The following is a 72,089-nucleotide window of genomic DNA, read 5'->3' on the forward strand; positions in this document are numbered from 1 at the left end:
GTATGGTGAGGGTGCTTCACATGAGGTATAGAAGGCCTCCCTCTTGCCTTACCTGGCGTTTCCCTGATGCATTTGTGTGGGCAGGGAGAAGACTCTCTCTCTCTTCCCAAGACCACCAATGCCATCAGATTAGAAACCCCCTCATGACCTTTTTTAACCTTAATGACCTCCTATAAGTCCTATCCCCGATTATAGTTGCACTGGGGGTGAAAGCTTCAACATATAAATTTTAGAAGGACACAATTTAGCCCATCACCTCCCTGCTCAGGATTCTGAAACTTTGGGTATGGAAGAAAGATAATGCAGGTGTTATTATGAAGGGAATTCCCTTCTTGTAATGACACTAATCCTTGAGTTCAGGGCCCTACCCTTATGACCTTTTTTAACCTTAACTTCTTCCTTTTAATTGTAGCTACGAATTAGGACACACGGGGGGGTAGGGCTTCAACCCATGCATTTTGGAAAACATAAGCATTCAGTCCTGTGTCATTCCCCCCACCTTGATTCTTCTCCTCCACAGACCTCCATATCTTAGTCAGTGAAGGCATCAGCGTTACTCCAGTTGACCAGTAACACTCTGGGCTCCATCCTCAACATCCACGCTGGGTTTGGTCATGTTCGTCCTTCTGCCCAAGGCCTCCTGCAATAGACTCCTTTCAGATTTCCCTGCTTCCACTTATGCTTGTTTCCCACAAACATAAATCAGATCCTTTCACTCTTCACTCTCCTGCCCAAAGCCTCACATGCCTCTCATGTCTCTTACTTTCTATTCCTCTCTGCCTTTCATGAAAACTTTCTGATGTGTCACTCATGAACCTTGCTTTCTCCCAGGGAGAAAGTAGTGAATAAACAATTGAACATAGAGCACGAGGTCACCTCTGAAGGAGAGGCTTTTTCTGACTACCCTGGCGAAACCCTAGTCCTTCTTTTGCTTTTCACTCTGTGGCTCTTTACTTATCACCACCTTATATGCTGTTACGCACGAGAATGTACACTCTCTGAGGGCAGGAGGTCAAGAACCTTTTGTTACTCCTTACTGTGATTCTGGTTTTCAAAACACCACTTACTATGTGGTCATGGTAGGCTCAATAAACTTTTTCTGAGTTACTGAATGAGTCACCACACTATTAAGCCAAAAAGAATATTATTTGATGCCTTACATCTTGGTGTAATTTCAAGTAATTGTGTGTTTTTTTCTTCTTATTTTTGATGTGGACAATGCAAGTACTCACAAGTTTTTAGAAAGTGTGTACAGCGTCCACATAGTCCTGAGGGAAGTTGGGTGCAGTTTACAGCATTACAATAAAATTGGAAAGAGAAGAGAGAAGTATGAGCTCACTCCACTACCTGTCTCCAGGGAGAGGTTACGGTGCAAAAGGTAGAGATGAAAATTATAAACTGTTTTTTCCTGATTGAATGAAAGTTTCAGTGTGCCTGAAAAACTGTTGCATGCGTCTGTGATTCTATGAGGAAGAAGTCACTGTGAGTTCACATTCAGTCAATAACCTCTTTTAAAATTTCTAGAAATAACTGCAATATCCAGGGTTGTGCTATCATTTTTGCTGTTCCCCATGTTTTGATCAGTTGCAGGGAACAAAATTAATTCCTCAAGCTTCAAGATTAACTGGCAAACTCTCAACAAAGCTGACCAGATTATCAAGTGCTAGAAACCACCATGGTATCTTCCGAATGTGATAGAAATTCCAAGGGAGAAAATGAATGCGTTTTTCTGTTGTTTTATTGTCAGAAACATATCACATTTAATTAATGTAATGTGTAAATATTCCCCTTTGAGTCCATAATGAAATCCCGATTTCAGAATATGAGGGATCCACAGTTAGCCATATGAAGATGACGAAGACACACCCATACACGTGCAGAAATGCAGTAGCTCGAGGATCAGTCCTTGGAAAGCATTGTTCATAGTGGGATATTTGTCAATTGCAATAGGAACAGCTACATGATGGCACAATCTCCCATTCTGTCTTCTTATTTGGAAATTCGAAATAAAGCTAATTTTCTTTGAATTAACAGAATCAATAAGTTCATTAATTACAGTCACATTGAGTCTTCTGCAGGGTGATGAGAATGGGTGGTAATCCACCCAGCCCATGTCTCACATCTGGCATTAAATATGCCCCACTGAGGAGCCATCTCTCCACAGTAGGTTTGAGAAGGGCTCTACCCATACTCTAACACCACAGCCAACCAAAGAGCACTCCTAGGTGTGCGGCCCTTCAGCTGCAAGAATTTAACAATTTAAATTTCGCTTCCTTGTTTCTATCACCCCGTTCATGGGGAGGTGGTTGGCCATGGTTAGGAGAGGGGCAGTCCCTGACTGGACAAGATATGATGGGCAGTATTTGGGGATGACTTCCAAGATTGTTACTTCTCTGGTGTACACAAACTTGTATGTAATTCCTTCCCCTTGAGGTTGGGAGGAACCTGGTTCTAACCAGTAGAATATTGCAAAGGTGAAGAGGATGTTTTTAGATGTGACTAAGGTCCTTAAACATTTGATTTTGAATTAGTCTAAGGGTGATTTTTCTGGGTGGGCCTGACCTAATCTGTCAAGTCCTTCCCTGAACTCAGACACTCTCTTTATTTCTGACTTTCAAGAAACAGCTCTGAAAGCCGCAGTGAAATGAATTCTGCCAACAGATTGAGAGAGCTTGCAAGCTGATCTCTTCCTAATCAAGTCTCCAGATGACAACAAGCTCAGCCAACATCTTGATTTCAATGTGCGAGACCCTGAGTAGAAAACCCAAGTCAGGTATGCCCAGACTCCTGACCTACAGAACCTGCGGGATAATAAATACATGCTGTTTTAAACTCATAAGTTTGTAGTAATTTATTACACAGCATAGAAAACTGATACACAAGGGCTAGGGAAGGTAAAAATGATTGCTGAGCAAAGACAAGGATTTAAGGCATGAGACATGTTCTTTGCTATCAGGGCAAATGAGAACTCGATGAATACTAATAAAATTCTGAATTTACTGTTTCTGATAATCTGATGATCCAAATGGTGTTTTATATGTGTCTCCTTATTTGACTCATAGTATCTTTTATGTAAATTTTATATTATGATTCTCATCCTCTAAATCTATTTTATCATTTTTCTCTTGTATACTCACTAAGCTGTTTAATTCATTTGTTTCTTGAGTATAAAATGTATCACCATCTGGATAAAAACAGGAAAGAAAATCAATGACTTGGAGAGCTTCAAATATACAGATGTTTAGTGTTGGATAAACTAACATTCTGGATGGCTGACTGATTTGAATTTGCTTTTATTTGTATGTTTTGGAACTATGCAGATATACCACCTGAATCTGTAGTTAATGATAAGAACCCAGATTTGTTTGTCAGTGATGACAATATGTAATATGATAACATGAATTGCAAACTTTTTAAGCCTGTACATATATGTGTTTAATAAAATGTCTTCTATTTATTCCTCTATACCACAGTTTAATATATACTTGGAGTGAATTATAACAAAACCTACAGACTTTCAGATACTTAAAATTACATTTCTATTTTGCTTTCCGTAAATAGAGTTGCTTCTTTCTTTCTCTCTTTTCCACTGGACTTCAGTTTCATTCATTCTTAAATGCCTAGTCTTGTCGGCAGTGCTATATTATAATAGAATAAAAAATAAAGAGCTAGGGGTTCAATTTGGTGGAATAAAGAAATTCTCACTGTGTTCTTGAGAGGAAATAAGCTCAGGATCTTTCTCCACCATTTCCTTGAACCCCAAGAAAATCTTGTTGGCTTTAGTTTGGAAAATTCTGATCTGGCAGGATAGATAACAGTCTTTCATATTCCGAAATACAACTAGGTGTTTACATGTGTATTGATTTATGGAGGAGGTAACTCTAAGGAGTTTTTGGTAATACAACATTACTGGTCACTGAGAAAAACTGTCAGATAGTAAGGCAAAGTCTGTGCCTTCACATTTTTTTCAATAAAGTGAGTTAGACAATACTATCTCATAAGTAATTAAACTTTAAGTGAATGTTTGATAAAATCTACCTTGTAGAGGTACAGAGACTATGGTAATTCAGAAAAAAAGAAAGATGGGCAAGAGGGTTTTTATTTGGGGGGAATAGTTCTCGACCAATTTTGAAATGTAACTTATGAATATTTGATATCTGAATCTTTCTCACATACAGGAAACTTTTTTTTTAATATTTTGTCAAGCACTGGAGATTTTATATATATATAATATATATATATAATATATAATATATATAAAATCTCCAGTGCTTGACAAAATATATATATATAATATATTACATAATTTATATATATTATATAATATATATTATTATAATATAATATATAATATATTTTTTAACACTGAAAATTCATTTTTTTTCTTTTTTTTTTAGGATTTTATTTATTTATTTGACAGAGAGAGTTCACAGTAGACAGATAGGCAGGCAGAGAGAGAGAGAGGGAAGCAGGCTCCCTGCTGAGCAGAGATCCCGATGCGGGACTCGATCCCAGGATCCTGAGATCATGACCTGAGCCGAAGGCAGCAGCTTAACCCACTGAGCCACCCAGGCGCCCAACACTGAAAATTCTTAACCACTTAGATGAATTTTTAGGTTGTGTGTTTATACTTTTATCTGATGAATGGAGTAAGTGATCAGTCACATTACTAGAAAATTGCACTTTGGAAGGACTGTCTTCTAGACAACCAACGTAGGCATGTCCTAGGATTACAGGGCAATTGCTTGAAAGAACCTGATGGTGGCAAGGGGCATGGGTGACATTTCCTGGATTTGGTATTTTTAAATTAATCTCTAAATGTATTGCTCTTTCAGGCACTTCGCGTTCCTAATAAATACTACTGTCTCACACTCATGAAAAATACTTCTTAATATAATAAATACTCTAGTTTCCAAGTGCTTCCATATATGTTATTTCAAGAAGACGTGATCTCCTAAAGGAGACATTTTTGTTTCTGTTTCTGCTGCAGGTCACCTTGGGCAGTTGAAAAGAAAAGCATTCCTATGCATCCAGATTCATTTATTTTTTGGCTTGAATTTGTAGCAGAAAAAAAGCACCAATTCCCCACTGTTTCCTGTTCATAGCAAGTCCAGCTGCCTGTAGGAAGACTGCAGAGTTATTAGAGCAGAGCCTTGTCATGTGTAGAAAGAGGTTGCCCATGGTCTTCCAACTTTGGGTTCCTCAGCTGCAATTGCTAAGATTTGGCAAAAACTCCAGGGAGCAATCCTAATTTGAAAAATTCTTCCTTTTAATTAATGACTATGTTCAATCTTAGTACAATTCTCCCTTGTATGAAACTTTGCTTGCATTTACATATTTATTTTTAGCATTAGTTTTGTTGTGACATTGTCTTACGATAACATTTCTACAAAGAAAAGGGAATTATATTTATTTTCTGCTTCAAATAAAGCACAATGGTTTCTGTTGGACTTAATGGGTAGTTTGGTATCTTGTTTATTAAACACAGAAATGAAAAAGTAGTCATTGCAACTTAAAAAAGAAACAAAAACATTCAAATCAAATTGATAACTTAGAAAACATAAAGTTGAATTTATGTCAAATTAATAATATCAAAATATAAATTTGTTATCTTTCTGTTTAGGTTACATATTTTCAATATCAACTTTGTTTCAGGAGATAAATTGATATATTCTTGTCTTTGTACTTTTTTTTTTTTTTTTTTACATGAAACTTCTACCTCAAGTACTACTTTAGTTAGCAATTTTCAAGATATTTTGTGTTCCAGAAATGGTGCTATGTCCTGGGCATTCAGAGATAAATAGCATGCACCTGGTACTCAGACCAATGGTGGAAAATAGTGCACTCTAATAGGAACTAAATGAAGGCGATAGAACGATCTGCTAAGACACACTGCTTTAATCTACTTTTTATGCTGACTTGGAAATGAGAAAGAAGGATGGCTCACTCACTGGCAGTTAATCCTGTTTAGTCAACTTGTATTGGTTTGTCGCTCTTTGGTGTTTGGCTGAGCATGCATGAGTTATTATTACTGATGAGAGAGCAGGACATTGCGAGCTCCACAGTCACATGGGCTGAGTGTGAACCCCAGCCTTGCCCTTACTTCTTAACTCTGTGACCTCCGGTGAGAACTGAGGACCCCAGTGCCGCACGACTGCATTGCAGCACAGGATAATAATCATACCTCCCTGCTGGAGTGTGAGGAGTAATGAACAGTAAGTATAAATCACTAAGGTCACTGCCTGAACTATTATTACTAAACATGCACAGTGGGTTTAGAATGGCAGATTCCATGTAATGTTACAAGTAGAAAAATGTTTTTAAAAGTTCCTGGGTCAAAGGCAAGGAGAGTATTTTGATAAAGACATGACACCCATTTGAAATACCAAATTAGATGTAAGTATCCTGCATCTGGTGACATGGCACTAAGCCAAAGGAAAACTACCAGGATATCAGCGACAAGAAAAATGAATAGATTGTGGCAAAGTCTTAATTACAAACTTTAAGCTGACAGGAGTATTTCTTCTACATTTGAAATCATAGGTTCTTTAAGTAATGTTGCTCAATAGGCACAGAAGTCTTGTAAAATTTAAGTGACCTCCCCATTTTGGGGGTAGGTATACTAATGGCCATATAGTTTAAGTGAATTGCTCATAGTCCTACAGCAAGGAGTTTATGGATTTGAATCCAGGACTTTTGACTCTGGAGCCTTGAAATTAACCACTTATCTCCTGTGGGGAAGATGAGTGACTAAGTCAAAAAAAGGGGGGGGCAGCATCTTATCACTAGAGCAAAGGCACATGGATGAGCAAGTTGTGGTTGGGGGCAGTGAGGGGTCACCCTGACTGACATGGTTGGATTGGACATGGGGCTTGTACAGTTATGGATGAGATCAAAAGCAAGTAGAAAGAATCTCAAAGTGACTCAAACAAGTAAGTTTCTTGTTCACATATCAAGAAACTTAGGGGTAAGCCATTACTAGGGTACAAGATACAGTTTTTTGAATTAATTTATTTATTTTACAGACAGAGGTCACAAGTAGACAGAGAAGTAGGCAGAGAGGAGGAAGCAGGCTCACTGCTGAGCATAGCCCGATGCTGGGCTTGATCCCAGGACCCTGGGATCATGACCTGAGCCGAAGGCAGAGGCTTTAACCCACTGAGCCACAAGTGCCCCCAAGATACAGTTTAATGATGCTATCAGGGCTCCTGTATTTTTTCTTTGTTTCTCTTCTTCGTTTATAATGGGATACATTTTGTCCTTATGCTTATCATTTTATGGTCATGTTTTAGTTCCAAGTAGGAAAGTGGAAGAAACTTATGGAAGAAGCCTTAAAAATCTATGTCAGCCATATATGTCCTTGCTTTAAGGAAGACATAGATTTCCCAGAATACCTACTACCTTACCCCAAGTCCAGTAAGCTCTTGCCTAGGTTCTGTCTGGCCTGAAGGAGCTCACATAGTCAGCCTAAACTGTAAGGGGAGTGGTCAACATCCAGTAGAATAGTTAGCTTTGGGGATGCCTATGTCCCAGTAACAGATAACTCCTTTACAATCTTGATAGCTTTCAGGACAAAAGAAAAGAGAACACTGTTCCCTAGAGCAATGTACTATTACAAAATGGCAGGGGGACAATGAGTGCTTTTCTTTCATCAGTTTCTAGAGTTTGAAATGTCTTATAAATCTTTATGTGAATCTGCAAAGGAAAAAAAAATGTTTCCTGCATGGATCTCAAATAGAAGAGCAATATTAAAATTTCTTATGTGATAATTTCTGCTACTGCTAACTTGCTACTTTCAGTACTAAAGACCACTGCCTCCTGTCTATTTTCTGTGTGGACTGTGCAGACTCTCCTTGGCCTGTACTATATGGGTAGAAAGTTTGTTTCCCCCTAAACTCGCAGGTTGAAACCTAATCCAAATGCCATGGTATTTAGAGGTGGGGCCTTTGGAAGGTGCCTTGATCACCACGCAGGTGGAACTCTCACTAATGGCTTAATGCCTTATAAGAAAGGACTAGAAAGGATTCCTTCTCTTTCTATCCCCCTGCTATGGGAGGATACAGCAAGAAAGAATCCATCCACAAGCCTGGAGGCAGTGTCTTACCAGACACAAAGCTGCCCAAGGTCCTTCTCTTGGACTTCTCAGCCTCCAGAACTGTGTAGAGAGAAACAACCTCTTTCTTTTTCATTTGAGGAGATATCTTGTACCAAATGCTATTCCTTCATCATTCCTCATATGGTAGCAATACCAGCAGTAGTCCCAGTAGTAGTAAACGGGAAAGGAGTTGGAAATATAAACAGGTGGCCTTAGACCCAGAAAAAAGAAGGCCCATTGCAGGGTCCTGCACTTTAGACATCCTTAACTTAGTCCCATAGAACAAAAAGTGTATGGTAACAAGGGGTCTCTTTGAGGTCATATTAGATTACTTGAGGCCTTGGAATTCTCTGACCAGATTCCACTGAACCTGCCTTTAGTCCTGTGGTTTTCTTCCTTTGTTGGCCTCCTGAAGGCCCTGAGGAAAGGTCGTTGTCAGAGTCTGGAAGGAGCAGGTGCATGAGCTCAGACTGAGTTTAGGCTTGAGCAGAAGAGTGTTCACCACATTTGCAGGAGGCCCTTCATGTTGAGTAACAGAACCCGGGGCAGGAAGGGAAGGTGTAAGGTCCAGGATCTCTAGTCTTCTTTTTGCCTCGGGCATAACACATTTTAAGGGGTGGGCCTTACAGGGAGGTAGAGAAAAGTGGGGCAGGTGAGAGGTAAGGAAATGCAGTAAGTGCACTTGTAATCTCAGGTCCTTGAAATTGCATTTCTGTTTCTTAAGGAAAATAGAACTGAATCCTCTGTAAAGAACTTGATAGGGTCAGTTGAGGGAGCTTTCTTTGGCTTAATTGTGTTCTGCTAGGAAGAAAGCATACATAGCATGGTGAAAGAAAAGAGAAAATGAATGTTAAGATGATTATAATTATTCCCGGGAAACCAAAGCCTCTGTTGTATCCTAAAAAACAAAACAAAACAAAACTCTCCAGTTTCCTGAGCCTGTAGATGTAGCTACTGAGGCAGCTCTCTGTTTCCATTCTCCCCAGTGTATCTTACAATTAACTCCAGTTCCCTGAGGTTCCTTTCTGTTTCTTGCACCTCCTAGAGCTGGACTAAGGGGATAATTACCCCAACACCACTGCCACTTTTCTCATACCTCCAGAGACCCACAGCTAGACATTAGGAGAGATAGATTCCTTGGTTTGGGTTTGAAGTTTGACATTAAAAGACTTAACAAACTACAAATCTACCCCCTTCCCTTCAGCTGGTAGGAGGTAAATGCTATGGAAGCCTGTGACAATGTTGCAGATGAAGAAACTGACAAGGGGGGAAATTTCATTGGTTTCAAGCAATGTGGGAGTCTCCATATAGGCCTAGACGCCCTTTTGTCCATATTTCCTCCACATCTGCAAATTCATGCTTCTTGACTGAGCATATCTAATGAACAATGAACCTGGCCTTGATTTATGTTCGAAGTTTGGTACAAAATAGTTTTTTTTTTTTTTTTTTGGTTGCTTTTTCAGTGTTGAGAGATTCAGCTCATTAACCTTGCTGCACAGACCCATCCTTCCCTCGCAGTTCTAATTTCTAACTCCTGTTGAGAGCCATTGTGGGAGGGCATTGTCTGGCTTCCGTGCCCTGCGCAATCCCCAGCTTTTCTTCTTAAACTGCCAACAGCGCCAATTAGTACCACATGTGGTGTGAGTTTGCACAGTGGCTGTTGTAGCCAAATCCCGAAAATGTGGCCAAAATGCTAATTGGCCTATAGACAAGTTCTTGGGTGTGAGTTTCGGGGGTGGGGAAAGTTTCAGTACCGCAGCATAAATAGAAACCCTTTGACTCTGTAGCTCCTGGCTTGCTTTATACTTTTAAAGTGAGGTATGAAACAAGACCTGGAGTGCTGTAGAAGAGGAAATATGAAGAAATACCAAAATGAAATAAAATTAGAAGAGCAAGTCATTGAAAACTTGGCTGAAGAGTTACAAAGAAAGAGAAGATGTATGCCTGAAATTTGAGCCTGTAACTGCCTATCATCACAATAGAAGTCCCCACAAGTCTGTCCTTCAACTGCAAAGCAAGTGTCGCTCACCCTCCCCAACTCCTTGAATCTTTTTGCCATTACAAGGCGTCTGTGTCTGGGATCTTTCTGGTGACTATCAACATCTAATTCTGATTTCCCTAAGTGCTGCTTCTCCATGGATGTGCTCTATCATCCCAAATTGTGACAAATTGCCCTGAATTTATTGCCACTTTTTCTTCTGCCGTAGTTCTATTTTTGAGCAGAGCTCGGGTCTGGGTGTGCAATCCCTGGAGAGTGAGCAAAGACTCCTAACACGTCTCCTTCTTTATTTCTGCCCTAATCCGGGAAAAATAAAATAAATTTTGGGGAAAGTAATGCCATAATATAATAGTCAGATACTATTAAATGCTAGAGATTCTCCTAGGCACTTCATTTTTTCATTGATTTAATGATCAAATGATCCCTACGATGTCATTATTGTTTCCCCCACTATAAAAGTAAGGAAAATAAAGTTCAATGAGGGAAAGACATTTGTTCTAATTCATACAGCTATGAAGAGGTAAATCTGGCATTCCAACCTGGCTCTGTCTCATTCGCCAAATGATACTGTCACATAAAACTTGAGTGATCGTAGACATTACCATTTAGAAAGCCTTACCAAATACCAGGCATAATGTTAAGTACTCTACAAACATTTTCACTAAGCCTTACCACAAAACCAATAGTATTACTTGCAAGGTAGGTAGAGGCAAGTTAAATGACTTGCCCAAGGCCACACAGCTGAAATTTGCAGGAACGAAGTCAAATACTGATCCATACAATCTCTGCCTCTTTCATCGCACTAAACCTTCTGTACCGTTAAGAGGCCCCAGTTGTCTGTGAGCCAAAATGGCCACTGGGTCTCTTCGCCTCTTAAGAGGAACACCCTTGAATGTGGTTTTCCCTGGCGTCTGGGGAGTCGCAGCTTAAGTCCTCTTCTCAAGAGGCTAACTGCCAGTCAGCAGTTCTGTGTGCCCCCTCATAAACTGAGCTCTCATTTCTTCCTTGTGGGAGGTCAGCTAATGCACTCTTCAGAAACCCTGGTATGTGTCTTAAAATAAGTGGAGTGCGCTCATCCCCTGACCAGAATGCTTTCTGCATTCTGTGATGAGGTCCTGTTTCCCTGGGTTTCTCATTTGTATGCAACTGCTGGGCTAAAGGGTGCCTTAAGAGGGTACTATCTCCGTATCTTCTTTCTACTTAGTGATAGGTGATGCCCATTAACTAACCATACATGGGTTCACCTTGTCACATCACCAGTATCACTCAGTGAGACATATCTGTACTTGTGTTGGCCAGTTAGTATTTTGGCCAAGTCGGATTTGAGTTATTTCTCTGTATTTCTTCTACTCACTATGCCAAGTGGTTGTCCAGATCATAACTTGGGCTTGAGCAAAAAAAAAAAAAAATCTTGCTGACCAGATCAACTAATTTCCCTAATGTAGCAGACTTTCATCTCAAGATTAAAACTGATCGTTCCTGATTCAGCTGATTTAGTCAGTGACCTCAGCTCTGCGTATATCTTATTACCAATGCCAAGCGGCACAAACCACAGCCTGTCTGAGTATTTCCATAAAAAACAACCCCAACCAAAGATTACGCAGTTTGGGTTGGGAAAAGCAATCTATCCCATTTATGAACATCTGTTGAAAAGGTCAGACACAGGCTGGCCAGTCCTTGGACTGATTCTGGAGACTACTTTGGTTGCAAGTACTGCATCCAAGGGAAACTAAAATTCAAAGAGATCCCAACTTCAAGCAGAAATCTCTGACAGTTAACACAAATTCAGTCCAAGCTAAGTTTTCATGGTCTCTTTCCAGAGGTGTTGGGCCGGAGAGACAAGTGAGAGAATTTATTACTTTTATTCAAGTACATAGATGAACAGTAGATTGTGTGTGTGTGTGTGTGTGTGTGTGTGTGTGTGTGTGTGTTTCAGAGAGAAAGAGAGAATCATTATGGCTAGTTCATTTTAAATCCAGGATTTTGTTTCCTTTTCTAGAAGTCCATAAAGAAATTATTTTCAGGTAACCAGTATGCTACTAGCAAAATATAGATCATTTGATTTAATTTTTTTTCATGGAAAGCTATGCTACCACTCAAAATAATAAAGCCCCTCATAATAATGTGCAGTTTAAGCAATAAAAACAACAGAGACTATCAGTTTCCATTTCAGAGTATTGGAATGAAACATTCTTTCAACTTGGGGTCAGTGAACACATACTGCTATAATTCCTACAAGCCTGTGCCCCAAAGAGCTCATTTCCCTGATCTGATCTGACCAGGGATGTACCTGTCAGGGAAATTCATTACCAGTCTCCCAGCAATGCCAAATGAAGTGAACCTCTCAGCAGGGCACATTGCACACGCACAAGCATCAAAACCTAATACTATTTATTGGCTACTAAGAGAAATTTCCTTTTAGGGTCCACAAATATGGCTTTAATTTAGTGGGGTTTGAGATGGTGGGGAGGGATGGGGGATAAAGGAGGTGGGGCCTTTTCAGAATATTCTTTCTCATGTAACTGGAACAATATGTTTCCACCCATGTTCCACCAAGAGGAGAAAAACACCAATGTAGGAATCTTTCTTACATGTATCAAATTCTCCAGTTTCTGTATTTGGGCTTGAGTGTGGTGAGAGCTGAATCCAGAGGGTGCCTTATCTTCAGGTTGGCAGGTAACAGCCATCTATCATCTACCTCTTTATTTTTACGATCATCTTTGTTATGGTAATTACAATCTATAGCAGTTGACAGATCAGTGGAAGTGAAGAGATAGGATCTGTTTAACTTCTGTTCCAGGCTGTGCCTCGCAATGCATGGGGGTTTGTAGGGATGGTACTAAGTCTTCAGCCTTAATCAGAATTTTAGTGCAGGGAGCATCCATTGGGTTTTATCCATGCTGTGATTTGAAGTTCAAGGTGCTGCAAGAGTGTGGTAGGTTAAAGATGCAAACTCTTTGATGGATGACGTCTAATTCTACTCCCCTTGGATTGGACCACATGACTTATTCCACTGATAGGATGTGAAGGGAGTCGCATTTGGATATTCTAAGTTTAGATTGTAAGAAGTCCGGCCATTTTGTCTCTTGAAATGATCCCAGGTCTCTTGAAATGCTTACTTTGTTAATCCTGAGCTGCCATAGAAGAAGTTCGACAAACTGCCCCTGCCCCAAACCAAGAGAACATCAATGTGTGGGTTTATAGATCAACAGTCTCAACTGAGTCTAGCATCTGGGTCCTCCAGAGATGGGTCTCTCAAGACGGGGTTCTGAAGATGCCAGAGATAGTTTGTATCTTCGGAACCAGCCTATCTCCCTGCTGAATGTCACCCAGTTGACACCTGGAACAAGAAAAGTTTTCCAACTACCTGTCAACTGGACAATTACAAGAGTTAGTAACAAATTATTGTTTTAAGGTATTAATTTGTGGGAATGTCTCTTAAGCAGAAGAAAATAACTGAACAAAGCTTGATTCAAAAATAGAAGCATACTACTTTATATGCTAGAATGGTCATCTAGTTTTTCTCATTTTTTGTGCATGTTTTTATCCTTTGAATCTCAAATCAATTATCATTTCCTCTTAAAGCCTCTGCCTCTAGCCTTGCTCAAGGTGGATTAGATCCTTATTCTCCTTTCTAACTCTTCCTTCCACAAATTCAGTTCCCTGAGGAGATGTAATTTTTAAACTGATTGATCATTTATTCAAGGAGGAAACACCTAGCAAGAGCATGTCATTATGTTCATGGCTGGAGAAACTGGGGAGCCTTGCATTTTCTTTGTTACAATCCTCAAAGCTAGCATGCATGTCCTTGGAGCTTGACACACATCAGTTTTTACTGAATTCAAACTTTGGACATCCTCTCTTTTCCTGCATCTGGCTGGTTGATCTAAACTGCCCCATTCAGTGTGGTATGATAGAGATCATGAAGATGGATAGTAAATAAAACCAAGTCCAAAGACTGAAGTGATCATTGTGTGCACTTCTTTCGTGATAGAAGTTAGAGGAGCATCTGAGTGGCTCAGTGGGTTTAGCATCTGACTTCAGCTCAGGTTATGATCTCCTGGTCCTGGGATTGGGCTCTGCTTCGAGCTCTGTGCTCAGCGGGAAATCTGCTTGTCCCTCTGTCCCTTCCCTCACTCGTGTGCGCACTCTCTCTCCATACATACATACATACATAAAATCTTAAAAAAAAAAAAAAACGTTCCTTGATGAAGCCTGAAGGCCTAAATTACAGTCCCATCACATCTCAGTATCTCTTCCTTTCCCAAGTAGTAAAGAGGAACTGTATTATCCTACTCCTCTTTTGTAATGAGTATTAAATACATTACTATGTTTAAGGTGGCTTAAAACAGTGCACTATACATAGTAAGTGCTAGAGAAATATTTGTTAAACGAAATTATTTACTAATGTATCACTTAGAATAGTATCTAGTATAGAACAGCCATTACAAAACCCAATTTTCTCACGCTATGCTCTTTTTACTTTTTTTTTTTTGTTCTTTTCAGCCCATTGACACCTAAAAAGAAGTAGCAAATTTATCTATTGTTTATCTTTCTAACTTAAGTAATGTGTGAGTTTGAAAATAATTTGGTTTCATACTATAGAGGTAATGTGGGTGAAACCAGCTCTTGGTTGATCAAAGCACAGACCTGCTAATCTAGGATTGGCTCATGAAAGAAGGCTCTCAGATGGGGAGAAGCCCAATAATTTTGGTTCTCTATCTTTTTTCTTTTTTAAATCACCTAATTTATTATTGGCTTGCAAATCTAATACTACCGAATGACAATGAAGTGATACTTGGTCAAATTTTAACCAATGCATTTGTTGTGTCCTTTTTTTCCTTGAATATCAATATACTACTTTATATTTGAATCAGTGCTTAGGGGAGAGAAGTAGGAGCGTGGGAACAAACAAACCACAGAAAAGGCAGACATGTTACATGTCAATATGATTCCAAATCATGGGATCCGACTCATTTCTCTTTCATTCAAATCTTTATAATTAATGTCATAGAAGTTTAATTATATTAATCTGATAATAAATTCTTTAACTTGAATAAATATATAGGTAGGAAAGTCCAATTTTTACAATTATGTATGGGCAATATATATCCTTAGAACTTTCAATTATACTGGCAAATTAGAGTTATTGTGTACAGTCATATAAATATGGATATATACATAAATATATACAACTTTTTCTCTGTATATAATACTGGCATTGAGTGTTTTAGTTATGTCAATAATGTCCAAGTAAAATTCAGCAGTCCATAGATAGAGAAACATAAGTGTTTTCAAAAAACTATATGTATATCTAGTTTCTAGAGAGACATCAAATGCTGATTGCCCTAAAAGAGAAAAAAACAACAACAACAGAAAAGCAGATAATAAACAATTGCAAAGGCATGAAATGAAATAAAGTGACTAGTAAAATCTATGCAAAACAAATATTTAGAGGAGTAGGGGCAAATATAATGAGTAAGGAGTGAGGGGCTCCTTCTCGGCTTCTCCATAAATTCCTCCCAACCAGCTGCTTCTTTCATTTCATTTCATCTTTCACACTCTGTTTCTAAATGTTCATTATCTTGACCTATTTTCTGATCACTTGTGGTTCCTTAAGTTATGAACATCTATGTGACTATCCTTGGTCTTCACTACATCGTATTGAAATGATTTGTTTACCTAACTGCATTATCCACTTGTCTGTGATCTCCTGGAAGTTTTAAAGTGCACCTGCCCTCTACCCAGCTTATTACCTCAAGTCCAGTATGTGTCACAGAATGTCAAGTGGAACTTGTCTTCATGTCTCAATGTGTCTAAGGACCCAAAGCTGCAGATAACAGGTGACAAGAAATTCTGTGCTATAATGACAGCTGTTACACATCCTGTAAGATTTAGTAATAGAAGGTCAAACTGGTCCTCTGACCACCAACACCCTTACCCACTTCCACTATGTATACAAAAAGGCTAGACATTTTAAAGAGTGGATTTTTCTTTCTTTTTAAATGATAATACAGAGAAGGAGAAAGTGCTTCACCTTCATCTAGAGATGAGGGAAAGAACCAGATACTTCTTCCTCCACCTTCTCCTGCTCCTAACATGCAAAATAAGAGGGAAAACTAGAAAAAAACACTCATGAACACTTAAGTTTTTTTGTTTGTTTTTATTTTTTATTTTTTTTCCCCAAATGGTGAGGGACCTCTTTGTTCCTGTTTAGACTCTGGCTGAAATACAAGCTGATCTCATACTGATATAGCAGCAGACAAAGAATGGGAGTGTTCTCAGAATCTGACATTTACCTACAAAAAGACTTGCACTTGCTTTTTGTCTGGAAAAGCCAGAAGGAAGGAGGAAATCTGGTCCTGGAAAGTTGGGCAAGAGGATAGTTCTGCATTAGGTGCAACCATTATTTTTATTACTTTTAGGAGTGAGAAGACCTTGTCACTGGTGACCAAGGATACTTTGGAAATGGACTTGAACTTGTTTTTTTGTTTCTTTTCCCCAGTGGGCCAGAGGACTTTAACAGAAAGGGTGTCTGTATGCTTTGTCTGGGTCAGGATCCGAGAAAGTCCTACAACATCAACCACAGTCTATTACATTGATTCAGTCATTGGAGGGGAAGTGGCATAGGCAGTATCTGGGGAAAAGAAACAAAAAAACAAAACACACACACATACACACACACCACAGGGACTCTACGATCAATGGTTGGTATTTTTCAACTACCATAGCAGAGGATACCAATCACCTGACTTTGCACCCAGAATTTTGTTTATAATTCTATTCCAAATCTAGAAGGGCCTGAGCATTGGATGACAAAGTCCCAAGAGTGGGCCAAGAACAACGGAAAAGCACGCTCATCAGGAGAATGCTCCTTAATTCCCATCACCTATTTCACCCATCCCCCCCTACCCACTCCCCTCTGCTAACCATCCGTTTGTTTTCTATGGTTAAGAGTTTGTTTCTTGGTCTCTTTCTCTCTCTTTTTCCTTTGTTCATTTGTTTTGTTTCTTAAATTCCACATGAGAGTGAAATCATAGGGCATTTATCTTTCTTTGACTGACTTATTTTGCTTAGCATTAAACTCTCCAGCTCCATCCATTGGTAAGTTTTCACTCTTTTTTTATGGCTGGATAACATCTTATTATAAATACATACATACATACATCTTCCATATATATATCTATCTTTTTCTTCTTTATCCTTCCATCTATCAATGGACACTGGGCTGCTTCCAAAATTTGACTATTATAAATAATGCTGCCATAAACATAAGGGTGCACGCTTCCACTCAAATTAGTATCTTCATGTTTCGGGAGTAAATACCCAGTATCGCAATTACTGGATCATAGGGTAGTTCTATTTTTAAAGTTTTTTTTTTTTTAACTTTAATCAAAGATTTATTCATTCACTCATTCATTCATTCATTCATACATTCATTCTTATTTTTAACTTAAATTAGATTAGCCAACATATAGTCCATCATTTGTTTTTGATATAATGTTCAATGATTCATTAGTTGCATATACAACCCTGTGCTCATCACATCATGTGTCCTCCTTAATGCTCATCACCCAGTTACCCCCTCCTTTCACCCATCAACCTATCTGCATCCCTGCTTTTTCCCTAGCATCAAGTGTCTCTCACTTGGTTTGTCTCCCACTTTTTCTTTTGTAATCTCTAGTCTACTTTTTTTTTTTTTTTCTTGACTCATTTCACTAGCAGGACCTCTACCTCTAACTGAGTAGAAGTAGTGAGAATACTTGTTTCCCATCTACAATATTAACTTGTAATTCTTATATAGATTTCCGTTAGAGGTTGAGGAACTCTCTATTTATTCTTAATTGTTGAAAGTTATTATCGTAAATCAGTATTGAGTTTTGTCAAGTGTTTCTTTTATATACATTGATTAATTATAGTGGATTTTATTTTTTACCAGCTAATGTGTATTCAATTGATTTTTTAATATAAAATAATCCTTGTATTTCTGGGACAAATCCCATTTGTATACAGTATAATATTTTAAATAAAATTGGATTTAATTAGCTAAAATATTGCTAAGAATTTTATGAAGGATATTAATTTCTAGTTTTCCTGAAATATCTTTATGATTTGTTATCAGTGTAATACTGCCCTTATGAAATGAGTTAGGAAATGATAACTCCTTTATATCATAAAAGAGTTAGGGTAAGAATAGCAATATTTTTTTCTTCCTTAAATGTTTGAGACAATTGATAAGAGAAATTTTCCAGGATGACAGCTTATTGATATAGTTGCCAAGTTCCAGCAAGAGCTCAGGGAAGTAACCAGGTATGGTTAGTGGCTGTGGGATGGAGTGGGGAAGCATTTCTCTGACCAGGCAGAAGAGAGGGAAAATGAGTAACATCACCATACACCCTGCCCTAGGGCATTGCCTGTGAGGAACTCAGGGGTTCCTGGTGTTCACTCCCTGAATTACTCAAGCCTGCATGGAGGCTTATCTTCATCTCCCTAGGCACAGGAACCCCAGAAATCAGAGAGGAAGTACAACAAATCCTAGGGAGTTAAGAATAAGGCAGGCTTTCTATGCCCCTTGAAGAGACTGATCAGGGTATATTCATTACAGGAATGAAAGCCAAGATATTCCAATCCTGGTATGAGACACTGATATTCAGGCAGAGCCCAGTCCTGGGACATAACATTTATGATGTTGAGCAATTCACTGCTGCTATGAAAGAAACTGACAAATTCTGGGAATGTGTACAGGCTCTGCGACCTGATATACACAGGGAGCTCAGAAGCCAAAAGGGTAGCCCAGTTGGTCCCAGTGAAAGTAACCAAGAGACAAATGTGGTTTCAACTCATTGCTACTGGGACCCCACCTGAAAAGACAGACTGGCAATTTGTCACTGTTTGTCAGCCTGTGGAAAGCCTTAAAACCTCAACAGTTCAAATCTGCCCTTCCTGCCCTCATCATCCCTGATGTCCTGCCTGCTCCTGCAAAGACCTCAGGATCCAGTCCTATTCAGGATGAGTGCCCGTCATGCCCCAAGTGTAAGATGCAGGCCAAGTTCACCTTCAGGTGGGGGCTGCTTCAGGGGACTGGAGGTCCATGCTGAGCTCACTATTCATAGGTCCCCCAGAAATAAACAAAGGTGACAGCTCTGGTGGTTGCTAGAGCTGAATGTATTCTAATACATGGTAATTTTTAGAAATTTGGGGGCTTTCATCACCATTAGTAATTATGGAAGGCAAATGGTTACCAAGGAAGGTCCTTCAACATTGGAAATTGGGTGTTCTCCCCTGCCACTGAGAATACTAAGGTATCTCTCCAATACCAGAGAACATATTGGGTGCTGATTATCCTACAAGGTCAAGCCCTGCAAACTCTCAGTGAGTTCCACCTCCAGGTTAGAGTAAATAGACCAGTGCTGAAGGGAAACAACAACTGGGAACAGGTTAAGTTTCCTGCTCCTAGAAAGACTGGTGCCTGGAAGGCATAAACAAGTAGGAGACAGACACCATTTAAGAACTGCACCAAATGGCTATTGTGTTCCCCGCCCTTTCAGTAGCCTGATAGTGCCCATAAAAGTAACAACATGTCCTTTGTGTTTTAAACAATGTAACAAGGCAACTGCCAAATGAGTTGCCAAAGGCAACTCCTCCCTCTGAGTGTAGATTCTAAATATGCCTTGGTTTGGGTGGAGGATGTCTGGCCTAATTCAGGCTTTCCCCTGTCACCATGGAACCAGGAAGCCACCAATAGGAGATTGGAGAAGCAGATATCCTCATTGACTAGACAATTATTGGAGGTCATTTTTCCAAGGTAATGATGTACAAAACTAAGCAAAGTAACATGGTTTTGAACAGAGGTTCCATCACCCCTACCACCCTAAATTAAGTAGGAGATTAATTTAACAGGTAAAACTGCTTTGACCTGGTAAACTAAAGTACTATCCCAAGTTTTTACACGTGTGGATGATTAACGGTAGAGTCTGTTCCTTCATATGCAAGATTGAGGAACCCTGCCAAAACACCTAACCCCTTAAAAGCATGGAGTCACAGGAGACAGCCATTGCCCTGCCCCTCACCTTGGGTCACATGCTATGCCACTGAATAAACCAAGTCCAATCCTACCTGGGAAAGGAGTCATCTACTGGAATTTGCAAGAGGATGTTCCACCCAAATAGGTAAGTAACTCTGCACCCCTGGGTGAAGGGAAACGACTCAATCTCCGTTAGAATACTATTGTCCTGCCGTAAGCAGGACCTGTTCAGATGCATTAAATGTGCGATTGAGCATACACCATTGGAAGAGGGGAGAAGATGGGAGATATGTTTTGGCATATCCAACCCCCAACCCATCTCCACACATCTGACAGTGCTGCTTCTGTCAGCAAACATATGTGGTATGCACAACTAGAACAAATTCCTAAAGTTACAGCCACATTAACATCTAAAGATCAGACCAGAAGTGCAATTCTTATTAAAGGAGAAGAACTTACCAAAAAAGTTCCTACAAAATATCTGTCTTTTTGAAATAGAACTTCCGCTGCTCCTGTGGTGTCCAGTTATGTGATGGATTCCTAATGGAAATACCTTTCCATAGTGGGTCTACTTTTATGACTGACAAAGAAACCACTCCAGATGTTGGCAGCTGTCCCCTCTAGCTTGTCAGGATTGTCATGGTGGGAATTGCCCCACTAGGGTAAGTGTTGGAAGGCCATAAAAAAGTACATTAAGTGAGAATAAGCTAGGATTAGGACTCTCAATTCACCTGCTGTTACCAACACTGATCTAGAAACCCGCCCTGGGGCACACACTATCAGTAACACTGGGCAGGGTATTGTTCTTCTGTCAGTCAAACTATACAGGCCATTCACCATATTGCTAACGAGAAGTATCTTAAAAATACCACCATTAGAGCCATGGGTGGTTATACTTAGATTGTCATGAGTTCCTGTGGCTCACCCTGTGTTACGGACATTTGAGCACCTGGGCCCCCTTATGTTGGGAACAGAAAAATCACTCTAAACAGAATCAACCCAATTATACCAAGCATATAGGATGTGTATTGTTAGAACCATGCAATCATTCTGTCACAGCAAAGGCAAGCAGGTGGTTTGGTGGTGTCTCCCATGTGTTTATGGGGTGGCCCCCAAATGAGACCCAGTTGTTGTGTGGAATAAATCTTTGACCATGGTTTCTACTTGGGTGGTTGGGCCTTGGGTTTTCCCTGACATAGAGGAGAATTCGCCCCATAGTAACAACAGTATTTAACCTCCCTCTCCTCAATGCCAGATGGGCACGTTCCAATTCCACTATATGATCATGTGGCTGTCATTTCTGTCCCCTCTGTTGGCCTGAAGGACGTTATGGCATACAAAGAAGTCCTTCTTAAATTCACCCAATAAGCCTTAAATGATAACCAGCAAAACCTGTCTATACTGAACAATGAAATGTCTCTAAGGATAAAAGCTGTTCTCCAAAACAGAATGGCCTTGAACATGATTTAACGCCTGGTAAGGAGGCACCTGTGCCTTAATCCAGAATGTTGTATATTCATATCTGAGAAGTCTGCTAATGTATGCACTTTCTAAAGTCACATGAATCACAAGTGAGGAACCTGGGTTATCCCACCAGAGCCTAAGGGACTTTAATCAGTGGTTTGGATCATGGGGCTCTTGGTGGAAAAGCATTGTTATTTATTTTGGAAATCATTACCTTGATCTGTGTCTTTTCTTGCATGTTCTTCTGCTGCTGCTGTGGTATCGGTCCCCAGCACAACCAGAGAGCCTCCAAAAGAACCAGGGAAAACCCTCGCTGATTGCTCTGGGCACATTGCAGAAGAGAGGTCATATGCGATCCTAAGAGCCAGTTACAGAGGGGTGAAATGTAAGAGGTCATTCAGATGACCTGACCACCAACTGACATGTGAGCTAAACCCCAGGAAATCTCAAGAATCAGAAATTCGTCCCTTCATCCCCACCTCTCTGGAAGGAATGTTCTGCTCATTGTTCCCACAGTGAGAGTCTTTTTCAATGATGCAGCCTTGCAAAAGCAATGTATTGTTGAGCCATCACAAGGGTCTATGGGGGGTACTAAACCCAGGTAAGGATTTCATAGAAACTTCTAAGATGCTGGAGGGTGGATGTAGCGACTTGGTGGGCTTGCAGTTACCAAGACAAGCCTCGTAGGTAAGTTCTCTTGCTTGTGAAACCCACCAGCTAGCAATCTGGAGTGGCCTGCCTCCTTCTCTCTCTGCTTGCCCTCCCAGAATGGGGCCAATTTCAGATTTCGCCCCTGAAGCTCTAAATTTGCAAACCAGCAGAGAAAGCTTTTGATTGTGATTTTTATTTATGTGCTAGACATATAGGTAATTCTCTTTTCTGTTTCTTCTTTCACTTGTTTATGTAGTTGGGATCTTTTAAGGCATTTGTCCATGAGAACTAAAATTTTGATATTAATGTCTTACTATTTGCAATATTCCTTCTTATTTTTTCACTGTTTGACCTCTTGTAATTTTTCTCTTTCATTTTTGATAATTTTAGGTTGTGTCTCTCTTGATCCATCTAGCTGAAGTTTTCTCATTTTTAACTTTTCATTTTGGTTTTCATTACTTTTGCCTCTTTTTTCAGGTTTTGATTTCTTCGATTTATGGTCTTACCTTATCACTTTTTTTTAAAATACTTTGGATTTAATAATTTTATTTATTTATTTTTGAGGTGGAAGCTTACATCATCAGTTTTAAGCATTGCTTCTTTTCTAGTATAAATCTTTAAAGATAGTAAGTCTTCCTTTAGACATGGATTTAGTTACAGTCCATATTTTTGATATGTTGTGGTTTTCATTTTATGTGGCTTAAAATATTTTCTCATTTGGCTTGGGATTTTTTTTTTTAAACTCATGTTTATGCATTGGACATATATTGTTTGAGTTTCCAAACATTTGGGGGATTTCCAAATGCCTTTTTGTTACTGACTTCTCATTTAATTGTTTTTGCAGTTATAGAACATTCTATGTTCCCAATACTTTTCTATCTTCTTGGAAATTTCTTGTGCACCTGTAAATATGTATTGAGGGGGTGTTATGGAAATGTTGGTTGGGTAATGCTGATGGATGTCATTTCAATCTATCATACCCTTACTCCTTCTCTATCTACTAATTTTACCAGTTATTGAGAGAGGAATGCAGAAATACTCAATTTTAGATTAGTCTACTTCTTTTTACTTACTATTTTTCCTTTCTGTATTTTGAAGGTCTATTTTAAGATACACATTTATTATTGTTGTGTCTTCTTTACAAATTAACATTCTTATTATTGCAAAATGTTTATCTTTATTTTTAGTAATATGATTTCTTTTGAGCCTAAGTTTAATATTAATACAAGAACTCTAGCTCTCCTATGCTTAGAATTTGCATGCATGTATTTTATATTCTTTAATTTTAATCATTCTGTGTCTTCATTGTAAAATGAATTTCTTAGAGGCAGCAGGTTCCATTTTGACTTATTCTGACAATCTTTGTTTTTTAATTGTGTGTGTACAACAGTTGCATTTAATATAAAATTATTAAGAAGACTGAACTTTATCACTTTGCTTGTTGTTTTCCATTTTTAACACCCATTTTTTATTCCTTTTTTTTCCATTTTCCTGATTTCTTTTGCATTTGTGAAGTGCATTTCACCATTCAGTGTTATTTCCACTGTTTAATTCTTAGCTATACCTCTGTGTTTTCCCATGGTTGTCCTCAGGTTTGTAATATCACCATTAACTTTTGGCATTCTATTTTAATATTAAATTTTACCATTTCATGTAACTTAGTAGATTTTTTTAAAAGATTTTATTTATTTGACAGACAAAGATCACAAGTAGGCAGAGAGGTAGACAGAGAGAGAGGAAGCAGGCTCCCTGCCGAGCAGAGAGCCAGGACCCTGAGATCATGACCTGAGCCGAAGGCAGAGGCTTAACCCACTGAGCCACCTAGGTGCCCCATAACTTAATAGATCTTAACCAAATGTTTCCATTTCCCTTTCTCCCAAATGCATTACTATTATTTTTGTGTTAAACAGTAAGTTATCCTGGAGAAAAACTTAAAATAAGCAAAAACTTTTAAATTCAGCCACATTGCTTACCAATTTAGCATTTTTCACCCCACTGTGTAACAAATTTCCATCGCATGTTATTTTTCTTTCAGCTGAAGAATTTTTCAAACATTTTTTATATTGTCAAATTTTTGGTGATGAATTATCTTGATGTCTGTTTTTCTGAAAAATTCTTTAATTTGACCATGCTAGTAAATTATATTTTGCTTAGTAAAAAATTCTAGTTTCATGGTCTTTGTCTTTCATCAGCTGAAAGATGTCATAATATTTATTTTGGTTGGCATAGTTTCTGAAAAGAAGTTTGTGATTATCCTTACTTTTGTTTTTTTCAAGTGTTCCTTACTTTTCCTGGATGCCTTTATGATTTTTTCCTTATCATTGACTTTTAATAACTCGATTTTGATATACTTTGGAGTGTATACATCTGTATCTGAATTTATTCTGCTTTGAGTTCTTTGAGCTTCTTCGACTTATGTGTGTATATATTTTAAATCAAATTTGAAAAAAATGTTTATTATTTCTTCACATATGTCGAATATTTTGTTGCTATTTCTTGTTGCTATTATTGCAATTGCTTTTGGCATTTGAATTTTTGCTTCCTTTTTTCTTTTGGAACCCCTAAGTCACATATTTTAGGCAACTTGATATTTTTCTACTAATTTTTTTAGGTTCTGTTTATTTTCTTTCAGTTTTTGATTTTTTTTTTTTTTTTACTGTGCTCATTATTTACAGATTCTATTGCTGTTTTTAATACCAATGGAATCTACTTTTGCAGCTTTTTTTTTCCTCCCTAAATAGATTCCATGTCCAGCTTGGAGTGCAATATGAGGCTTGAACTCATGACCCAGAGATCAAAAGTAAGATGTTTAACTGACCGAGCTACCGAGGTGCTGCCTTTTGCAGAGTTTAATCTGCAGTTAATGTCATTCTGTAATGACATTTTAGATATTTTCATTTTAGATATTTTATGTTTCATACTTATAATTTCTATCTGATTTTTTTTTATAATTTCCACTTATATCTTAACTGTGTTCAAGTGCTCCTTTGGATACTTGAATGTAGTTATAATAGCTGTTTTCATGTTCTTGTTGGCTAATTCCATCATCTCTTTCATTTCTGTTACCACAGTTACCAACACTAACTCTTGTGGTATCTCGAGGTGAAATAGGCAAGTAAAGTGAATGCTTCTGCTGTGGATTTTTGAGGAGAAGAAATTTTAAAGAAAAATATAGCTAAAAGCAAACTACAATGTTGAATATGAGTATTGCCTTTATTCTACTCTTGGATTTTTAACGGAAATCAGTCAACTTTCACATTAACGAAAGCTGATCATAGTTATCCCCAAATAATATGAAACCAACTAAAAAAATAATAATTCAAACCAATTCACATTTCTTCTGCTGATGGGTAAGATTCTCCTTTTTCTTTGCATGTCTATTAATTTTTGGATATTTGTTAGACATTTTGACATTATGTTGTTGAGTATCTGGATTTTGTTTTCTTTCTTAAAGGATCACTGAGGTTTGTTTTGGCAGCCAGTCTTGTTCCTGGCAGATCAATTTAATCTCTTTAATCCTATTCTGAAACTTTGCTACGGCATGGCAAGAGTAGCCTTTTATCCAGAGATATACTGGTTTCTTAGCTCTGGCTTCTGGAAACTCAAATATTTCCCCTTCTTATGTGAATATAGAGATTGCTCAACTTATGAGTTTCTGCTCCTTCTCTGCCTGCCTTTTGAAGTTTAATTTTCACATCTGTGATCACTTCTTGATATGCCAAATATTCTATACTAAACAAGACTCCTTAGAATCCCCTCTCTACTGTATTTCCACTTAGAATGGGCAACAAGGGAGGCAGTAGCCATCTTATAACATGTGCCCATCTTCTCCCAGTTTATTAATTAGATGGTAAGCTGACTATTGCTGTAAAGAAATTTTCCAGATGGAATTAAAATCATATCAGTTAACTTTGAGTTAATCAAAAGACAGTTATCTTAGGTGGACCTGATTTAATCACATAGAAGCCTTTGAAAGTATGTGTAGGTGCCCCCTGAGGAGACGACTCCAAGTCCTCCAGGCCTCATAGTGCTTTCCCTTTCCCCTGGATCCCCTCTTCCTAACTGCCTGCTTGTGGATCCAGCCTTCAGCTCAAGCTCATAGGTTCCAGCCTGACCATGATCTTCTCTTCCTAACTGCCTACCTTGCTTCAGGTTAACTTTACCAGTCCCCTAAACTTAATAAGCCAATTCCTTGTAATAATTCTATAGAATTAATCATGCATACATATTATTTATATTAATTATATATAAGTATATGTTGCACATATATACACATATATATGCCTTGTTACAGCCTCATTTCACCAGCCCCAAAATTGCATAAACCAATTCATTATAGTGATTATATATACATATACATATATATATTTAAACACATATATGCCTATTAGGGGTCCTGAGTGACTCAGTTGGTTAAGCACCTGACTTCAGCTCAGTCATGATCTCAGGGTCCTGGGACTGAGACCTGCACTGGGGTGAAGGTGGGGGAGAATCTGTTCCGTGGGCAGTCTGCTAGTCCCTCTCCCTCGACCCCTCCCTCTATTTGTGCTCTCTCTGTCTCTTTCTCAAATAAATAATTAAAATCTTTAAAAAATATGTATTTACCTATATATTATCTATACTAAACTAAGCTAGTATAATACAATACATTACATGTCCATGTACATCTCCATCTTATTCATTCTGCTTCTGTAGTTTAACCCTTGCTGATCTATAATATTTATCAAATCCTATAAGAGGATGTCTTTGTAAATTTCTTGAGTTCATTTCCTTTGTAGCTCTCTCTTGTTATGGAATTCTGCCACACAGATTTCACCTGCTTTAGTGTCCTAAAACTCTGATCTTGCTCTCCTGAACTCAGCATGACTGTAGGTTTTTGTTTGGATTTCCACTTCCTGCTAATAATTGCTTCCAGTTGGAGCACTAGGATTGTTGTAGATTAGCCTCATTTATTCTTTTTTTGAAGTATCATGTCCTGCATGGGTTTTTATTCAATATCTGAAAACACCTTTTAAAAACATTTTTCTCAGTTTTCCAGTTGTTTACAGTTGGGAGGGAGGTTCTAAGTAGTTACCACAGTATGCCTGAAAACAGGAACATTGGTTTAGTTTTGCTTTTTTTTTTTTTTTTAAATTTTTGTTTAAGGATTTATTTTTTTAGAGCAAGTTTAGGTTTGCAGCAAAATTGAGAGAAATGTACTAAGAATTCCCATATATTTCATGACTCTATATATGTATAGTCTCCTCCATTTTAAATATCCCAGAGAGTGACATTTTTGTTACAGCTGATGAGTGTATATTAGCACACTGTAATCCCTCCTAAATTCATAGTTTACCTTAAAGTTTATCCTTGAATTTGTACGTTCTATGACTTTGGAAGGTCTAGAGTTTTAATACATGAAAGGTCACTGTCCATAGAGCTAAAATTTACGATAATCTGCCCACAGTGACACAGTGAGGAAAAAAATGTAAATATTTCAGACTACACTTGAAGGCATTGGTGAGGGGGAAAAAAACCTTTGATTGTGCCCTTCCAATTTCATCTGATTTAATTATTCAATTGTATATCTTACCTCATGCATAATATTCTCTCAAAAATTTTTTGTTGAACCAGACTGAGTTGTGCTTCCCGCACCTACCTAACACAGCACCTTTTACCTAATTAATTTAAAGCAGCAAAGTATAATGGCTAAAGACTTAACAGCTAGATAAAATAATACTTGAATTTTAGTTCCTAATTGACTAATTATGTGGCTTAAATGCAAATTTATTAATTTCTAGTAGCCTAATTTTCTTCAGCTGAAATAAATGATAATTATAATATCAACCTCATTTGGTTGGCATGAAATTGAATAAAAGAATGTTAGCAAATTTCTTAGCACTGTTATTACATAGTGAACACTCGATTTTTAAATCCTTAGTATATTTTTATTTAAAAATAATAAATATTTAAACAAAATTAATCTGTTAACAAAAACTTGCCTCCATTTACGAAGAAAAAGGGAGTCCCAGTTTGTTTGGAGCTTTGGATGTGATGTTATAAGTCATACAGATGACCCTCTCATCAGATGCTTGAAACTTGCTTCAGCAGGGAATTACCTTCCTACTGACTTATGCAGACATTTACAGATTCACATAACTGAGATGGCCAGTGGTAGGGAAGGTCTCCAGTGGTTGATGAGCTCCATTTCTCAAGAATCTTCTAGACTCCACTCTCTTCCATGTATTGGTTTCATCCTCATGCTGACTTCACTCAAGGTAACAAAATGGCTTTAATAAATCCTGGGTTTACAACTATGTGTTTCACCATCTAAAATATGAGACTCTCTTCCACATAAATATATATATCTATATAAAAAGCCCTTTCCTTTCTTTGGATAGCACCACCTGAGATCACATGCCCATCCCTTCTAATCAAAGTGATGGTTTATCCTGAGATATAATCTGGGATTAAATGGTTGAATCAATCAGTGGTACAATAGATAATATGTGGTAGTGTGAATTTATTTACTTATGTTCTTCTGACCTATCTTTGAATTGGGGCTGGAGTTAATCTTACTCAGTCAACACTGTTGTTGTTCAGTGGCAAAAATTGCAATGTCTTCCACAAAGACCATATGTAAAATCCTAAAAAAAACCTTAAAAATGAAAAAAAAATGCATTTTTGGGGTATGATCAGAGTGTGAATATTTTTGGTCATCAGAAACTTACTACAAACAATCCAAGTCACATGTTTTGGTTATTGGCAGATCTTGATCAGTATGTCTCATGTGTTTAAGAATGAGCTTGAACAAAATAGATGTCCGCTATTCTGGACTGACCAAGGCAATCTGAGAGACATTTATTTAATTATTTATTTATGTAAAAGGAAGTGTTCTAAGTGTTTTACATGTATATAATCATTAAATACTCTACTCGAGCTTATGAAGCTATATCTAGTATCATCTGCATTTTATAATTGAGGTAACTTGCACAAGGTAAGGGTCACAAAGAAATTGGCAGAGCTAGGAATTGGAATCCAGCTAGTCTGGTTCTTAAATCCATTTTTTTTTTAAGATTATATTTATTTATTTGACAGAGAGACAGAGAGAGATAACAAGTAGGCAGAGTGGCAGGCAGAAGGAGAGGAAGAGGCAGACTCCCCACTGAGCAGGAATTCTCCAGCAGGGCTCAATCCCAGGACCCAGGGATCATGACTTGAGGTGAAGGAAGCCGCTTAACTGACAGCCATCCAGATGTTCCTAAACCCATGTTCTTAACCAAATACAATAATACAGTATTTATTAGTTGAAAACCCTTAATCTAGAAAGATGAAAGACTTTAAAGCCTGTTTGATTAGCTGGGAAGACTTGCTCTAGTTCACTCACTCTATCAATCTATCTATTTGTCTATCATCTATCAATTATCTGTCTACCGATTCATCTTTCCATCTCCCAAATCTAGCTACTTTGTGAACAATAGTAGGGATATGCTGTAGGTTATATTGTAATAACTACTCCTAAGAGTGCCACTTTTTTATTTTTAATGCGATGCATATATTTATCCATTCATTCCGTTATTCATTAAAAATGTACTACCCATTCATCCAACTTGAGACACTGAACTAACTCCTTGGAATGGAGGGATTTAAGACAAGCTTCCTGCTCTTAATGATATCACAGTCTTGTCCCCTAGACCAATGTTTTTGAAATTGTAGGGTCTAAGTCATCATTTAAATAAAAAAAAAAAGAAAAATGTCAGAATTCTTTACATGCAATAGGTGTAAGTGTTACCTATTGTGTGTGTTTTATGTGTTTGTGTTGGCGACTGTTCTATGTGTACTAGTTTATGGTGTAAACTGTGTTTCTTAATGGAGTAAGTGGTCCAAAATAGTTTAGAATAACAACCTTAGAATCTAGTCAACCAAATCTTAGATTTTTCTTAAACATTTTACTTCCTATCATTATATTACAGGGACTGGAGGAAAAGGACTATATCTTGTATTCTACTTTATCCCCTGGCACACATTCTAGTAATTTGCTCCAGGTAACTGCTTAATTCAACTGGTTGTTTCCCTGATTAATGATGAAGAAATGTTTTATTTGGAATTATTGTTGCCCGTTCTTGATCAATAACTACTTTATTTGGATTTATTTTAGAAGTCATTTAAACAATAAGTTTAGCTTTGTGGTAAGAAAAACAAAGTGGTTGGTTGACCAAAATTTGGAGTTTTTCAACCAATTTATGTTCTTTTTAGTGACAGAGCCCAAACCTCGCTTATGAGCAGCTATCACAAGGCAATAACTTTTGTTCCCTAACCTTATTAAAGTAGATTTGTTTTTTTCAATGTTGAGGTAAAATGGTTTTAAATAATATTATTAAACCCTAAGCTAAGCAATAGCTTTACCATCAGACTTTATGCTTTGTGGTTGCAGCATTTTATGGATTTATTCTCCTTGCTTTCAGGGGGAAAAAAAAACCCTCTGGAAAAGGCTACATTAACTGAAGTCCACAAGATTTTGGACATAGAGACAACCCAACATTAGGGAATCTGTGATGGAAATTTCATGTGTGTGGAGCAATTTCATTAGTGTATTGTGCTTCTTACTATCGATTTCTCTTTACCTATGAAACTTGCTCATGCACATAAAGATATAAAATCGTCTTTACCATTTTCTCTGAGCTAGTGGCATCTTCTGGCATCTCAGCTCAATGGAAAATATGGGAAGAAGCAACCAAAGCAAACAATTTGTTCTCTATGGGTTTAAGAAGTGCAATAGTACAACCTTTGCTGGAGGTTCAGGACTTTTCCCCCAAAGAATGCCTGCATAGTTAATATTCACATGTTGGTTTTTAATCTAATTTCATTCTTTTCCAAACGTATTGATAGTCATCTGAAAAAGTAATTCTTTAAAGGAGTTATTCATATTACAGAACACTTTGTCACTCATTTTAACTACAGTTTAAAATGGACATTTAGGGGCACCTGCGTGGCTCAGTGGGTTAAATCCTCTCCCTTCGGCTCAGGTCATGACCTTAGGGTCCTGGGATCCAGCTCCGCATTGGGTTCTCTGCTCAGCAGGGAGCCTGCTTCCTCCTCCCTCTCTCTCTGCCTGCCTCTCTGCCTACTTGTGATCTCTGACTGTCAAATAAATAAATAAAATCTTAAAAAAATTAAAATGGACATTTAAAATCTATGTATCTTTCATCCATCTATGTCATTCATTCATTCATTCTTCATCCATGCATTCACTCACTGTTTTAAACACAGCTAAAGGAAAAAACAAACAAACAAACAAACAGAAAACAACCTCAAGGAGCTTAAAAGGTAGTAATAGCACTCCTCTATGCTTGATTAAATCTTTCACAGAGTTCTCTAAGTGGCCACTTATATGAGCATTTATTCTGGCAATATTGCATAAATATAAACTGATAGAAAGGTCATTAACATCTTCCAAAAGCAGATTATCAGAAAGTGCCTGAAAACATTAAAAGATACCACATAGTGATGAGATGTTTTATTGTTATATTTTGAAATTGCTAATTAATAAATTGAATTAAGTTAATGTAAGAAGTAAAGATAGAAATTAATTTAGTATACCTTGGGAACTGTTTCTGGGGACTTGGGAAATCAATTTTGGTCACTCTCATTTGTCTGTGAGGTATGAATACTTAAATGTAGTATCAAAAGCCATCCATAAGTATGGTTTTAAGTTAGAAGGAGTTTTCCTACTGGTTTTTATAGAATTAGTCTTTTGCAGGAGTGAGTCTCACTTACATTGACATATTACACATTGGCAGTCAAGTTAGACTTAATGGTATATAAGATAAGGGCCTTTTAGGGCCCCACCTAGACAAATAATGGACAAATAAATATGTCTTAACTTTTGAAAATCTAAAATGTCTGTAAGGTTATATCTAAATATAACCCAGACTTTGAGTCAATGGAACATACTTGTGAGTATTTCTGTCACATATGAGTCGAGGTGACATAGTGGTATCAAATTTGGGGTGATGGGCTAAATAAATGCATTTGTGTTTTAACCTTCAGTGATCCATTTCTCATTAAAATGACCCTTTAGACAATGGTCTAAACCCCATCTTGCTTAACCACAAAATCTTCAGTCTTTTGTAAGATTCCACTCCCCAAAGATTTCTGGGTGATTCTGAATAATGTTTATTTGTTTCACAAATTTTTCCTGGTTGTCACTTGTCCCAGCTCTTATATCTATAGGCTAGGATATCCCCAAAGTAACTCTAACTAACCACCTGTCTTCTTCTGTCCTGGACTTCCAGCACAGATATTGCAGGGGCCATTTTTCATCCATGGGGATGACTTTGATCTTAACTTTACTATACCAAATCTGTAGAGCAAGAGGAAGGGAAAAGAAAAAAACTGTTTAATTCTTGCTTCCAATTGTCAATCCATTTCCCAGGCCATATTATAATTATAATTTGCAGAGATAGAGTGTGACTCTTCATGAAGATATTTTACATTTTTATGTTTTTATAACTTTTTTTTCAATGTTATTTATTTAACAGAGAGAAAGAGATCACAAGTAGGCAGAGAGGCAGACAGAGGGGTTGGGGCAGGATCAGGTTCCCTGCTGAGCAGAGAGCCCGAGGTGGGGCTCTATCCCAGGACCCTGGGATCATGACCTGAGCTGAAGACAGATACTTTAACCCACTGAGACACCCAGGTGCCCTTGTAACATTTTATGTCATAAAGTTAACTCACTATAATGAGGGTTGTCAGATTTAGCAACAAAAGTGCTATATATACTTTACCCTTATATAATAATTATTTGTTCTTTGCCTAAAATTTCAATTTAACCAGGCATCCTGTATTTTCTCTGGCAATCTTAACTAACTCAGAGTCTCTCTCCTAGAACTGGTTACTTAAAATTTTTTGAATAGGCAAAAATAATCAAATTAAGAATCATTCCAGCTTAAGGAATTGAAGTCTTCCCCTAAAGACAGAATAATTTTTGAGCCTTAAAAATAGAAGTTTCCCATCATCATTTATCTACCAATCATTCAAGTATATTGGATTTAAGTTTCAGACCATCCTGCAAATGGCTATTTCCCTTCCTAAATGGTTGTTTCAGTGCTTAGTGAGAAATTTCTCCTCAAGGTAGTGCCCTGACCTTGGGGATACTTCTTTCGTTTCAAAGTTGCATGATAGGATGATTTCCTCATATTCTACTTTATAGAAGTCTGAAGGATAATCCCTTCCCCAGACTCCAGTTTTTTTCCACTCAGGTCCAATATAAGGTATACAGAAAGCATTTGGAAAATTGTCTCTAGTATCTTCAGGACTGTCCAAATGAGAGAAGAATGGGATGGGAAAAGTTGGGTTGCTCAAATATAAAAATAACTTCACCTCTAATCTAAATTAAGGGGCTTCCCCAATCCTGAAGCTCTGATCTGTTTTAGAAGTCTTTGCATTTAATGATATGGCAGAAGGGCTTTCTGAAGTTTAGCTGTAAAATGTTCTGCTAGATTGGTACTTGGTGCATTCGGTGTAATTCTACATTGATAAAACAGGCACTCTGTCCTGACATGGATCACAAAAATCTGCAAACTCAGTTTTCATAATCTATTTACTGTCAGATTTATATCAGTGTTGAAGTGCTTTAGCAATCAAATTAGTTCAAATCTGCCTTAGCATCTTTTTACCTTAAGATTAAAAATATTCACAATATTGTGTTACAGAATGTTGTTGCACATTTTCCTAGCACTCAGCTTAACTAGTTTAGACTTTGCTAATGCAACCTTTTGATCAGTTAACTACTGAAGCATTAGCTCTATTATCTGTTGCCTCAAAAATTTGTAACAGAATCTGAACCTTTGACCCCATCCTAGCGAAGTAGTAATTAATGTCAGATACATTTTGATAACACTATTAAAAATGTTTTAAATGCTTGAGCAGCTAATTAGAAAAAGTAGTTTCCTGTATTACTTTACCAAGCATCGTCCCAGGGTGAGTATTCTCTTTCTGCTGAAAGACAACAAAATACCTCACACTTCAGGAAAATAATCAAATAAAGCATATTTCTGTATAGAGTGTGTTTATCTAGGGAGCATACTTAACAAAGCAGTAATTCCGTCTTCTTTATGATTCAGAGAGTGAAATGGCACTCTGACCCAAGACATTCTTTACATGATGATGGCACTGTTTGTGTTTTGAGAAGTTATGAAACTCGGCTAAGGTCAGTGGTGGGTCCTGCAATCTTGTACAAGATTAATTTTTCCAATATATTTTGTGGGTGTAGAAAGGATCATAGGAGGCATGTAGGTCATGCTGGTGTCTGATGAAATTTTCCTTTGACACCTGCTGCCTGTCCACAGTTTTTTTTTTTTTTATGAGGAAATGTTGCTTAAGCTTGATGAGCTAGAAATATTTTGACTGTTATGCTATTTACTTATGAATAAATAAATCCTAGAAACTTCTTTATTATTTCCAGATTTGGTAAATACTAGATTAGGGCTGGAAAATTAAGACATATTTTGATTCCAAACTTTATTTTTCAACATTTTGCATTAATTAAAGCCCAAGATGCATTTGGTTAAGCTATTAAAGTAATTTTAAATCCAAGACTTAGACTGTCAACACTTGGTCAAAGTAATCTCCAGTCTTTAATAAATCTCATGATTACTTCACACAGTATTATTGGATTTCTTTTTTCTCTCTAAAGTAGATGCGGTAAGCAGGTTTTTTTTTTCCTTCTTTCTTCTAACTGCAAACAATCAATAAATGGATAAGAAAACAGGTTAACTTTCTGAAACTTCCAAACTACTATTTTGAATACTTTGAAAATACGTCATCAAAATATAAATAAGTAGACTGAATTTAAAATTTTTAATGTTGCTAAGGAAAATTTTTGTAATTTTATATTAGAAAAGGAATTGGTGATAACTGGCCTCTACTTATCCACCATATTGGTTTTTCCACATTTCCAAGGTGCATTCACTTCCATTAGCATGGATAGGTGCTGGCACACACTCTGGCCATTTCCATTTTGTCTTTGAACACGTGACTTATCTCACCTAACTGTCCCTCACATTTCTTTTTTAACTCTCCAAAATACCACTTTCCAGTAAAAGTGTTGGCCATGAGGACATTTCTAAGCATTCAAGCACACTTCAGCCTCTCATTTCTCATCATTCTTATTTTCCTTGCACTCAGCTTACCTAGTTTAGATTTTGCTAATGCAACATCTCCAGGACCTTCCAATGCATAATTAATTCAAGTTGATCACTTTTCCTGTGCCTGGAATGTATTAATTTATTTCATCCTCCGAAGTAAATAGTGCCATTTCCTCTCTCCTTCAGGAGAGGAATCTTTAAGGAGGTTGACTAATTGCCTAAGCATGCCTCTCTGCTCTACACTGAAACTAAGTTCTTTACACTCTGTCATATGGCTTCACAACAGGGATCTAGTCAATACTCCAAAGGCAACTAGGAGTGTGGCCTGAATGCACAGAGAAATGGTTTCAGAAGTCTTCAGATTTACTGAGGAAAAAATGGGCTCAGAAGATAGTGTGCCCCAGTCTTCTGAAACCCACTCACATGGGCTTGTCAAGGTAAAGACTCATGGAACACACATACCCACGCACCCACACACAAGCAGCACAGAAGCCTGTATATTGGGTGGAGCAGGCAAAGAAGTATACTTAATCAATATCTTTTCTATATTTTGGGTCTAAGTTTGGAAATGAATCAGTATATTTCTGATGCCTTCTGTTTTAGGCTGCAAGCAGATAGGCTTATCTTCTCCTGTCTCTCCTTTAGAAGGTCAGAATACCATTAACTGTTTCATTTATCCCCCATTTGCTGTTGGACTTACTTATCACTATCTTATTCATTCTGAAATATGATAAATTCTGGGATTTGTATGGGTTGCTAAAAGAGGTTTTGTTTTTTTTTTTTTCTTTTTTTATTATAAGATTGTTTCTTGGTGGGAATTGCAAGAAATGTGTTTGTGGCTTTTGCCATCTTAGTGTTTAGAATTTATAAAGAGTCATGCTTGCTCTTACCTCACACATTCTGAGAAGAGATTGCCACAGTGATGTCTTCAAAACAGTCTTATACTGAGTTATAAAAGCTAGGATTATGATGACTGCCCACTGTTAAAGGTGAGGTTGTTACATGAATCCTGGATCCTGCTCTGGGACTTCAGACAGAAGCCATGAAGAGGATGATGTCAGGAAGTCTAGGCAACTGAGGTCCCACAGAACTGTAAGGACTCCAGATCTATTTGAGAAAGAGCCCTTAGGTTTGCTAAATTCTAAGTTCTTTACTAAGACTTCAGTGGCAGCAAAAATCACTGAATACTGAATTAGCTCAGTTATCTCTCTTTGAATTCTGAAAACTGATGTGAATGGTTAGCCTTCTAGAATAGTTATGGTTTCTTTCCCACGTTGGATCAATGAAGGAATTTACAAGAGTACAATACTCTTGCCTTGTAGTGTCACGGATTCACGATTCAGCATCCTGTGGATTATATATGGTTTCTTTCTGTGGACACTGGAAACTTTCTGTTATCTGTGATGCCCATAGTCCTGAGGTAGCCTTTTAAGAAGTCTCATGATTAATATTACTGATCAGGTCAACACTCATGTGCTGTAATTGTCAGGATTCTCCAGAGAAACATAATTGATAGGATATATGTATATCAGGAGAGATCATTTAATGGAATTGGCTTACACCATGGGGGCTGGCAATCCTAAAATCTAGAGAGAAGGTTGCCAAGCTGGAAATTCATGTAAGAGTTGAAGTTGAGTCTTGAGTTTGAAATGAACAAGCTTAAAACTCTGGCAGGATTTCTACTTTGCCATCTCAAGGCCACATTGGCCATGGCTTCTCACTCAGGAAATATTTGTCTTTACTGTTATGGACTTCCGTTGATTGGACGAGGCCCCATTGTAGAAGGGAATCTTCTTTACTCAAAGTTGAATGACTTAATTAATCATCTGTGAATAACATCTTCATGACAACATTTAGACAAACATCTAAACAACTGGTGCCATAGTCTAGCCAAGCAAACTGACAGAAAATTAATCATCACAGGTGCTCCATATGCATGTTAGAATGATATGGAAAGATGGAAAGATAAACGTAAAGGAGGAGACGGTAACTCTTCTGAAACCGGGGTTTGGAATTTTTTCCCTGAATTTTTAATATTTACTTGAATCAAGAGCGTGTGAACAGTAGCTTGCTCCCCTCCTTTCTTTGCAGTAACAGATATGATGGAAATGAATAGATAAGTGACTACAGTACTGCTGCATTTGAGTCACATGAACCGGAAATAAAATATCAACTAGAAATGATGGTTCTCAGTGGTCCTTTGTCATGGAATCAGCTTAATCAAATCAACATATTTTAGTCTTGTGAGCTTATTTATTCAACAATATTTATTGAGTATCTTCTATATGCCAGGCACTGATTGAAGCTCTGGATATATGGCAAAGAGCACAACAACAACAACAACAAATCTGCTATCATGGATTTTATGTTTCAGCAGGGACTGGCTAATGATGAAGAAGTAAATGTGGCATTGATGGGAGAGGGAACAATTTTAGAGGAGCTCGCTATGTCAGGTGTCTTTAAGGAGGTCGTGTTTGAATGGAGATCTGAATGAAGAATGTGAGTTCTATGGATTTCTGTAGAAAGAAGTGACAATGTCTAGAATATTCCAGAAGCAGCTGGAGACAAGTGTGGATACAGTGAGGAGAAAGGAATGTGATAGGAGATGATGTCAGAGGGAGAGAGGGAGGAAGGACTAGGGTATGGAGGTCCTACTTGGTCAAGGATTTTGAACTTAACTGTTAGTGAGAAGATAGCCCATAGAGAATTTTGAGTGCAAGAGTGATCGGACTAAGATTTTTGAAAGGATTCTTCCATCAGCTCTGGGGAGAATAATTTCTACTTGAGGCCAGGCCGTGGTATTTGAAGTCGCTTGAACCAGGAAGGTAGCAGTGGAGAGAGTGAGAGGTGGTTGGATTCCACATATATCAAACACATCTATCCAGCTTGTATGGTATGATGCTAGGATTTATTAAGGAATCTTCCAAAGAGCAAAGGTAAACATAGAAGCTCTCATTGGCATAGTGGGTCCCCTTTGGATAAAAGTGCAAACAAAAAACCCTCACGAAACATAGCTCTAAATAGATCATGAAAAGGACACTTGTTTACAAAATGAAAACTGACACAAAAAATCAGGGCATCACCTTTTTCCACCTCATACAGGAACTCGCACTTCAGACAATGCTGACTCAATTTTTCACTGCTCTGCATCTACTCATGAATAATCATGAAAACATAGTAAATATAGATTCAGGGTTACAAATAAATTTTAGCGAGTAGACATTTACAAATATGAATTTGCAAATAATTCGGGTCACCTTTACTTCTCTGGAAAGAGACCATTGAGTCCCAATTATTAGCAACACATGCCCTACTTATTTCTTCCTTTCTGTAATTTGCATTGGAACAGAAATCCAGGGTCTATGTAATTCTACTAGAGTTATTTCACAACTTTTGTTAAAATACTAAGAAGTGAATTCAGGCAGTTTTGAGTGTGAATCTTAAGTCTGTCATTTTGTTTCTGTGTAGCTATGACCACCAATGATCGATGTCTAAAATGGGTACAATAACACATATTTTAAAAAGTTGCTATGAGGACTGATTTTGAAAAAGATACCAGTTTTGAGCACCTACTATGTTTTCATCAATGGCATTTAGTTTAACTAAGCCTATTGCACACTCAGCTTTGTTGTGGCTTCATGGTCCCTCTCGATTACTCTTTCCCTCTACTTCCAGGAAACTCCAAACAAAATAAAGTACTATTTTTCAGGAATCAGTACCATAAGATTGTGATAACATAATCTTGTTTCCATTTTGTGCATGATTATTCATCTATCAAGTTCTTTTGGGACATAGTAAAGAATAAATCATAAATTTAAAAAACAAGCAAATAAATGTACTAATAATGAATCATATTTACTTTTTCAGCTTTGGTAGAAATGGTTTCAGTCTGAGATGTTTAAAGTCTAGCATTTCTTTTCTAAATATTTATGTGTAAGAAATATTGTAAGAAATGAACTTGAGGATGAGCTCTGTGCTTAGGAAAGTATATGTTTTAGTGACTAACAATATAACAATAAAGAAATTGGAACTCTGAAACAAGGGTTTGCCTATTTTTGTGAAAGTATATGAAGAATCATTTAGAGTTTATGAAGAACAATTCTAACATGGCCAAAACCAAACTATTTTTCTATATTTCTATAGTCTCTATGATGTGAGGGGATTAGTACTGAATGACAATTTTAATACTTAATTTTAATATTTACTACTAATACTAATACTAATAATTGAGTCATTGCTTTATTTGGGGTATTCATTATTTATTAAACATCCTATGAAAGTGTGCATTATGTCACTTAGTCATCATAACAATATGCAGTGGAAGCAATTTCTATCTCTATTTTAGATAAGAAAGTAAACTTAGAGAAGGTATGGAAATAATCTAAGGTCACACAGCTGAACAATGGTGGAGTTGCAATGGGAACTCAGGTTCCAACTCTAAATTTTAATTTATCTTTTCTAAACTTTCATTTATCTTCAATGGCTGTTTGGATTAATAATGAATGCTATGAAACATTGTAATCAAATTGCTAGTTGTTGTATACAGTTAGCTAAAGAGCAGGATCCCAAACCTTCTAAAGGGGACCTTCAAAGCCTTATTTAAAAATCTTTGCTAGACAAACAAATTTACTCAAATACAGGGTGCAATGGCTAATTGCTGCTGCTAGAATAATCATCAGCTTAAAAGCTTTGCTAGGAAGAGCAACATAAACTTGAGAAGATAAAACTACATTCCGATAGGAGGGAAAGAAAATTATGAAAACCAGAAAACACATTTTATATAAATAGAGTAAAGCACTTACTTTTTTCTTCCAGATTTTCCATCCTGACCTACAAAGTATGGTTTATGTTGGAAAATATTTTTATCTTAGTTGTTTTGGGTTCAGGGATAGGTAGAGCACATTAAAACTCCTCTCTGTCCTGTATTGTCTCTTTTTCAATCAACCTCAGCTATCAGTCGGTAAAAAAAATAACAGAGTGCCTACGTGAGAACACAAAAAACAAGGAGATAAAGCTCTAAGATTTTTTTTTCCCCCTCCCTAAAGAGGCTTATACAATGATTGGAGCAGACATCAGGAAATTAGACCAAATGGTAGTGTTAAATCCATTAACCAACCTACATTCTCCAGTGAAAAATGACATAACTTTTAACAGTTTGGGTGAAAAAATTAAATATGTGGCTAGGATCTTTAATTCCTTTGTGGGTTACTCTCCCAGTAAGTATTTGCTAAAGTTTCACCATATGTACTTCCTTGGCTCGCACTTCAGATCACGTGTAAAATTTATTTAACAGGCATATTCTCAAAACCATTTAAGCCATGAGAGGTCCTTTTCCATTTCCTTAGTAAGTTTTTATTCCTTGTTATTTATTTAGGATTTAGGGGAATATGTGAATGTGTGTGTGTGTGTGTGTGTGTGTGTGTGTGTTTCTGTGTGTAAATGAGTTTTGTAGGATATTTTAAGATTAGTTAGATAATTCAGTTATCTAGCCTTTTATTCCTTGGATTGCAATGCTTTCTTAAATGTAAAAGAAACCCCATTTATCAAAGTGAAAGGAAACCACGCAGAAGATAAATATTTTTTGTTGTTAACCAAACGAAGTGAGACTTGAAAGTTTACCTCTAGTTAAGAAATGCAAATCAATATCATCTATAACAACCCATGCAAAGACAAAAATTAGATTATTATTCTTTTTCAGAAAGTAAAACACTGCAACAGGTTTTTGAACCTGATGGTTAGAACAGAGCATTTGTCTTAGATGTTAAGAAGTTGCTTATAATGAAAAGTGGGAAAACCCCATGGGTTTATGCGCATCCCGGGTCCTCCTTCTATGTAGACTCCTCTCTCTTCTAACACAGGCAGACTTCAGAGAAGACAGACTAGCAAGCTCCTTACAGGATGCAATTTAAAGGATACTCAGTGGTCTCCAACTGTCCAGATTCTTGCTTGCACAGCCTGCCATGGCACCTGACTAGCATGATGAAAAAGAGATTATTCCACAGTTAGGAAGATTTGGACTGATAGCCAGCTGAGAGCAAGTCCCTTCAAGAATATGCCTCAGAGGCTGCAGAGGGAAATCACCCAAAGGGCACCCTGAGGTAAAGATTTAAGGCTGGAAGGAAAACACAAAGAATATTTTGGACTGTTTGGTAATGTGACTCCGGGAAAGCATTGAGTCTGATGTTAGTTCTCCTGATGTCGCTTCATGATAGACTGACATCAGAGGCAACGATTGCTCTTCCGCATCCTAGGCAAAAAGCACACATTTAACTGAAGGAAAATTATGGTGGGGCCAACTCTGTGGAGCCATTCTGTTGAAAGTCTTTGTAATTTCAACACCTTTACATTACATGAAGGGGGCTAATTGGCCAGAAGACAGCCATCAGCCAAGTCCAGCCCAGAGCATACAATCACTCTGGTTTATTTGAGAGGAAAAAAATGGGACTTTTCCATGATAAAAAGTCAGTTCATACAAATTGAAACAGTAGAAGTGAATTTATTGGCTCATAAAACTGGGAAGCCCAAGGAACTGTGCCTGATTTCAGGCATGTCTCAATCTGAATGTTCAAATAAGGTCATCGGTTTTGATCTCTTGGTCTCCTTGGTTTCTTTGACCTAATTTCTTTTATGGTTGGTTACAGAAATCACCATGTGAAACTCAAGTGGGTAGCATCCCTATTATCTATGATTCTAGAGAATAAGGTTTTCTGTCTCTGGGTCCTTATCATTCTGCCCCCAAGAGGATTTACATTGACACTTCATGGTTAGCCCTAATCCAGCTTTACGCTTTTATGCCCACAGTTATCCTGCACAAATATGGCAAAATGTTTTAGTTTATTTCAATATTCAGAAAAGCATGTGTGGAGGAGACTTTGTGGAAAATTATTTTTGGCAAAAGCTCAGGTCTTTACTTCAATCACCGTGACAAAAATGGCTACATGCTGATAAGTGCTGTATTATCAGTGTTTCACCTGATTTGACAAGTTCTGACTGATAGATATGTGCTCTGGAGAATTTCATATCTGCCTACTCTGCATAAATTCCTTCTCTGTCAATCTCCATGGGTTCCTGCTGTTAAAACAATAATTTTTATTCAAAATTAAGAGGATTTTAGAGCAAAAACAATGGTGGGAAGCACAAGTATTCCTTTTTTTTTTTTTTAATTTCTTTCTTCTTGCTAGTTATGATAAGGGATCTAAACCTTCTAAATATTTGAGGAATTTTAGCAAGTTTACGGTTCTCTTTGACTTTCCAAAAATTTTAAACAAACAAGAAAGCATGACTGAGAGAAGGAAAGAGGTGGTAAAAACAGAATCCAGAAGAAAGGAAGCCTTGACCAGAGCGTGTGTTAGTACATGAGCGGTTGAGGAAAATGCGGATTAAGTGACAAAGCACGTAAATTGGTAAAATAACTATTGTGAAATATTTACTATCAGACTTTTAAAAAATATAGGTTTTGGAATGCATTTAATCATTTGATCGTGGATTAAACTTAAAAAATAAATGTGAAGGGTAGGGCAGAAATATTTAACATTTGGAATTAAGAGTTTCCTGAGAAGGGAAAAGGGGCATTAAAAATCTGAAATATATATCTACTGTGAATCAATGGAGGAAAAGAGTTGAATTCTCAATAAAATGTACAAATTACACATACACATACAACGTTTTAGGCAGAATCTTATTACATAATGGAAACATCCTGTCTGTGATGTGGCTCTCTGAAATATGAAGGTAAAACAGTAGTTTACCCAGAAATCTAATAACGTGCAGCCCTTGTGAATGGTCATATTTTACTATTTATTTTTTGGTTCCAAAGAACATCACCTAATGTGCAGAAATAATAATGCTTTAGAAAAGCTTGCATCACTAGAATTATGTTTTATTTATAATAATTGACTCTATTTGGCTTGTGTTTCAGTTTTTAAGAGACTGCAGTAGAAGGATCTTAATACATGTGATCACTCTAGTATTTAACACATCTAATTATGCTCTTTTTTGCAATGATGGCTCACCATTGGATCTGAAAATGCAAACTTTTTTGATGTATAATGATAGTGAATAGTATAGTAAAGCTTTGAAACAACTGGACACAAATGCCAGGTGACTTATTCACTGTCATACAAGGATAGAATACATAGTGATATCTTAAAATTTACTATCTCTATCTTTACAGAAATGCTAGAGGGAAATTAACTGGAAGTGTCGATCAATCCATATTTATAAAGAACTTATACTGGGCTCACAGCACTGTGATAATGACTTTTCACAAAACCAGAGAAACACAAGATATGGTATTTTCAAGTATGCAAAATTTTATCATACGGTCAGTAAATGCAATTTCTTTTCACCAAAGTCACTGTCTGTAATGGGCTGGAAGAGAGAGAATTGAAGTCGGCCCTTGAAGGATTTGTTGAATTTAGAGACACAAAACACATGGATTTCATGGAAACGAAGGTAAAATAGATGAAGTGGGAGAAGTGAGAATGCATGTTTGGGGGGAGGCACAGGTTGAGGAGAAAGAGGCAGAAAATATTTTATTTGGATGTAGCAAGCTTGCCTAGGTAAAAAGGATTAAATTAAGGAAGGTTTTCAAATTCACTCAAGGAATGTGGAATTTAGATTTGATGTAAGAGAAATAAAACATTTATCTTTCTGAGCAGGAGAATGATATTTGGACAATCATAATTGGCAGTGATATTTGTTCCACTGATGTAGCAAAGTAGAAAATATGTATTAGAAGGAAAACAGAAAGTCCAAATATAGAAAGGAGTTTAAAGACTATTGTCTGCACCATGGGGATTTAGGTCTGATGGCAGTCAAATTTAAACTGAGACTTAAATTGAACCCCTACTCTTAAGAATTTAGCTTTGTAGTACACCTACAATAAAGGTATTTTTAAGTAAGTCTGATGTGAAGAAAATTCCTATGAAAAACTCTATTTTTTATTACCTTAATGCAAATATCAGAGGTATGAGTTAAAATAAAAATCTAAAAAAAAAATCTTCCATTGAATGTGTCTAAATATGGGAGAAAAAATAGGTAAGCCTATCTTTTCAGGTTCATCAGTATGAAGATTTTTATGATTCTACTCACACCCCGAGTTTAGTCACATGATAAATCAAGCCAAGGACAGAGATTTAGATCATGTGTTTGCATTGTAGTTTATTTCCTAATTAACAAACCAGAAATGTGTTTTTAGGTGCAAAACATTAGTTTGGGGATCTGTTTTATTTTACCCTTTGGGCCATTAACTATTGCACTTTCTAGGGGCTTTCCACTGACCTCTCCAGACAAAGGCAACTTTTTTTTTTTTTAAGGTTTTATTTATTTATTTGACAGAGAGAAATCACTAGTAGATGGAGAGGCAGGTAGAGAGAGAGAGAGAGAGAGAGAGAGAGAGAAGCAGGCTCCCTGCTGAGCAGAGAGCCCGATGCGGGACTCGATCCCACGACCCTGAGATCATGACCTGAGCAGAAGGCAGCGGCTTAACCCACTGAGCCACCCAGGCGCCCCCAAAGGCAACTTTTAATGTAGCTTTTTCAACCTTGTTTATTTCCAACTAGGTTTTTGTATCCTACAGTCTTTAACATTGGAGAATACTTGATGTTTCAATACCTTGACTTTCCTGGTGGTTAAACTTAAGTGGTACCCCACCTGGGAGCAGACAAGAAGCCAGGAATTGTAAAGGACTTTAAACATGTAACACATGTGGAAATAAAGATGATAACTTAGTAGTGAATCCAAGGGCAAACTGCATTTCAATCTTTTCATTTCTCAAGTCCAAGCACGCTGATTAAAACAACAACAACAAAGCCTGAATGAAATTTGCAAGGTTTTAAGACTTTGGTAGGTTTACGCCCTTTGGCATAATGTGTGCAGATAATTTAGCACTATGTGATTGCTTATGTACAGCCAAATGGAAACACAACAACAACAACAAAAACTCTTTGGGGTTGTTTGGTGAGACATTTGTAGTGATTATCCCAACTAGTTATGGACTTGAACCTTTTTGATAGGTCGTGGGAATATCCCCAGGTAATTATGCAATAATGACTGTTTAAAAAAGAAATGGTCTCAAACACTTTATTGATCTCTAGAATAATAAAACAAATTTTTAATATTGATGTTCCCCTAGGGTATTTGAGTCCCGAATAATGCTAGGAGTCATTAAAGGTGTCCAAATTAAAATCCTAAATAGAATATTTTCATGGAGACTTCCAGTTTTAGTGATTATTGGCAAGGAGATTTATGATACTTCCATACATTACTATTACAAACAACCAACTTGGCACAACACAAGAAAACCAAAGTAAAACAAAATCCAGACAAATGTAATTTTCTCTACAACGTGGACTCAATCTTACTACTCCCCACTATTTCTATTCTATTCTATGTCTATTACTATCTCTGCACAATGATCAACCAATAAAGGAGATATGCCCAATGACCTTTGAATTGGGCCCAAGGTTTTATGCCTTGGACTTTTACTGTTAGCCTTGGTCCTACCAAGATAATTTTGTTCCCATCTAAGGCTCTCAAAATCTATCACTTTATTTTTAGTTTTCAATTAAAATATCATCCCTCCTGGGAATAGTTGTAATGCTCCCATTAGAATATGATGTTCATCTAACTTGTACTGAAATTATTTTGGTGCCTGTGTTACATTTACTAATAAATTATTAATAATGATGACAGGAAGCAGATATTGTGTTTTCTTCTTCTTTTAATCTCTTGTGTTTCTGGTACCTGAAAAAGAGGTCTTTGAAAATACAGGTATTAAATAAGTATTTGATAACCTGGAACTTTACTTTAAATCGTCAACTTTACTGTAAACTGTTGATAAAACCAAGAGCAGTTCTGAACTGTTACTTAACCCACCATTTATCTGCGTTCTCTGCATACTGCAATTATGATCGAGGAACAGAGCATCTGCCAAATATAGCATTTGTTGTTACTTTAAAAGCACAGTTCCAGAATTCTTGTGGTTTCTCAACCAGAGTGTGCTAGTAAGAGGATGGACTTGTGGGTCAAACTGACCTATAGCTGTGTGCCAGCTTCACTGGTTGCTAAATAAAATCATTTAACCACCTGAAGATAATTTGTTTTCATATGTAAGATGGCGGTTGAAAGAGTTCTTCTTTCCCAGGCTGTTCTGAAGATTGAATGCGCACATGCTGGCAAGTGGCTTTATATACTGCCCATCTCTATCAAATGTTCCACAAGAATTCAGTTGCCTATAAAGTTTATGAGGGACAGCTGAATATTTAAACTCTTCCCTGCCTTATCCATGTTTTTCAACCCTGCACATCTCTGAATTTTAGATACTTTTTGCCTTAGAACCTCAGCAGACAAAGATTTTCTTTTTTTTTTTAAAGATTTTATTTATTTATTTGACAGAGAGAGATCACAAGATCACAAGTAGGCAGAGAGGCAGGCAGAGAGAGAGAGAGGAGGAAGCAGGCTCCCTGCTGAGCAGAGAGCCCGATGCGGGACTCAATCCCAGGACCCTGAGATCATGACCTGAGCCGAAGGCAGTGGCTTAACCCACTGAGCCACCCAGGCGCCCCAAGACAAAGATTTTCAAACTCACAACTCTTCTCTGCCATGTCAGCCTAAGAAGAGGGACATCTTGCTAAATGTAATTAATTTCTTCTTTCCCTCAGTAGACTTCTCGAGCCCAGATCTGAAGACATGAGAGAGGTGAGGACTGTGTTTGAAGGAATGGCGGGTTAGGAAAACACAGTGAGGGTGGATGATACATTGGAATCTCCCACTGATTCAAGATAAGTTGACCTTAGTTTAAATCTAATATTTTTCTTCCCAAATGATTACATATTTTCCTACTTAATAATGACCAGTGCAGAAAGGCTGAGAGACCTTTGAAGTTCAATTGATAAATTATCTCCAGACCTTGTAAAACTATCATCATCCAGCTGGCTTACTGTATATTCAAATTCAATTTGGGACAATAAGAAAATTGTAGCCATGTGTCGACTTCAGGGCTGTGTGTGTGCATGTGTGTGTGTGTGCATGTGCACATGGGATGCACATGCATGTGTGATTATTGATAGCATGTATGTGTATTTGATTGGAAATATGGCCAGTTAAAAAAAAAAAAAAAGCCTAAATGATGAATGCTCAACAGGAGGTTTCTGTGATCCAGGAACCTATCTGACTTGAAGCTGTTAATTTTCTCTGGTATGTTCCAACACACTGCCAGGGACATATAGGATTTCTCCCTAGTCACTGCTATTATGCTTTGTCTTCTTCTGTTGCAAGGAGTGAAGGCAAAGACCACAGAATCTTTGAGAACAAATATTTCTAAGTCATTTCGGAAAAGAGACTGCATTTCTCTGTATACAGATGGGGTTTTCTTTCATCCCAGTGGCTTTCTGTCAAAGCTCTGAGAATTTTAGCAAGTGGTGTATCCAGTCCTCCAGCTAGAGCACACAGGCATGAGGCTGTGCATGTGTGGGTGTGTGTTTTAAAATGATCACTGATGGTCTTTCTAGTTCCCTTTCCCACTCCCTCTCTCTATAGAGACTCACACACACACACACACACACACACACACACGTATATATAATATACAATGAAATTACTGTCTACTTTTCATAATAAAACCTACAGTTTGTGTTTCACTTTTCAGTTAAAAAACATTTCTTTTTCCCCCCTTCCCAAACTCACTCTTCTGGAAATTGAAAATTTACTTCTCTGCAAAACTGCAAGGCATGCCAAACCCCAAATAGCTCAGGGATCATAATTCAGAAGCTGCTGGTTTAGTCTCTTGTATGCAAAGTCTGTAGAAGTCACTATGGGCCCTGGGATTCGTTTCTTAGGACAGCCAGGAAACCCAGCAGGAAGATACTGGAGTTGCCTGAAAGAACTTTCCAGAATTGTCAGGGTAACTGCTTCATATTTTAAACCATATGGTAATGCAGACTGTGTCTTTTTCAGGTAGGCAGAGCCTCCTTTTGCAAGAAGATAAGTGATTCCTTGGGAAATAGCACTTGTTTCCCACCTTTTCTTAGGATTTAAGAGGACTGGACTGGGATTTAAGAGATTCAAATTCTAGTCCCTGCTGAAAAGCTAACTAGCTGTGACCTTGGGAAAATGGCACACCCCTTAGCCTGTTTCCTCATCTGTAATTTGAGGGCTTTGTTAGGAATGATCTCTGTGGTCTCATTTAGCTCTAAACTTTTGTGATTCTCTATGACGCCTTTCCTGCACCCGTTTTCTCCAAACAAAAAAGGTCAGAAGGCACTTGTGTGTGTGTGTGTGTGTGTGTGTGTGTTTAACTTCGTTTGTGAGTAGACGTGTTCTACATTTTATTATTTCCCCACTTATAAAAATAAAAGGGAATTCCCCTGTGGTCTCTAAGAAGGTCTTTTGTGTTATGTATTATCGTCAGTTTTCCATTTTAATCCTCTAAAAATACTTGCTAATACAAAACAAGTGCAGACTGTTGCAATGCCTCTCCCTGCTGCACAACATTCTGAGCGGTCTGCCCTCCATCCACACGACTTTCAGTTGCTGAAAGTGTCCGAGTTTCAGTATAGCCAGACAATCAGGGTCAGAAATTATAATGGCAGTTGGTGACCTCTAAATTGTTCATCCTGTGGTGTCAGGCTTTGGAGTGAGAAGAAACTGATGAATCACTGTATCGCCATTCTGTGTGGATAACCCTTCCTTTCAATAGTCTCTCCTTGTGGAATAAAATTAGCTCATGCATTTCGAAGATATGCATGCAGACACCCATACAAGTATATCTGTAATGGGTAAAAGTTTGACTGATGAGATAGGAAACAATGCAAAAGCAAGTGTCTTGGTGGGAAACATAGAAAGGAAAGTAAAATTAAAGGAAAAAAAAATAATGATCCAGGCTAAAAGGTACGAAGAAGTGTGGGGACTTGGCAAACGATGGGACACGAGACAGGAGGGGAGTAGAAGTCACGGTTCCTTCAGGGTTTTTGAACCTGGATAGCTGGGGAAAATGGGTATCATTAGCAGAGATAAGCTATGTTGGAGGGAGTTCAAACCAGGACATGTGGAGCCGGAGAGCTCAGGAAGCTGTCTAAAGGGAAGTGCGCAGCAAACAGTGAACCTGGAGGAATTTGAGACCTCTCTCTCAGGTGATACAATTTAATCTCTGAGTGGAAAATCACTAGAAAAGGAAGTAAAAAAAAAGAAAGAAAGAAAGAAAGAAAGGTCATTGGGCATTAAGATACTGTAAATAATTTTTATCTCTAAGACATATGGGTCTTATACCGTATTTTCAGGGAAACTAGCTGACTCCATTAGAACTGAAACTGAAGTCCTTGAAACTCAAGAGGCATTTATTAGTAACTGGTCTCCTTTATTTTATGCATTATTTTAGTATTGCAATTGACTGACAGCCTAACAAGAGACTTGCCTGCTCAAGAACTAGGTTTCTATTCTATCAAATTAAATTTTGTTTCCCTATTTATTATACATATTATAAGCATACCCAACACTATGCTGAGGGAACAGTGGGGTAAGAGTGAATTATGTGATGTTGCTTTTGGTACTGAGCAAATTTAATCTGGTTGGAGAAATCATACTCGCTGTTGGCAAAAAATAGTAGCACAAAGATGCCGGTCAAGAGCCATCTCCTCAGTCAAACCTCGTCTGAATCTCTCTGGGTCTACTCTCCATCTCTCGAGCTCCAATAGATGCCAAACTTGCCCCTGAGAGGATGCTTACTGTTTGCTGAGGTAGTGGCTGGTTTTCTTGTCTGTCCCACCCCTTCAACTGGACTGTGATCTCCTGTAGGCTAGTAGCATTTTGTCTCATTATTGTGATTATTACAATGTTTATTCAAGTCCACTGTCACATCTAGTATCTATTATACTGTAGGCTTGGGACGACGGAATTGGATTGAAGAGATTAAAAACGGAGGGCTTGTTTTTCCTCATGAGCATGTTTCTCCTTGATGCCGTCTCTGCATCACTCTCTTTTACCTTGGGTGCTGTATAGGTTTTTCTCTCTGCTTTTTATCCTTTTTTTTTTGTTTTTGTTTTAAAGATTTTTATTTATTTATTTTTTCAGAGAGAGATCACAAGTAGGCAGGAGGCAAGCAGAGAGAGAGTGAGGAGGAAGCAGGCTCCCTGCTGAGTAAAGAGCCCGATCCGGGACTCGATCCCAGGACCCTGGGTCACAACCTTAGTGGAAGGCAGAGGCTTAACCCACTGAGCCACCCAGGTGCCCCATATCCTTTTTTTGTTTTTCTTTTTAGTCTATTTTTTTTTATTATTATTTTTTTATTATCCTTATCCCCTCATCTCTCATGATACAGCTTTGTTGAACCAAACTAAAATCTTTTCTTCTTTTCTGTCCTTTTCTGTCTAGATAAGTTTCTGAGCATCTACTACACACCAGTCAGAGAACTAGACATTTTCACTAATTATATTTTAAACTTCATTACAACTTTATGCAGCCCATTCTATGCTTTGTTACATTTCACAGGTAAGGAAAATGAGGCCTTGAGAAGTTATTTGTACAAGGTCACACAGCAAGTCAACGATAAAAGCCAAGGAAAAGTGGGCTCAGGACCAGTCTTAACAACTGTGCTTTGTTATATTGAAAAGAATTATGCTACTTAATTTTGTTTAAAATGATTTATTCTCTCTACCATATCATAAGGGAATAATGTTGTGGGCAGGTCCCAATAGGAAATGGAAAAATGATACAGAAAGGAAAAGTGCATGAAATTTGAGGAGATTCTGAGAAAGCCATTTGAATCTATCTTAGTTCAGATCTAGAAACCAAAGAAATCTAAGCCAAGTTCTTCTGAGTTGGTTGTGCATGGTTTCCCCACGTTAACCTGCATGCAACTATGTGCTGTGGCTTGAAATTCTGCAATGAACATTCCTCATCCCAGGGCTTCTCACACGCCTGGTGTGTATCTCTCCTGCGGTTAGGCTTACATACAAACACCGCAAGAGCAGACAGTCATAAAATACCACACACGGAAAGACCATGTGCTTGCACAAAATGTATAGCCCTCTCATCTTACCAGAGCTGGTGAAGCAACCATCTCAACGTTGCAGGGAGCTGGACTTCTCCAGCTTCTGACTAAGCTGCTTCAAAGTGTAATAATATGGCATCTTGTTCAAGACCCTATTAAACACTCCAGTACTGAATCTTTCCTGGGTCAGCCACAAGTGATTCAAATTAAATCTATTCCAAAATTTCCTATTGGATTTTTGCTGGCAAGCTGACATGCCAGATATGTGAGTGTTGCCTTAAAAATAAAATTTACGAGGCGCCTGGGTGACTCAGTGGGTTAAAGCCTCTGCCTTCTGCTCAGATCATAAACTCAGGGTCCTGGGATCGAGCCCCACATCAGGCTCTCTGCTCAGCAGGGAGCCTGTTTCCCTTCCTCTCTCTCTGCCAGCCTCTCTGCCTACTTGTGATCTCTGTCTGTCAAATAAATAAATAGAATCTTATAAAAAAAAGTAATATAAAATTTACATATTGTTGTACAAAATTTGCTGGATATACTGGTGACTAGAAGGAGCCTCATGTTGATATCACAAACCAAAGCTGAGCCTAGGTTAAGAATATATGTCCTATGAGTGAACTTCTTGGAGTTAAGAAAAAAAAAATGGAGTTACTATGGTTCTGAGTCTTCTTACACTGTGATTGATGAAGATATTAAGTATTAAGATATTCCTCTTCATATCCAAATACTTGTGTTATGTCATTGCAAATAAGGTGGAATACTTGAGAAGCTAGAGAAACATTGTTTCTTTAATGTGTTTCAAGTACCAACAAATTGTGCTCAATGTCAATGGGGACATTAAAATGTAGTTAACACTGTCCTAAAAACTTATACTCCAAATAGAAAAATGTTACTTTTGGTTCAGTCTGGCTGCAGTCTGGGAAATAGAGTGGCTTTGATGTGGTTCTATGTCTCTAATAATCTAAATGTCACAACATAGAAATTTGGGGTCTGACCTCACTTTTCAGTATTCTGGTTTCAACTAATAAATACATAATTAGGATGATCAGATTTAGAAGATGGATGAAACTTCATACATTAAAAAAGGCATAACATAGTTGGTGTTGTGGTCTTAAATATTGAACAGGGATTGCTACCATAAATTGCTATAACTATTTTAATATGATAAATTTCAAATCTACAAAAGGAGAGAAAAGGGTATAATGAATGCTAATGTTTTCACCAACACCAGCTTTAACCATTACCAAATTGGGGACATGCTCATTTACCTTCCTGAAATGTGTTTCCCAGACATCATTTCATTTCATCTGTAAATATTGCAGTATGTCTCTTTAAAACTTACAATATTATTAAATTAGAAACAATAACAGCTGTTCTATGATTTTAAACATGGAATTTTACAAATATTCCTTGTTTATCCCATAAATATTTTGTAGCTCATTTTCTCAAATCAGAAAGAATGACTCTTATATCATATGCTTTTTAAGACTTTTTAAAATGTATACATTGGTTCTCTGTGCTTTGCTGAAAAACTCAGGTCACTGGTGATGCAGAATTCCCACAGTCTGGATTTTGCTAAGAATGACTCAAACACTACTTTTGACTTCCTTTGTTTTATTGCAAAAAACACAAAAAGGTAAAGTAGCTTTTTTAGAAGATTCATCATTTTAAATAGCAAAAATAAGGAGATTATTTACATTGAATTAGGTATATGACTTATTTTTCTCCATTGAAAAACATTCTTTTCTTTTATGTTGATGTCTTAAAACACAATAACACTATGTCAAAGAAGTGACACTTTATCCATTGTTTGAAGCCCAGTGAATCTTGTTCACACTGATGGTTGCAGTTGGGAAGGAGCTTAGGGAACTGTCTGTTCAGTTGCTTTTGACTATTGTCAAAACTGAGGCTCATGGAACTCTAACAAGAATGTTAACTGTGAGACTTTGCTCTTTTGGAAGTCTAGAGGTCCTCGAGATGGCCAGGTTCCTCAGATGCTCTCCCTGGTAGGATTGGAGGTGGTGTTGTGAGTGTGGGCAGAACATAGAACACAGGCAGAATCTGATTTTTCGTTCTCAGTTGGCCAGGCTGACCTCAGTTCAGAAATATTCAGGTTCCCTGGCTGACTTCTTCAGCAGTGAAGTCCCTGTAGTAGCAGGAACACCAGGACTTGGATCCTGACTTTGAGCTGAATTCCACACTCTGTCCAGTTACAGCCTCTTCTCTCTGAACTCGTTTCTTCAACTGAGTAAACTGGGTTTGTGCAGTGGATTGTCTTATATCTCAAGTGTACTTTCTAAGGAACAATGGCGATTTCCAGTGTCACTGACGCTAGACTTGGCCTTGGGACTTTTCTTGTGCCCCTTCCTGTGGAAAGTAAAAACATCTCGCTCAGAACTCCAGAGTCTGACCAATAACATACGGGCAGAATTGAATTGTGCCATGTCTGAGATGTGGTGGTTCGCCATATCACTTCTCTTCTTGTCCCTGGAAACTGCAGTATCCCAAATCAGACCGCATAATCAGGACTGTTTCGCAAGGACATATGGTGTGAGCCAGAAATCAGTGTTGGTGTGGAAAGTCACTAGGATTTGAGGGCTGTTTGTCGCTACAGCATAACTCTCTATTTTGCTTGATAAAGATGCTCAGGCAAGCTCCATTACCCTTATAGGGCTGTAGTGACAACTACAGACATGTAATAAGAAGCCTTTTTTTTTTTTTTTAATGGGAAGCTTTTAAGTCAATGTGAAACATCTACTTTCCCTGTACTTTATTTCTTGCACATGCATTTTATATCCTCAACCACAGTATAAGAACCTCAAGGAAACTTCAAATTATACTGCATTTTGATAGGTTAGGATTTATGGTCTGAACGATATTTTGTTTGCCCAGTGTTTAAAGTTAGAATTGTGTTAAGGGTGTGACTCTGACAAGTATAAGCTCTATACAATTAGGTAAATCACTTAATTTCTCTGAGCTGCAGTAAATTTTCTGCCTCCCCTGCTTTTGGCAGAAGGACTTTTGCCATAGTTTTACATAACAATGCAAAAACATTTGCTAACTCCTTAGAACCATATCAGTGTTTGTTTTTGTTTGTTTTAAAATAGAGGTTTTATTACATATTTTAATGTCACATAGGATTGGGTTCTCCATTGCATTTTTTTCCTTTCCTTTCCTTTCCTTTTCTATTTTTTTCTTTTCTTTTCCACTCTATTCTTTTCTTTTCCTTTTTTTTTTTTTTTACATTTAAGAACTTTAATTTTATTTTTTTTTTAAGATTTTATTTATTTATTTGACAGAGAGAAATTACAAGTACACTGAGAGGCAGGCAGAGAGAGAGAGAAGGAAGCAGGCTCCCTGCTGAGCAGAGAGCCCGATGCGGGACTCGATCCCAGGACCCTGAGATCATGACCTGAGCCGAAGGCAGCGGCTTAACCCACTGAGCCACCCAGGCGCCCTTTAATTTTATTTTTAATTTCTATTTTTTTTAATGTTTCAAGTTTTTGTTTAAATTCCAGTTACTTAACATAACATATAATATTACTTTCAGGAATAGAATCTCGTGACTTTAATTTTATATCAGGGTTATTTTCTCATGTTAAAACAGTCTTAAGAGCAAGGTGGCCAGAAAGGTAAAACATTTAAAAATTGAGTGTGGAGAGCAGGTAAATTTTAAAAAGAGAAATAAAAAGAGTGCATGTCCATGCTTATAAAAAAAATACATAGAGCACTGTAAATTTGGGGTGAGACAAAAATTAAAATGAATAGAATATTAAATACTTTCATAATGCTAAAGTTATAAAATAAACAAATCATGGGGATATAGCATATAACATGATAACTATAGTCAATAATATTGTATTGGGTATTTAGCTGCTTAAACAGTACGTCTTAAAAGTTCTCATCATCCACAAAGATACTATAAATTTGTATGGTGACAGATAGCAACTAGACTTACTGCGGTGATTATTTGGCAGTTTACACAAATATTAAATGGATGTGTTGAGCCCCTGAAACTAGTATAATGTAGGGGAAGTTCAGGATTGAGATAATAGAGAGCTAAGAAAGGCCTAGGAGGGCAGCCTAGGGGGAATCTGCTCTAGGAAGGTAACATTTATTCAGAAACATGCAACAGTGAATGAGCCCTGTCCATACCTGGGGAAGATCCTTCCACGCAGAAGGAATACAAATAAAACATAGGATCATACTTGTGTCTGAAGAGTATCGAGGAGACCACGTGGCTGGAGCCAAATGAGCAAGGGTGGAGAGAAGTGGGGCCAGAGTTCAAAGAGGTGGCCAGAGATGAGATACCTAAATGTTCCAGTTGATTCTATGGATCTGGGGTTTTAATCTGAGTGAACTGGGCAGCTATTGCAGGATTTCTAGCAGAGAAATGATATGATCCAACAAATTTTTTTCTGAGGTAAAATTGACATATAACCTTGTATTAGTTTTTGGGTATACAACATAATAATTTGGTAGTTGTATATATTGCAAAGTGATCAATAAGTATAGATAATAAGTTTAATAACTAGATAGTAAGTCTAGTTTCCCTCTTCATCATATAAAGATACATAATGTGCAATACAGTATGAGTGACTGAAGTCATCATACTGTACATTATATCCCCATGACTTATTTATATTATGACTGGAAATTTATACCTCTTGCCCCCCCTCCCATTTCATCCAACCCCCGACACCTGTGCCCTCTGGCAATCATCAATTTGTTCTCTGTGTCTATGAGTTTTGTTTTGTTTGTTTGCTCTAATTTTTAGATTCCACAGATAAATGAAATCATATGTATTTGTCTTTCTTTGCTTGACTTACTTTCCTTAACATAATATCCTCAAGGTCTATTCATGTCACCACAAATGGAAAGATTTCATTCTTTTTAAGGGCTAAGTATTATGTTTTATACACACACACACACACGCACACACACAATCCATCCATCAATGGACAATTTTGGTTGTTTCCATATCTTAGCTATTGTAAACACTGTGATGAATGTGAAGGTGCATGTATCTTTTTGAATTAGTGTTTTCGTTTTCTGCAGATAAATACCCAGAAGTGGAGTTCTGGATTATGGTAGCTCTATGTTTAGTTTTTGAGGAACCTCCATACTGTTTTCCATTGTGGCTGCTCCAATTTACATTCCCACCAATGGTGCAAGAGGGTTCCTTTTTCTTCATAACCTTGCCAACACTTGGTATTCCTTGTCTTTTTGATGCTAGTCATTCTGACAGGTGTTAGGTAATATCTCATTGTTGTTTTGTTTTGGATTTCCCTGATGGTGAGTGATATTGAGCGTCTTTTCATGCCTCTGTTGGCCATCTGTATGTTTCTTGGAGAAATGTCCCATTTTTTAAAATCCAGTTGTTTATTTGTTTTTTTGTGTGTTGAGTTGTATGAGTACTTCATATATTCTGTATACTAAGCCTATATGAGAGAGAGATGTGATTAGAAGATATTTATTTTCTCTTATCTTCAGTATCTTCAGAAACTTTTTTTTAAAAGATCTTATATATTTATTTGACAGAGAGACCACAAGTAGGCAAAGAGGCAGGAAGAGAGAGAGGAGGAAGCAGACTCCCCACTGAGCAGAGAGCCTGATGCGGGGCTTGATCCCAGGACCCTGAGATCATGACCTGAGCCGAAGACAGAGGCTTAACCCACTGAGCCACCCAGGTGCCCCTCTTCAGAAACTTTTTAATTTGATGTAGCCCCACTTGTTTATTTTTGCTTTTGTTGCCCTTGCATTGTGTTAACTTTTGAGGAGATCTCTCTGCCTGTTCTTGTGAAAATGGATTCTTGAGGGGGCATGTGTGGAAGCAGAGAAGTGAGTGATTTAGCTTCTGCAGTAATTTGGATGAGAAACTTTGACGCTTGGCCAGAAGTGGCTATGGTGGAAATTTGGGGAAATAGGTTATGGATATATTTTGAAAGCATAGCAAAGTGAATAAGCTGATGACTTAGATGTGTGACTTAAGAACAACAGGAGGATGATTCCAACATTCAGGCTTTAGCATCTAGAAGAATGGAATTGCCACTTATTGAGCAGGTGGAGAAGTTGGGGAGATGTGTATCTCTAGAGGTTGGAATTTTAAATTCCTGTTCTCCAGGCACTGCACAATGTTTGGTGTGAAATTTCAAAGGCACTCTTGCTCCATGTGAAGACTTTTACTGCTTGTCACTCTGAATTCTTATTTCTGAATGACTTTTTTATATGACCTTTAGAACAGGATTTAACAACTGGTATATCCCTTCCTCCAACAAATGGTGGTTGTTGTCAATGCACATGTTGTAAATTTCTACTTTCTATCGAGCACACATGTTGTTTCCTAAGCCAGATTATAAATATCTCAATATATGAATTCAAGAATTATAATTCTATCTCTAATTATATGTAGAATATCTCTGACCACCTTGTCTTGGCACATCCACATACTTATTCCTCTTTGATTTAAGCTTGTTTACATCTGGAAAGGGCCACATATCTTTAAGTCATAGAAGCACAATATGACAGAGCATCATTCTGATATAAGCTAAAGGCAAATTGAGAGGATGTGGTTCAGGATAATGTTGGTTGATGAGGCTTCCTTTCCTTTATGCTTCCCTCTTGTCTACTTTCATACTGGATCTAATTTGGGGTTAGCTTTGGTCTATAGTTAATAATAACAATGATAATGATCATGATCTGATCATTATTATAATACACTGTAGTGGGACCAAAGGGAGTGTTAGCACTATAACAGTATCTGTGTTATATTGTAGTATCTGTATCCCATAGGGAGCTGCAAATTCTGAATTTTGCAGAAATGATCCTTTTATTTAGGGAAAAGCATATCTAAAGAACATTTGGATGTGAAAGGATAAGCATCTGAATCAAGTTCCAGGTCAAAGCTCTTAACGATTTGCTTAGAGCACCAATACCTCACTTGTAGGTATTTCTTTTGGGGCACCATTCAAGTGACACCTCATTGGAGAGGCCTTTCTTGATCACCTTATACAAAATAGTGGCCAACATTTCTTCTCTAATCCTCTCTATCCCATGTCCCCAACATTATCATTTATAGTGATTATAAATACCTGTTATTACATATTTGTTATTTAATGTTAACCTGTCTTTCTTCCAATAATATCAACACCTTGATGACAGAGATTTTTTTTTTTTTTCTGGCTTATGTACTGCTAAATGCTTAGTCACAAGAAAATGAGTTGAAGTTAACTAAATATTTGTTGAATGAAGAACTAGATGAAAGGCAAAGTTCAGGATGGCAAAAGTTGAGCAAAGAGTCTGTAAACTGCTTTATGAAAAAAATTAGTCCATTCTTTCTTTTATTAGGGGTGAGCAAGGTCTCTGGAAGTGATTTGAATGTCACTGATCAAGTGCCTTCCTGAGAGCCGCCTAGGAGCTTGGGTTCGTCAGCCTTTGGGAATAGAGGGAGCAAGAAATGTTTCCTGTCTGGTAGTACTGACTTCTAAGATGGGTGAGGAACTATGCATCCAGGAAATATCGGGTTCATCTATGGACTGCCTCTAAGGTCAGCCGATTTCAGTGGTTTTCTGGTAACCAAGATTCTCTTAAAGCTAAATTCTCCCCACTCACGCAAGTGTACTTCCTTCGTGACGTCATATTGCTTCCTATGTTAAAACTTGGCAATATTCCCTGCAGTTTTTTCCCCAAAGTGGAGCTGGATGGTCATGTGTTTCTACACCTCACATTCATGTGTTAGCTTAGAGTATAGGGAAGTGGAGAGCCACATGTATTCAGTTCAGTTTGGGTATGGCCTGAGCTGTGCCCTTGGCTTATCTCACTCGAGCTAGGCAAGATTGCAATCTATTTTCTGTGTTCTTTTGTCCATTCTGTGAATCCTGGAAGATCATCAAAGGTCATTCTCCTGCATTATGATTCTACATATTCTGTTTCCCTTAATCCTTATACATTTCTCTTCTCCACTTAGGTTGGGTTATACTAATACTCCTTAACAATAGTGGGTGCAAGCAACAGGAAGCCAGGCTAGGAAACAGGGAACCCAGTGCATGGATACACTAAAAGTAACTATTGTTTTCCATGTGATTCTATTTATTTTAGTTGAGTTTAAAGATTTTTTTGTTATTAACTTGAGAGAGAGAGAGAGAGAGAGAGAGCATGAGCATCAAAGGTGGGGGGCAGAGGGAGAAGCGGACTTCCAGCTGAGCAGGGTAACTGATGTGGGGTTCCATCCCAGGACCCTGGGGTCATGACCTGAGATGTCAGATGCTTAACTGACTGAGCCACTTGGGTGCCCCTCCTGTATTTTATTTTATTTTATTAAGGTTTTATTTATTCATTTGAGAAATAGAGAGATAGAGAGAACAGATGATTCTATATAGTAAATTGTTGTTTACTCTAATTTTTTTTAAGATTTTATTTATCCACTTGACACAGAGAGAGAGAGAGAGAGAGAGAGACAGAGATCACAAGTAGGCAAAGAGGCAGGCAGAGAGAGAGGAGGAAGCAGGCTCCCCGCTGAGCAGAGAGCCTGATGTGGGGCTCCATCCCAGGATTTTGAGACCATGAGCTGAGCTGAAGGCAGAGGCTTAATTACTGAGCCACCAAGGTACCCCATGTTTGCTGTAATGTTTGTTGAGTTCTACTGGTCTGTTTACCGGGGAATGAAAAGAGAGATGATGGCCTCATGTTTTGGACCACATTCAATGAGCTAGAGCAGTAGTAGCTGCACGAAAAGTATTGGCAGGTCAGACAGGAATGAGATGTATAGAAAATTAGGCTCCAAAGAAGGGTGTCCAGTGGAAACATGTCAAGGTATGCAATGAATCAGATATGTTTCAGGGAGGGCACTGAACTCACAGGGGCCTGAGTAAAGAAAGATAGGAAAACGTACACTCAAGTTATAACAATAACAAATCTAGTTATTACTCTATTTATTACTCTATTCCAGGTACTGTACTGAAAATACATTTCATTAATTCTTGTATTTAATCTCCATAATAACACATGGAATAAAACCCTACTCAGTGCTTCTACCTCTATGTTAAGTAGAACCTGCTTAGTAGTAATGTGAGGATTTTTATCTACTCACATATTCTATTGGCATTTCCTTGAGCTCCCAGAAGATGTACATGGTCATAAGCAGTGTCGAAACATTCTTATCATCTTGCCCAATAGCTATAAAAAGGTACCTCCCTGTAATGAGAAAACATCATTGCCTTGGCACAGGCTGAAGGCTACCACCCCCTTTGGCCATAAGGAACCACATCCATGCTTAGTTTTTCATATGTGTGAACAATTCCATTCAAGTTAAAGTTGGAAGGTGATTCTCATGGAGGTTTTAGTGCACTTTTGGTCAATTAAGGACATGTAAAGGATCTGACAAAAATTTTTCTTGATGTTGTTTTAGTACTTAGATTCACCCTCAGATTTTCACAATGGATGTTGTACACAATCCAAAAAAGCATTTAAAACAATGAATATTCAACTACATTAGCTTGCTTGGACAGAAAACCAATACAAATTGAATAAAACTGAGGCATTTGGGTCTAGAATTTGATCTCTGTTCCCCTTTATTGACATGATTTGACCCATTTCCTTTGCCTTCTCCTCAGCCATTCCTCAACTTTTATTTTTCCATTTTAGGATGTTTTTGTACTCTTAGTATTGGTTATTCTCCATTGATCTTACACTCATTATTTATTTTTCCCTCAATTAAACATAGTAGCCATAATCATTCAAGGTCATGTGGGTGATTGAGAAGCCTAGAAATAAAATTCTTCTTCATTCATTGGTCTGTTCCCCTTGTTCAATCAGCAGAAAAGTAGCCTTATTTCCCCTCACTTTATTCTGTATTTCTTTCTCTACTTCAGATCCCAGTATAAATTTTGAGGATCTATGAAATCAGCTGGATAAGTGGAGAAAATGTAAATTAATTTACCCAGAGTTGATATGTCAGCTTTGGAAGATACATTCCTTAGTTATGTTCCCTCCTTTCTCAAACCCAAATATGTTCCTTGAGGGATTAATCGTGGATCATGCTGAGGTGGGGATATATTAAAGGACTTCTAATGTTTCTTTTGACATTAACTTTATAGAATTTCAGATTCTATGTTGTTCTATAATTATTACAGGTAACACCACCTGTTGTATGGTGAACAAAAGACAGTAATCTTTCACTCACACAAGAACTCACTGTGGGTTTTCAGCAATCAGCATTTTGTATGGTGGTGGAAGTTACCAGATTCCTTCTGTCTTTTGACTCCCTAATCCTTGAGGGCATTCTGCTACTCTGCATTTAGGTAGAAGATAGTGGAATAGTGTAGAGATAGTATATATTCTAGTATAGTATAGTATATGTATATAGTATATATTCTTTCTGCTCAAAATCAATAACTAGTCACCTGGCACATGAAGAAGTCATCATTATTGGGGAACATGGTCCCTGCAAAGATATCTTTCTATGCAACATATGAATTACAATTGGGGGTAAAAAATAGCAAAATTGATTTTTTTTATTGGCCTAGAGACATAATTAAGAAAGGATTAAGGAAAAATTATACCCAACTTCATTTTTTATTAACATGAATTCATATCAAAATCTTTCCTTAGGAAAAAAGGGAAGAGATCGAGGATTAACATAGACAACTTTCTATTTCAGAAAAGAGAAGTCAGCCAGGAAATTACCCTCAAACTTTGTCACATATTTTTAGGGTAACTTAGAGTTGACTATATTCTTTGACTTCCCTTTTTTCAATTAAACATGTAGATCCTATAGTTTTTAATTCAAATGTTAGAAGAGTAATAACTTAGAGAAAGATTGTGCTAAAAAATAAGCATATTTAAAATCTTATGTATCCAGACCTACTAGAATAACCAATATGAACATATTTCTTGGGTTAATATAAGCAGACATTAAAGGAGATCTCAGGTTGGGCCTCGGCAAAACAAAGAGGATAAAAAATCCACCAGTGTCTACCAAGAATGGAAAAGGCTTCCAGGTCAGCTTATCCTGTAATTAATAAATATAACCTGCTGATTTAGTTCTGGTCATCAGTTAAAACAATGGAAAACCTTCTACTTGTTTGTTTTCTTAACTGTGGTTGATTTTAGGGTTACTATGGAAGCATCTCTAGAATTACAATAAGATTGCTTTTGAAAGTTAAAGTTTTATTTTATTTTATTATTATTTTTTAAGATTTTATTTATTTATTTGACACAGAGAAAGAGAGACAGTCAACGAGAGGGAACACAAGCAGAGGGAGTGGGAGAGGGAGAAGCAGGCTTCCCGCTGAGCAGGAAGCCCAATGTGGGGCTCCATTCCAGGATCCTGAGATCATGACCTGTGCCAAAAGCACATGCTTAATGACTCAGCCACCCAGGGACCCGGAGAGTTAAACTTTCAAATCATAAACTATATTGATATTAAAAAAATAATAATTTAAAGGAATGGTATAGTTTCTGACCCTTCAAGGTTTGCCTGTGATTCAAACAAATATATTATGATGTCTACATAGAAACACACTCATCCAAGATGAAATGGTACAGCCATGGAAGCATAGAAAAGGAGATTATACAGACAATGTACCCAGGTCCCAACAAAGCTTTTAAGAGGGAAAGGGCAGTATTCAGTGGTTCTAATGGACCGCACCCTGACTCAAGCTAACACACTTTAATCAAGCCCTACTAGTCGGGCGAGCCGATGACTCCTAGATCTGACTTCCCCTCAACAAAAAGTATCTAAGTTAGATTTTACTTTGTGAGTAATTTATGAGGATGAGATACACTGATCTGCTGATGTGCATATCCTAGACTTGGAGATAGCTGTATTTCTCATTATAAAATAATAGATTTTTTTCAGAGTTATAGATCAATCTTGGTTGATGAATGCATTCCTTGGTGTGCTGAGCAAATAAAATTCATAGCCTACAAGTTTGAGGGCCAGATACTGGTCTGAGATAAATTGACCTAGTTAATGAATGACAAAATCCCATATAGGCTTTCTAGGAGATGGTGTACTTGCTTTTCTCGAGTTTGTTAAAATCCCTTCTATTATCACTGCAACGACTTAAACATTTGTATTTTTAAATTTTAGAAAAATCATAATTATCACATAATACCAAGGTCACTTTATTCAAATGTAAAAAAGAAGAGAAAAGGAAAATTTAATAATTTCAATTGGATAGATCAGGAATGCCAATACCATATGTGCCAACCTTGTTCTCTATTCCATTTTGGTCCTTAGAGAAATGTCAATTATCTCTAGTTATTATTCCATGAATATATTCCATGAATATATGTAAAAGTAGATAGCAGCAATAACTGCAACATTTTATCCATGTTAGTTCATAAAGAAATGTTTCCCTTCTTGCCAATTACCTTGTTTGGTTCAAACAGACCAAATGTATTAAGCTAAGTTGCTAATTTTTAGCAAAACCATTACTGTATCAGTGAAAGTAAACATTCTTGTAGTGGTCCTTGCTATGTTGAAATAGAAATGTCCCTTCTGAGTTATAATAGGATTTGATTACAGACGCCTCTAGCTGTCAGAGACCTCATGTGGTTTAGGGACTATTCGCTGGATTCTGAAGCCTTGAGTTCATGTCACCCAGGAGGGAGGAAGTCTGAGCAATGACTGTGTACATTATACAACCCCTGCACTGAGCTGAGAGCTCTCATGTCAGTGGTGAGTGTGTGTCCCAGACAGAGCATGGACCTGTGCCCCCAATCCAATTATCCTTATCATTAATGGGAATCCAATTCCCTCTAACTTTTCATCACTCCAGTCACCTGGGAGACCCACACAGCTTCATTTGCCAAGAATGTCAGAGTTTTTATTTTCACGCTGATGGAAATCAAACACAGTCACTATCCATTCCATCAAAAACATTAGTGAGGCCAATATCAGAACGCAGGGGGTCAAGATACCTTATGGCTCTAATTTTCATGACCTACATTTTAAAATTCCATTTAATGTAGGGAATTCACACGTGTTCTTACTATATGCTAAGCAGAGTGATGAAGCCTTCAGTTTGGTGTTAAATGTCCTGAGTTCCAGTCTTGCTGTGCCTTTCATATATTGCCTATAAAATTAGCTGCAATTTGATTTTGGTTCTCAAAATTTACACTATTAAGAATCCCTGTTAGTTCTCTTGCTTCACAGTCTGAATGAGTTTACCAGAATTTACTAAAAGGAAGCTACGTGGGAAGTGAGGGTTGGTGAAATCATCTTTATTATCTGCCATTCTATACTAAACACAGTATATACCTGTTGGCTCTTAGTATTCTCATGTCAACCTAATGAGGTAGGTAAGCTCATCTCCATTTATGGAAAAGAAAACTCAGTTTTATAGGGATCTAAAAAGCTAATAAGTACTTCTAGGGCTTTGTAACTCTGCACTCTTATTCTTTCCATACCACAAATTTGAAAATAAACTTTTAAAGGGTTGTCATAATAATTTTATATTTCATGATCAAATACAAGGTTTAGTATGATTTAGATTCTGGCCAACATGTGATAATAAATGTCAGGGTGAGAAAAAGGCCTGAATGATTGCACATGCTATAAAACAGCCTTGGTAGGTCTAAAGTTATTGGAGAAGGTGCAGATAAATGACCTAAGGAAAAGGAGATGTTGTTGTGGATGAGGCTGGCCAAGAGTATGTCCTATTTCAAATGGAGGCATTCTACATTTTGAGTGTAAAGAAAATCAATAACATGATCTGATTTGTGATTTAGAGAAGGTGCTGGAAACCAGAAGGCCAATAATTAGCCTTCCAAAAGTCAGGCAAGAGGTAATGAGATTCTCAATAAATTCTCATCTTCTACAAACTTATCTGGAGGAAAGCATACTCATTTACTTGGGTTTCTGAAACACTAGTGTAGCTCACAGTTGTGGCAATTAACTAATACTTTCTTTAAAAAAAACTTACTTTGAGATAAAGATTCATAGGAAGTTGTAAAGAAATATACACAAAGTACTGTGAACTCTCTCTCTCTCTCTCTCTCTCTCTATATATATATATATATATATATATATATATATATATATATCTCATTTTGAATTACATTGTAAATGTTACATAAAAAACAAACACCATGAAGGAAAATAGTAAGTTATGATCCATATGTTTTTTGAAAAGTTCTGTGTTAAAATACAAATGATGAAGTAGCCAAAAACCTGCCTGTGATATTTCAGTCCTAACCAATAGCAATTCCAAAGGTTTTGTCTGGCAGGACTCAAGGGGAAAGTGACACTCCACTCACTGGGCTTGTTACTCAAGCACTGAATGTCTGAAAGGAGTTGCCCTCAAGGACTTAGGCACCCCCTGGCAACTCTGTTTCTCCTAGACGTTACATTTCAGAGACAACAAGTCAACCATTGTCCAAAACACAATCTGCACATGATAAAGATGTTATTGAGGGGACTTTCTTCAAGTTTCAAGTGAATGTTTCCAAAACAGGGAAGTCAGGGAACGCATCCCTAAAGAAATTCTGAAGAGCTTTCAGGAGGAAAGGCCATGCCAGGCAACAGGGAAACATATGCACTGTTCTGATGATGGGAGGGATCATGGGGGAGGTTAGCGGAGGGCCAGTGAATATTCTGGAGCACAGAAAGCTGGGTGGGGTAGGAGGTGAATTTCAGCAAGTGCAAGTTGGTCCTTTGGATGTAGGCAGTGTCTAAATCATGTAGCTCAAGGGGAAGCAATAGTTTATGTTCAGAAAAGGTAGATTAAACAAACAAACAAACAAACAAGGGACACCTGGGTGGCTCTGTTGGTTAAGCAGCTGCCTTCAGCTCAGGTCATGATCCCAGTGTCCTGGGATCGAGTCCCGCGTCTGGCTCCTTGCTCCACAGGGAGCCTGCTTCTCCCTCTACCACTCTGTCTGCCTGTGCTCACTCTCTCTCTGTGGCAAATAAATAGAATCTTTAAAAAACAAAACAAAACAAAAAACAGTATTTCCCAGCAGGTAAAAAAATTAGCATTTGTTTTAAATGACCATTACCTGTCATCCAAAGACTGTGAAAGAGTAAAGCAGTCAGATCCACATGCATCGTCCATAATACGTTTCAGATCCCTCGTGGCTCTTTATCCCAAATCTGAATCATAGATTTGGTTAATTTACTGCATAATCAAGTTTAAGATGTGGCTTGTGACACAAAGGCAGATCAGTTCGTGTCACTTCCCCGAAGAGAATCAATTATTGACTCTCCAGCAAGAGTAACTCTTGCTAAAAGAGGTTACTTCTTACCAAGAGTAAAAATCTCTCTCTCTCTCCCTCTTTGTCTTTTTGACTTGCCACGTGTGGCCCTAATAATCAGATCCCTGCTTATTGCTCTTGAATCCTAGAACTGGATATTTTCCCAGTGTGCCTGCCTTCCTTTTAGGTAGGGCACTGAGCTTTTGTGTCTTTTACCTCCTTCTGCCTTGTCCTCCTAAGAAATATTTCACCTCCTTCTGCCTTGTCCTCCTAAGAAATATTTAGCCACCCTTCAACTTAAGTAAATCTACTCTCAGAAACTTTTCAGTAGTCCCCTTTCACCTTGACTGCAAAGCTATACTCCTATTTCCTTTCTTTACACATTGCATATTAATCATTAAAAACAAAAACAACAAAAAAATACCCTCTCTCTCCAAATCTGCGATGGCATGAGAAGTACATAGTTAATATTTATTTCTGTATGCATGCTTAGCACGCTAGCTGCCACATATTTTGAATGAATGAATCATCTATGCAACTAATTAAAAGATTGTTCTTTGTTATTAGGAATGAACAGATTCCTGTTTTGGTACTCCAGGAAGCAAAGATCTGATGTACTATGGATCATTTTTGAATGACTACATATAAACCTATTTTAAACACTTTATTCTTAAACTATCTGCATGGACATTGCGCTTGATGCACATGGTCAGACTGAATCTTCTGGAGGGAAAAACCATGTTCACCTCATCTCTGTACTCCCAGGTGGTACCAACCATAGATTATCACATATAACTTTGGCTCTTCAATTACTTTTTTGAAAAAAAAAAAAAAGATAGCGATTTAAGCATAAGATTTTTACATTTGATATTTAACTAGATTTTTCTAATATCGCTTGCTCTGGGGTTGAGTCTCCACACAAGAGCATTTTCTTCTATTCCCACAGCCAAGCTGAAATGGAAATTCAACTCAGATTTTGTTCTTGACATCCCTACTTAGGCTGTTCTTAATAAATGCAGTTGTTATTTCTAAGCCAGTTGTTGTAATTATATTTTTGTTGGCTTTCTTCATTATATTTCTTCTCCAGATGGTCCACAATTTAGGTTTTTGGCTTCCCTCCTAATATCAAACTATAAGAATATTACGCCATCTTCCTTTAAAAACAAATCTCAATTGGTTTCTTATTTGCCAATGGCTAGACCTTTGAAAGTCCTCCTCCTGGGGCCCTTCGTATCTCAATGATTTCATTATGGAAGAGAGCCCCGTGGGAGATCCTGTTTTTCATTTCAGTCTGAACAACGTTCTGGCAAAACTCTGATACAGTGGATTAGGTTTTGACATCCTTCCTTTCATATAAAACATTATAAAAGCGTTCTCTGAAAATTCTGCTGAACTGAAATTCATGAACTACCTGTCTCATGACAACATTAACGGGAAAACAAGGCCCTTTTTTATAAAACAGAAAAGAAGAGTGATGTGGAAATTTACAGCTCAAATACAAAGGCATTTTGAATAGGTACCTAAATTGTAAAGGGGGTCATGTCCACACTTACTTTTTTTTTTTTTTAAATTCAAGAAGGAACAGCATAGGTATATCAATGCTCTGACCTTTTGTTTCCTTTAAAAAAAAAATAGGAAAGAAAAAAGTGTACATCATGTCATTTTTTCCCTCTGAGGATGAGCTATATTAATTTATGTAAAGTCATCACCATGATCACCATCATTACCATCGCCCCCATAATCATCTCAATTAATGTTAACTATTTTTAGTAATCGTAGCAGTTTGTATTGATATACTATACTAGCTATCATTTGAAGAATGGTCACAAACACAAAACTACTGGATGTTTACCTATAATTACTGGGATTTGCATATTTTCCTCCCCTTCTTTTAAAAAAGTAAATGAATAGTGAAGAATTGAAATCATATGTGGGGGTTTTTGTTGTTGTTCACAGGGTCAGTTAATTTTACTTCATTCATGGACAGAACTCATTCCGGATTAAGTGCTACTCCAGGTGAGCCTTTCAAACCCTAAGAATGTGAGAGAATAACTGGGACATAAATGAAAATTCTTGGCAGGAGAAAGAAAGAAGGCATTGAGAGGGTGAAATATGGAAACTCCTGCGGCTTTTTAGGAGGAAGGCAGAGGAAAAAGTCTGGGAGATGGACTCCTTGTTATTGTTAATCACATCCTGGTACCCCATGATTTCACTTCAGAAGCAGCTGGTCTTCATGGCTAAGGGCAACTTCCAGTCCCTCAAAGAGATGATTCACTTTGAGTTATCACACAGGTAGATGGCCTTGTCATGGTGTAGAACAGACTCTACTATAGGTGACTGTAATGGTGAATACGGCAGGACCACCCCAGTCCTATTTACCAGTGTATATCCAGCCGCTAGCATGGTTCCTGGCCCATGTATTGAGCTGGATGAAAAGGTAAAAGGAGGAGTATAAAAGAAGTGTCAATGTCATATAATTCTAAGTATTTACACATTTCACAAACTAAAAATGGTAAATATGTAGATAATAGTCTGAACTTTAACTAAACTACCTGGGAACTTAAAAAATCTTAAGCTTTGCCCTAGACAAATTAAATCAGAATCTCGCAGTGGGATCCAGGCATCAGCACTATTTTTTTTTTTAAGAATTTATTTATTTACTTAGTAGGTGGGGGGCAAGCAAGAGGAGCAGCAGAGAGAGGGAGAAGCAAGCTCTCCACTGAGCAGGGAGCCCAATGCATGGCTTGATCTCAGAAGCCTGGGATTGTGACCTAAGCCAAAAGCAGATGCTTAACCAACTGAGCCCCCCATGTGCTCCCAAGACATCAACACTATTTTTAATAATCTTTCCAGGTGCTTCTACCAGGCCGCTTATGTTAACAAGAACTGACCTAGACCCAAACCAATGTGGTCTAAAAGAATGACTAATACAATATGATTGCCTCATGGGTCAATACCTTTTTATTTTTTTAATACATTTAGCCATTCATTTATTCAACAAACATGCAGTGATAGCTATAGCAGGAAATGTGACTGATACAAAGATTTATAAGACAGACAGACTGTACTTAAATAGCTTATAGTTTTATAAAATAGATAACCATATTCTGTGATATAAAGTCTTATAACAAGTTGCAGATAAAGTACATTGGAAGTTATTAGGACAAAGTCATTACTTTCAATGAGAGATTCTGGGTGGTGTTTCCCAAAAAAGGGGTAATTGAATACACTGTATGAGTACAAATAAAGCATACAGAAAATGTTGCGTTTATCTATTCTTTTTAAAAAAGTTTTTATTTAAATATCAACAACTGTTACAAATATGGCACAGTATGATGCCATTTTAGATAGATCATTCATCCATTGAGATTTCCATGAAAAGATATGAAAATAATAATAATCATAGAAGTAAGACTACTTAGAAATAGTTGAGGATGAATTTGCCTTCAAGATATTTCACCAAGTATTTTTATACCTGAATGTCTAAATTCTCAAACTCCATTTTTTTTTTTTTTAAGGAAGGACAGTGATTACTTAAAAAGCCATATATTGAAACTTAACTCACTCCAGTGGTTTAACTTGCAAACTTACAGTATTCAATCTACTTTGTCATTGGTACTAATACATTAGAACCTGTCCTGCGCTACCTGTGTATTTTAGGAGGAGACTAACTTATGACCTTCAATGCCTATTGGAATAATGAGCCATGCTTTGCTTTCTCTGGCATTTTCTATTTTAATAGATTCAGCAATAGTAATAGGCAAACACACATGTATAATTCCCAAGTAGAGGTCAATCTGTTTTCACCCACATTCCACACAAGTACATTCATGCATCTCTCACCCTTAATGCTCTGTCTTGCCCCTACCTTCTAATTTCTACTCTAAGAAAAGAAATGCAGGATGTTGCTGGTTTGGCTCAGAGTAAGGCTTTAGGACTTAGGTCACATCACTTCTTCTTTCATTCACTCAGGAAATACTTACTGAGACATATTATGCTTCACTACTTCTCATCACTGGAAACAGAATAGTATATTAAAAAGCCAGAAAAAAAAAAAACTCCACTAAATGTATTTTATATTTTAGAGGAAGATAAAGACAATAAACAAGGTTAATTGTTACAATATATATTATTTGAGATGTTAAAAATGCTAAAGAGAAAAATAAAGCAGGGCAGGAGATTAAAAAATATTAGTGGGGTTGATTACCAAGATGGCAGTATGAGAGAACCCAGCCTCTGTACCTCTACAAAGATCAATGGTTAGACAGCTTTTCATTAATAAAAACAGCTCTTGGAGAGCTCTGGAGTCTATTTAAGAAACTTCAGCAACACAATGAAACAAAAAAATCAGAGACAAACGATACAGAAAGAGAAGGAAGACAACTTCATTTTTCCTGCATTAACCCATTCTCCAAGCTGCCATTGTTCTGTGCCAAAAGGGATCTGCCATGCTAAAAAGAGTTCCCTTGATGGGAAAGAAAGTATGGGGTGAGCAATCAGCTTACTCAGTTTTTAGAAAGGGGATTGTACAATGCTTCCACTTCAGTTTCATCCCACTCAGACCACCACATCTGAGGCATATAGAGACAAACAAGGGAAAAAAAAAAAAAAGGAAGAAAAGCAAGGGGTACCAATAGCAGCCACACAGTAGGAATGATTGCAATTCACAGAGACCTGCTTAGCACACAAACCCAACTGCTTTCTCCACTGAAAGAAACAATGACCAGTAGAGATACTGTAGATCTCCTGCAGATTTCACCATCTTTCTGCCTGATGTGAGGTGCCTGCGGTCCTCCTCCTCAACAACTCCATCTGAGCCCATGTACCAGCAGCCAGCAGCCAGCAGCCAGCCCAGGTCTCTGTAGCTGGATGGGAGCAAAATGTGAGAGTAGACTCCTGGATCTGGCCCCCACTTCTGTGTACTTGCTCAGGGAAAGCCCTTCCAGCTGTGCATCTGCATGCTGCTGGCCTGACATCTGTCACCATCCTCCATCATGCAAGCACACCTGGGGGAAGACTGCATAGCCCCATACCTGACATTCAGGACCCTACAGGCATTTGTGGGCATGAATCAGGCCCTGTCCACTATCACAGTGTGTGCATCACTGTGCTCACCTGATGTTAGTCCTTTTAGTTAAGCACCTGCCTATCCACAGCCCAAACCATATCACCAGCTTTCACTGCCATGTGCCGAAGATTAAAATAAACTTCCATCATAGTGTGTGCTGATATCCAGGGCCTCTGCAGCTACCAATGTGTCTGCAGTTGGCTTTGGTTCTTGTTTTTTGCCCTGAAACCTATAGTACATTTGTGTCTGTAAATGGCCCCTGCCATTACACAGGCACCTGTAGCTGGCTCACAGTTGAATGTGTGCATACCAAGAATTTAGTCACCACTGATGCCTGCCCTGGTTTCTAGCTGCTATAGCTGGGGGTGCTGCTGAGGACACCAAGAGGTCTTGGAGACTCCCTTGTGAATAACCACCAAGGACTACAGGGTTTTTGATGCTGTGGACACCAATGGCAAAAACCAAAGAGGAATCATGG

Source organism: Mustela nivalis (assembly GCF_964662115.1).
Source record: "Mustela nivalis genome assembly, chromosome: 6".
Classification (NCBI taxonomy): domain Eukaryota; kingdom Metazoa; phylum Chordata; class Mammalia; order Carnivora; family Mustelidae; genus Mustela; species Mustela nivalis.